Source organism: Mesocricetus auratus, unplaced genomic scaffold, assembly GCF_017639785.1.
Source record: "Mesocricetus auratus isolate SY011 unplaced genomic scaffold, BCM_Maur_2.0 Super-Scaffold_6730, whole genome shotgun sequence".
NCBI lineage: Eukaryota > Metazoa > Chordata > Mammalia > Rodentia > Cricetidae > Mesocricetus > Mesocricetus auratus.
The window spans coordinates 86,729,730-86,801,818 of NW_024429184.1; positions in this window are offsets into that span (position 1 = coordinate 86,729,730).

A 72,089-nucleotide genomic window follows, 5' to 3' on the forward strand; every position below is an offset into this window, starting at 1 on the left:
TATTTGTTAGGAAACAATGGTAAAGGAAGACATTCATATTTTCTGTATGAGTACAATTGTGTGTGTGTGTTTTGTGCATGTATGTTATGTATGTGCAGGTGTACAGGTGTATGTGTGTTTAGATTGTTTGTATAGGTACCTTTACATATATGTATTTGGGTAAGGAGGCCAGATGTCCTCCTAGTTTTTGTGACCGTGTCTCTTCACTGCTCATCTGAATCGATTCATTTTCCATTTCCCTGAGCTCTATTTTCCATTTAAAGTAATTAGCCAAGTAACAAACATTCATTATTTAAATAAATAATGACCACATTTAATTTTGAGTCTCAGAAGTAAAGTACTAGACAAGAAAAAAAAAACACCTAGTAACATTTAAAACAAAATAGTGTCCTTTCTTAAAGGTTGGGATTACAACCCACTCAGGAGGTTGATGATACAAAGACTGGGAGTTTCTTTTTTAGAAAAGCTTCCTATATGTAACCTCTATCTATTTCTGTCAGTTCTTTCTGGAGAGTAGAGAACCAATTTTTATTTTTAGTCTCTTCCCTTTATAAATTAAACAGGATTGTTCTCACAAAAATATTTGAATAAATTGATTTTCTATTTTGATAACTTTTCTGATTATTAGAATTTTCTTAGTACATTTGGTCTTTAGAATGAAAGTTTCAGTGAATCTAAAACTTTTGTCTACATTTCTTATTATTTTTTGCACTAAATCCACAGAGTCTTCTGGAGAATCTAAGACGACAAGAGTCCCGTAAGCATTGGTGGAATGAATGAGTGAATGAATTCTGTTCAGCCTGTGACAGCCTCAGACGCTTTCCTTGGGTACCTCTTGGACAACTAGCCTTTGGATTTATGCTCAGAAGCCATCTCTGGCCATCTGTTGTCACCTGCTCTGCCCACCTGATCTCTCTGTTTACAGTATGTTAATTTCTTTGATGATGTTATCCACCTTTGGATAATCATTTACAAATAGATCCCGAAGGGTCTTAAGAAGGGAAGAAAATGAAGTCTTTCACATTTTGCAAGGAGACTCCACAAATCACTAGGCATTCCTATTTCTCTGACTTTGAAGACAGTCACATTTCATTGCCACCACTGATTCACAGCTCAATTGCTGTTCCGGTGGGTGGTTGGTGCTGCTTTTCATTTGTTCTTAGGGAGCTTAACTTCGAGAGCAATCCAAATTGAGGTTATATTCCGTGAAGCTTCCCAAAGCACATCCACTCTAAACCCTAGATCATGTAGAGTATCCAGACACTGAAATTCAATTGCTTGTTTCTACAGTCTGGTTGGCCAGTTACCTGACCAGATAGGGATGCTCCACACTCAGGAAGGGTACATGCTTAATAACTTCAAATGGACCAATCTGAGGTCTACATTTTCTGATGAAGGAACTTGGCGGGCACTGAGCCACAGTGAGACTGCTCAGAGCCAAGTGGTTCACTGACTTTTGTTTTTAATAAACCAGAGATTCTAAATATAAATGAATTCATGAACAGCCTCTGAGTCAAGGATGTAACAACATAGCGTTATGTACGTGTGGTGGCCTTCAAGAGGTGAAGACAGGGGAATCAGGAGTTCTAGATCCTCATCTTGTGAGATCAGCCTTGGCTAGATGAGTCCCTATCTTAAAAAAGTGGTAACAATTTAAAGATGTCAATAGGGAAGGGAAAATCAGTATCTCACACCATCTGGATCACATTTCAAAACAGCCAATAAGACTTCTAGTAACTAAATTGAGCACCTAACTTTTGTTTTTTTAGCATGATCACACAATTGAAGAAGTAGATGTGTTGTAGCAAGGCTGCTTGACTTGGAAGAGTTTTGTTCATCCAAAAATAGGTGCTAAGAATGCACCCATTTTCATTGGAAGTATTTTCCAGCTACAACAGACTTACAGGCAGAGCAATTAAAATACTTAATTAAAAAAATAGCTTTCCCATTCTTCAAATGTTTTGTTCAGGGCTTGAGGGAATAACTCAGTGATGGCTCAGTTACCTAGTAGACACAATGCCCTGGATTTAATCCCTAGCTTTGAATATATATATATATATATATATATATATATATATATATATATATAGTGTGTGTGTGTCTTAGTGTTTTATTGCTGGGAAAATACACCATGACCATGGCAACTCTTACAAAGGAAAGCATTTAATTGGGGCTGGCTTACAGTTCAGAGGTTTAGTACATCACTATCACAGCAAGAAGCATGACAGCTAGAGAAGTAGCTGAGAGTTCTACATTGGTAGGTGGCAGGCAGAGAAAGTGACAGTGGGCCTAGTTTGAGCCTTGAAACCTTGATCAAAGCCCACCCCCAATGATAACTTCCTCCAACAAGGCCACACCTCCTAATAGTGCCACTCCCTGTGAGCCTATGGGGGCCATTTTCATTCAATTCACTACACTATGCTCAAAGGAAATATGAACGTGAATATTTTACGGTTATAAAACATTGGTTACGGGCTGGAGAGATGGCTCAGAGGTTAAGAGCACCAACGACTCTTCCAGAGGTCCTGAGTTCAATTCCCAGCAACCACATGGTGGCTCACAACCATCTGCAATGAGATCTGGTGCCCTCTTCTGGCATGCAGGCATACATGGAGGCAGGGTGTTGCATTCATAATAAATAAATAAATCTTTAAAAAAAAACATTGGTTACAGTGCTGTAAGCATTTGAAGGGGAAAGGACTGGCTTTTATTCTGTATTTTACATACTATGTTTTGAAATCATTTACAAAAAACTGTATTAGAAATCAATACCAGTTAGGTATTGATATATTTTTGTAATCTCTTAGAATACAAAAAACTAGATGTATATTTACAAATTACATATTTCATACTATGTGTGCTTCCATTGTATGTAACCTATAGAGGATCTAAGCTAAATAAAGTGAATAGCCATAAGAAGTTATTGAAAATGATGAGCACTGTTTATTCTAAAATTTGCCTGCCTAAATTGCTTAAGAAATATGCTTTTTAATGATAAAAATTCTCATAAAAAGTGAAAATATGAGTCTAAATCTACTTTCCATACTTGCTTCCCCTGTAATATGTGTAATAGAACAATCCTGAATTAGCAGCTACTTTCCATAATTCTTGCTAGCAGAGTCTATCAGTAGTTCTAACTCTGATTATACACGCTGGTAATGCAATTAAACATGTTTTAAGCCTATCTCTGATGTCACTGTTTCAAATATAGCCACATAAATTTTAGCTATGAGTTTTTCATACATAATTTATATATACAAATGTGTTTGCATGTGTACCTGGATTAAGTATAATAAATGTAAATTATATAATTTATATCTATATATGTTTAACTGTGTTTAGTTTCAATCAGACAATGGTTTGATATATATTTTTAATGAGGGAAAATCCTACTGCAATATTAAGATTTTGTGTTATACAGACTTCATTTCTTAGTATTTTTTAATTAAAAAGACAAATACATTTCAATGTTCTTTTTAGTAAATGTTATGCTTCCTGTTCCAAAACAACTTTAAGTTTATAAATAAGAGTTAATGAATCCAAGAACTGTGTTATTCCATGAGCTTATGAACAAACAGTTTAAAGTCAAACTAGAATTCCTTCCAAGTTGAATTTTTACGTGATACAATTGATAAACAAGCTACAGGAGTAGAAAAATTGGTTTTTGTCTAGTTTTGTTTTTCTGTATTTTTAATAAGTACACTTAAAACCCTGCCATTGAAATGAGTTGAGGATTAACTGGATTTCTGACCCATCCTTTAGAAGAATTTGTGTTAAACTTGGGGATTGCTCCAGTTCTCAAACTGTCACTCTGAATTTGTGACTCTCAAAGCACATTCTAGGCAGGCATGGTGGATGGTCCTGGATCATTGCATGATGATCACTCCATTGAAAACAGAGGATGCCATGTGAACTGTCAGTTCCTGAGACCTCCATTAGCGAGAGATCCTCAGAGAGCTAACACTACCCTTGGACTCTAGCTTGCAGGCTGCAAACTGTCTCTTTTGTCATCGTGACAGACACTCTCCCCATTTCCTCTTCTAGACACCTCCGGCGATCACTTCATCCCTTCTCTCTCTGCTGCCAAACAGAGGAGTTCCTGGAGTTTTGACACCTTGTAAAGACATTCCAGTGGATTCTAGCACACCCAAACAGATGGTGGGAAAGGAAAAGGGGGAAGAAAATGTAGACCTCTGCCAGATTCTCGTGTATTCTAGGTAACATGGTGTTCCAAGAGGAGGAAAAACACATAGGAAAGGAAACCGATAGCATTGTTACTGCCTACCTTCTGATCCAAGTTGCCAGGCTTCTGCCAAAGATAACAATGTTTTTAAGGTGCCTACAGAAACTCCTAACATTATGTAAGGGAAAAGAGTTAGACCTAGGGAGAAATATAAAACAATAATCCTCATAACTGTTATGCCGTGTTACACAGGTACTTACATAGACTGAATTATTTTCACAGGCAGTAACATCCAGCACAAAGGAATGTCTCTGCTTCCTCGCCTTGCCTATTGTGCCAGAAGGCCCTGCCGAGCTTCCTCTCTGTGCCTAGTACTTTCTCCACAGATGAAGGCCAGGCCCTGGGAACAAAGCATGTGAAAAAAAATATTAAAAGACATTGAATGTATTGCTCCCAAATACACCCAAGCCTTCTAATGTTTACACACAAATAAGTACATGAGGACATTTAATATGCTTTGCTATTGGGGAAATGCAATCAAATCCACAAGCATCACCACTGCATGGTCTCAGAATGCCACATGAAACAATGGCATTTAATGTAAGAGAAACCCGATCCATCCCAGTGGCTGTTGGGAGCACAACACAAAACCTGTTTAGAACCTTGCCAAACATCTTGGTAGTTTCATTAACAACTAAACAGTAACTACTATACAACCCAGCAATGATGCTCAGGTATTTATCTCAGAGAAATGAGGACTTAACATCCACACAGACACTAGAGTGCAAATGTCAATAGCAGTTTCATTAATAATAGCCCAAACCTGAAGAGTGGCATAAACTACCCTTAAAGTGTGGTACAGCCACACCATAGAAAAGGTATGGATGGCTATAAAAGATAGCCTTGTGGTAATGGAAGTATTCTATAGTGTGTGTGTGTGTGTGTGTGTGTGTGTGTGTGTGTGTGTGTCTGTCTGTCTGTCTGTATGTATGTCTGTCTGTTGTCTGTCTCTGTGTCTCTCTCCATGTCTGTCTCTGTGTGTCTGTGTGTCTGTGTTTGTGTCTGTGTGTATTTAGGCCAGGGGTCAATATCAGTTGTCTTTCTCAATCATTCTACACCTTAATTTTTGAAATAGTCTCTCGCTAAACCTGGTTCTCATTGATTCATCTAGACAAGCTGCCTAGCAAGCTCTAGGTATCTTCTGTCTCTACACCCCAGCACTGGATTATAGGCATATGTGTCACATTAGCCTTTGACATGAATGCTGGAGAATCTGAATGCAGTTCCTCGTGGTTGCAGGACAAGAATTTTACCAGCTGAGCTGTCTCTCTGGCCTGGAAATATCCTGGGTCATAAATGTATCAGCATTATCTTCTTTGCTACAATATTGTACCATAGTTTTGCAAGGTGACACCATTAGAGAAAATTGGCTTAAAAAACATATTTCTCTGTATTATTCCTTATAACTCTATGTGAATCTATAAGCATTTCAAAATAAAAGTTCAGGAGCTAGAGAGATGGTTCAGTGGTTAAGAGCACCTGCAGAGACAGGATTTCTGCTCCCAGAACCCACTTCAGATCACAAGAACCTCTAACTGTAGCCTCAGGAGATCTGATGCCCTCTCCTGGCTTCCACACATATTTCATCCGTGTGCACAAATAGCACAGGCATATACTCAACTGAAAATAAAAGTAAAACCCTGTAAGCAAATAAAAGTTTAATTAAAATGTGTCCCTAGTAAAATGAAGAACCTTTTTTGTTTGTTTCTTGTTTGTTTGTTTTTGTTGTTGTTGTTGTTTTTCAAGACAAGGTTTACCTGTGTAGCTTTGGAGCCTGTCCTGGAATTAACTCTTGTAGATCAGGCTAGTCTTGAACTCACAGAGATCCACCTACCTCTGCCTCCCAAGTGCTGGGATTAAAGGTGTGGGCCACCACCGCCTGGCAATCTACACAAAGATACTTCTGTGAGCTGAATCACATCTCCCTGAAATCCATCACATATTGAAGATAAGGTCTTCAAGAATTAGACCCTAAAAGAGGAGGTCTAATCAATTTGGACCATAATCTTATGGCCAAGAGGGAAAATTTTAGCAGAAACCACTCCTATCCAACTTTGATCTGGGACTTTCAGTTCCAAAATTGTGAGGACATAGATTTCTGTGTCAGGGTCGTAGTCTCTGACATTTTGTGATGGTGGCTGGCCTAAGGTAAGTAAAACATAAGAGAAATTACAGATCTTTCAAAGTGGTGCATTTGAAGGTTGCAGTGAACCCAACAGGTTTCTTTCAAGCATTCATTCATGACCAACTTATGTGTGTGTGTGTGTGTGTGTGTGTGTGTGTAAAGCACACAGAGTGCTTAGATTTAATAAAGAGACACTCATATCTTCATGACTTTGTCAACCTATACCAAATCTCTAGATCAAGAAAGAGAAAAGCAGGGGTACTCTCCTAATGATGAGAGAGGTGGGTGACAACACTCAGGCTGAGTGCATAAAATAAAAAACCTGGAGTGTCACTCTCTAGGTATGAGCATGAATGTTCTGGGAGCTTTCCACATTCTCTCTGACAATGTCTGACATGAACTATTGAATGAATGGCCAAGACCAAAATTAAGGTATGGAACGTGATTTAGAGCTAAGCCGTGATCTACCGGGACACAAAATGCATGAGCTTCATCTCACTGCCCTTTCTTCTTGCCAGTTGCATTCCCTTTGCGTGTTAGATCGAGAGGGACCAGACAGAGAACACCTGCTAGCTCCGTGTTGCTTGAGGCTTGATGCTCTCTTCTCCCCGCTGCCTGTCACCTTGCCGTTGGTTGCCCTTGCTCTCCCTGCTCTTGCCTCCCTTGTTGGTTTTTCCCTCAGCACCTCACTCCTTCAAAAGTCCTTTTTAGACTTGTTCTCCATCTTCTCCTTCCAAGTGCAGGCAGGCCCTGCTTCCCTTCCATCCCAGTCATCCCTGCTCAGCCAGGCTTCCGTTTCTTGCTTTTTTACCTTCCTAACCCATGGTTATATAATGGTGAATTCAGCCACTCATCAGTTTAGGAAAAAGGGAAGTAATGCACTGCTTAAATAAATGCTTCAAGCGCTACAAAATTCTATAAATAGTGGTATCGTTTCTGGTGTGTGTGTGTGTGTGTGTTGCTTTGTTTCTTTTCAAATCACACATGATTTTCCCCTCAAATGTCTGCAACAAATTTTCTCTCTAGGGTTATTGAGGACGGGGATCTTTTAACCGCCTGTCTGACATCTGTCTCCCTTCTTCTTTCTATGCATCCCTCTTCCTCTTTCTGTCTTGCCCAGACTTCTGTTATGTAAAACTTCAGAGTTTTATGTTCCTTACACAAGAATTACGGCACACATTCAATTACACACACACATGCACGCACACACACGCACACACGCACACACAAGCTATCATATCATAGGGGAAGAACCCAGGAGGAATAGGGCTGTGGGCTGCCCATTCAAACAGATCAACTCTACTTTTTGACGAAGTTTTACAATTCTGACACATAACATTTTGAGGAGTAAGCCTGGAAACTAAGAGAAAACTCTGAAACAGAAGTAAGCCCAATGACTTAACAACAACTGACTCTAGGGATGCCTGAATACTTTTGCCCCAAGTCTGGAGTGAGAATGTGTGAGAGCTGTCGCTTTTGTTCTTCAGGTGTTACAGTCAGCACACTGCTCCCTGCTGGCTCCAAGGACCTGTTCTATCATCTTCTCACAGACCCTAGTCTTCCCTCACCGAAACCCAAAGTGCTGCAGTCCAAAGTGCCTGCTGTGGGGAAGGAGGTGGCTGTTAAGTTAGAAACAGGGACTCCCAGGAGAAATGTGGACAGCACACCACCATGGTGGTGGTGCTTGAGAAGAGAAGTCGGAGCCTGCAATGAGAGCTCTTCTCAAATTGATCGACATGTTAGCTTTCTTGTTTCCAGCATTTATAAAAGGTGGCTGTGAACTGCATTCTTCACTTTGTATAAAATACAAACTCACAATGCCCCTGATCTCTTAATTCCTGACAGCAAGAAAATGCATTTCCATGTTATGTGCTATATTCCAAGCCTTCCCAAATGCCTAAAGGAGAGAAAAGCTAGAAAAACCCCAAACAAAGATATGTGTATAGATTTCTGTACTGGCAATGTTAATGGTCCTTGACTACGACCACTGTGATTTTAATACATTGTATTGTTTCCTTTCTACTGTATTTTAGAAGGAAACATTTCAAAATAATTAGATTAATTAAATATCCACAGGGATGCAGAAAATGTTTTCTGTCACACTTGGGGACTTGACCAAGGTTTTCAGAACTTTTAAATGACGGATTCTCCCCCAATCCCACTGGCAGCCAGATGACTGTTCTGACGTGTCACGAAGATGAATATTCTAGTACCTGAAAAACCGCAAGACTTCTTGAGACTTCGGTTTGGCACACATAGCTGTTCCATTTAGGTGAAGCTGTCCTTAGCCATGAGTGGCACACCTTCATGCGCCCCAGCTTATTGTCTGTGAATGTAAAGTGGATTGTGGTCTCGGGGAGTAAAATACAGGTTACAAAGGTTAGAAAAAGTCACTGAGCAATTTTTATTGTCTATGTTTCATCAAGATACTGAAAGTTGAAAATTTCACCCCGTGCTAATAACACAGTATTACTTACACTTGACTGCTTTGTTGGAGTCAAACCAACCTCGCCTGCTCTCTCAAGCCATTTCTCAGAGCGGCTAGCGATTTAAGAAAACAAAAGCTGCCATAATCTCTCGTATAGGCTGGTGTCAAACCACAGGAGTCCTAGCAAAGACCACATATTATCATGAGGGGGAAAGATGAAAGAATCCCATGGCATGACAAGCTCTAGGAAAGCAACTCTTAGCAGAGGTGCGTTTTTCTCCACGATGTCACTGTGCTAGTCAACTTGCAAGCAAGGAGAGACTGGGAGCAGGGAACCAAGAGTGTGTTTGCTCCTTCAAGTTCAAGCTGTCTTGGGGCCATGAAGAAGAGGCTTCATTCACTCGAATGTCTGCATGAGATTTGTTCTTTACTCCTTTTCGGGGTATTGAGGCGACCAGGGTAGATGGAGGATTTTTTTTCTCCTTTCCCTTCTTTGATAGAATTACAAGGCTGTCAATAACTTTTACCACACAATGGGGCCTACATGCTGGCTTGCTCCCTTAGCTCTGCGACCTTAGCCAATATGTCACTTCCCTGTGTCGGTTTAGCCAACAGTAATGAGAAGGCTAACAATACTTCCTACTTCACAGTTTGTAAGAAATTCATTAATAGCTTAATAAATCAAGCACTATGAAACATTCAAGTTCTCCAGCTTGTTTGTCATAGTCCAGCTATTTCTCTTTAGTTTTTAAAGATGCTACATGTCACAGCACACGGCAGCCTTCCCCTAGCCTTACTAGTAGTTAATGATCCTCATTGATGGAATTAGATTTCTAAAATGCATGTAAAACCTGCTTTCCTTCAGAATGCTTGACAATAACATTACCTGATAAAAATAGTTTTTGTTTAGGACTCAATTTGAAGATGAGTTTAGAGAAGAGAGACCCATTCTGCAGTTTCTTCCCTGCTTAAGCTACAGGGAACTTTAAAATTAAGGGATCAAATCATACTTGAAAACTGAACCAAGAAATGATAGAGAAGCTCCTGGTAATAAAGACCTGAGAAATATTAGTGTTGAGAGTGGGATATTGAAGCCATTCACTACAACAGTGTTGGGGATAAACTGTCTTTACGTCTAATGTTATTTGTTTTATGAAATTGGTTGCATCTGTGTTCGGTACATAGACGCTTTTAATTGTACTGTCCTCCTGATGCACATATTAGGCATTCCATGCTCTTCGTTTTAGTTACAGCTCCCACTTTTACCATGAGAATCACAACCTCTTCCACCCACTATTCCCTTCCTTTCCTTTTTAATTTCAGAATACATGCACAACCGTGTCAGAACTGTACTAATGCCCTATTAAAAGCAACACTGCTGAAAAGAATGAAATGCATGCCAGTAGGTCATTTTTATTTCTCTCTTACAGTTTGTATTCATCTCTTAGCTTACTTAGAATTTTAGGTATTAGTAGTAAAGTTGCAGTTTCTTACTACAGTTCAATTATCATGTATAAAGAGAAGAAAACTATTTTATTCTAGTTGTAAACTTTTGCTTAAATTTTAGAGTTCTGAAAGAAAATCGTAAAGGAGTATCAGTGCCATTGTTCGGATTGTGTGTCACCTAGGAGACAAACTTCTGGGCATTGCCTTTGAGGAATCATCTTGCTAGGTTGAGATGAGAAGGCCCTCCCACTGCAGAAAGGACTTTACCCAGGGTAAAGGTTTTAGAGTGGATAAACTGGGGGAAGCCAGTTGCGCACTAGGGTAGCATTCATCCCTTGCTACTCCCTGACTGTGCACATGATATCACCAACTGTTTTGAGCCCTGACACCCAACTTCTCTGCTATGATATACTAGACTGGGAAACTAAGATATGAAAAAGACCTTTTCTCCATTTTGTCAGAGTAATTTATCACACCAGTAGGAAAAGCACCTAAGACAGCCAGTCATAAAGCCAATTCCCGAGACATACAGAAGAGGAAACTGGGTGTCAGCACTGGTACTACTGTATCAGAAATAACAGTGTGCTGAATAACTACAGAGTTTTTGGATATTGCTAGCCCTAGGCTGTGTTTTCGAACTCTTTGGTTTTCAGAGATTATTTAGATAGTGAGAGGTTCTGCCTGTAAGAACGTTGTCCAACTTGACTTCTCAGCTCATTTGATATGTTTCGTGTTTTGCTGTTTTAGAGATAGGGTATTATATAACCTAGACTGGCCTGGATGGGAATGCCCTTATATAGCTCAGGCTAGCCATAAGCTTTCAGTCCTCCTGGCTCTACCTTCCAGGCACTGGGAGTCCAAGTGTATAATTCCAGAAAGTCCAGCCCTCAACCACACATCCCCTACCCTTATCTGCCTCTTGATAATTTTTATCATTTCCAAAAACCAAATTTATTCTCACATGACCTAAAATCCAATTGAAACTTTTACAAAATTTACCAGCTAACTAGGGAGATGGTTTTATGCAGAATACTCATTAACAAGAGTATCTCAAAATAATGGGAAAGTATCTCAGAGAAAGGGACTAGAAAAAAACAACAGCATTTTCTTTGAAGATAGAGTAATGGACAGCAGTTACGGACCTGGTTTAGCTCCTAGCACCCATACAGGTGGCCCACAACAGCCCCAAACCCCAATGCCAGGGCATCAAATGTTCTCTTTTAGCCTCTAAGGGATCTGGCATATACATGGTGCACATAGAATCATGTAAGCTAACATGGGAACACATAAACTACATGCATAAATCTTTAAAAAGTAACATAGCATCCTCTGTGGTTAGGGGTATTCAACTCAGATGAAATGGCCATGAGTTTGTAGATTATTTTCAGTCAGGAACACTTTCTTCTCCATAGAAAAGCAAAATGGTCCAAGCAGGTTGTCAACCTGATTCTCCCATGAAGATCCAGACTCTGATGCACAGAAAGGACTTTACTGCATGTCCCAACAACTTAGATCTATCTTGTTTTCCATTCCATTTGGACAAAGTGTAAGCTCCTTGCTTTAAGTTCATGGAGCACTGTTTTATTTCTTCCTCAGTGAATGAGTCAAATAAAACCTTTAGCACATCCTCACTTTGTATTTGTTTCAGTTGTGGTTTTATCTTTTAAAACTATATCATCTAACAGGTGCAGATGGAAAAATACTACTGACGTCGACTAGAAACATTTCTATTAAATTACATTTTACTCATTCAGGTTGAAACTAAATGGTATTATCTGAAGGGGACCAATACTTTACAATGAGTGGATAATTTTTCTAAATAACCACTGTTCTAGGGCATTTAAGCAGAGTAGAATATGTCGGGGGTCTTCAGAGTCTCTCTGGAATTTTGTTTCTATTCTTCTCAAAAGTAAAAATGTATGCCGTGAAATCAAAGATTTCAACCCAAGTATTCCTGATGACAAGCTAGTGAAACCATACTGTGTAGACATTAGTTGAAAGAACACTGATTTTAGACTGTTTTCATTTGGTGACACAGATACCCAAGATACCAATAAGTTCAAGGAAGAATAATGAGTCAGGTTGTGTGAACACATCTTATAATAGGGATTCCCTACCTTTCAAAGGTCATTTAATTGTTAAAAGTTCTGTGGTTTGAACATTATTCCTATATTAAAATCACCTTCCTTAAAATACCCCTTCTTCAATTCTAGCTGCAGTTTTTATGTAAACAAACATGTATGTTCTGTTTATAATCCTCTTTCTCCTCTGGGCAGAGTTTGCTTGCCATGGAGGGCTCATTGAGGACAAAATGTGTCAAGAATTCCCATAAGCTGATTCTCCGGCATCACTTTATGTCAAGTAGGGACTTACCAATTACAAACACAGACATTGTGGTTGTGAACAGAAATAGCCAAATCTACCTCTCAACAGAGTCTAAATCACCTGGCACTGCTGTGCCATTTCTCGGCTTTTGTGGATGTTTTTATAGACACTGGAGCTACACTTGCAAAGTAGAGAGTCCTTCTTAAAGCTTTTACAGATTAGTTTGTTAGAGAAGAAAGAAAATATTGCCATTTTCCCTATGTCAGATGTAAAAATAAAAAGCATAGAGGAGAAGAATGGGGCCATAAACTCGATACAACGGATTGCTCTATAGCTTCATCAGCTAACGATGGAGACAGTTTCGGTGAGGCTCTTGTCAGAAAACACATGGTACGATGCACTGTATATGTGCCAGATAGCTTCTGCACTTTCAGAAATGTCATTTCTAAAAATGTCTATCCATTTGGAAAATAAGTATGCAATAAATCTGTAAATATTTATTATAAAGGCAATAAGAAAACAGTAAAGAATGAGTCTAGCTCTGACAACACCACGTCAACTGTTAGCAACAGACCTTTGGAGCTGACAACTCTGTTTCTAGAGCAGAGGCCAGAACCCAAATGTTGTAACAACTGGGGCCATGTCAATATATTCCATCTCCACCCACTGAGCGCCAAAGGTCACCCCAATCAAGATGCCAGGACGGTGAGATTCAAGGCAGACATAAAACACACAGATCTTGTATTTCTAAGTCCATATGTCTGGATCAATGAACCAAAATATGTTTGGAACTAAAAAGCTGCTAGAGTTCACTGCTGTTCTTTTTGATTCTTAATCTCAACCCTATGGGAAAGAAAGGGCTAGAAGGTGAGGAATCTGATAGCATCTCCCAGGAAAAGCAGGAACATGCACATTTATGCAGGTCTCAGACAACCCCAAGGCAAGTCTTTGAAAGTAACTCTTTCCTTTGGCAAGGACCTTCCTGGTCTATATGGCAGCTCAGTTTTCTTCTGGGGACTTCTGAGAAGTATGATTAGGAACCGTTGAATGGAAGGATTAGGGTGGGAATGACCTCTGCTTTCTACTTAGGAAATTTGAGTTCGTGTTGTTTCATCACCTTTCCCAAGAAAGTGTGTTGCGGGCAACTTAACTCAACACTTCTTGACTTAATCTACTGAATTAGAACATCTGCACTAAATGGAAGCTTTACAGGGGGAATTATACCTACTCCATCTACAGATTGTTTGCCTCTGATGTCATTCTTGATTAGATGATTTTGGAATTTTGATTGCTTCACATGAGATTATTATGATTTCAAAATGCAGCTTGTAAATGTATTCAGTTCATCAAGGACTATAAATATAATCTTCAACAACAGACTTCTTTCCCTAGGTCCTCTTAGATGCTCTTAAGTTAATATGAGGCCAAAAGATATATCTTTACAAAAAGGTGAGAAACTCCTCCATTAGAAGCAATTTTCAAAACATCTACTCTCATATCCAGAAATTTGATAATCACAAGACCTTTATACTTTTAAAATTAAATTAATGACTACAGGGTACTGGAAGCTGCTTATTTGGGAAAACTGATGTATAAAACATTCAAAGACTACTCATGCATGGTGGAGCAACAGTAATATGTTTAGGCAGTAATATTCCTCCAGATTTTAATTCATGTTTTGGGTTTCCATTTTCAACTTTCTCTTCAAAGAGAAGTTATCCACTTTCTCTTCAAAGTTTGTCACTGTGGTGTGCTTTAGATCCAAGATAAAGAAACAGAGAAAAGGGGAAGTGGGCAAAGTTTCTTTACACAGAAAAAAACCCACCACAGAGTTTTAAATTAAAATCACATTAAATGTATATTTTCAATACTGGATACACACACACAGAATTGACACTTGTCAGACACAGAATAGACCACTGAGCTACACCTCCAGCCAGACATTAAACATATTTTAAAACCAAAGTTTCTGTATTCATATTTCTTTTTTTAAGCTTCAAAAAAGTTTTTCAATTGAACTCAAACCTCAGTTTTACACTAAAAACTTGAGATTCAGATGAATCCTAGATGAAATTACATTACTGGCTTTATTTCTTTTGAAAATTGAGGATAAAAAGAAGAAGCCATATGATGAAATTCTGGCGGGTCAGAAACAAAACGAACATCATTTACTCCCAAAGGGCTGAGGCTCAACAAGGAAAACCAACCTATCAGATTTGAGTTGTGTGTCATGAGTTACAGTGATCATTAAGCTTCTAGAAGAGCATGCCACCTCTAGAACCCCCAGGACTTCAGACTGCTCCTCAACTCTGAATCATCTAGCATGTCACATGACTCACCATCCACACCATTCCTTGATTTCTCTGGGGGCAGCTACACTTGGCCCTAAGCCACAATTTCTCCCTCATATTCTTATATCTACTTCCTAGATGGTTTCTTGAGGAAGTGACAGAAAATTGAGTGTCTTCATCTTTCTTTCTCCATTCCTCAGTCCTCCTCTTTGTCTCATTCAAAAGGTGTCAGAACCTCAGGTCAGCAAGAGTTTTGTCCGTCCATGTCTTCCTGTCATTGCTGCTGTTCTTGTTTGGTCTTTCCAAAACAAGTTTTTGCTATGTAGTCCTGGTCAAGCTGAAATGTGCTAGGTAGACTGGGGTGACCTTTGACGTGTGGCAAGCCTCCAGTTTCTGTCTCCTGAGTACTATGATTACAAGTGTGGTCCACTGTACTCAGCATCTCCTTCCTTCAGTGACTCTCGCACATTCTGAGGATTGACACACACAGGCCGTAGCAATTCTCCTCCACCCATTCAGCAAATATTCACTACTCAGGTATAATGGCATCTGTCCAGCACTCAGAGGGAGAGGAAGTGGCAAGGGGACCAGAACTTTAAGGCCCTCCTCTGCCACATTCTGAGATCAATGCCCACTTGTGCTGTATATATAAGACTTGTTTCCAAAACATCAAATTTTTAAAATATACATATATTGCACCAACAGCTGAAACATGTGATCTAATTATCTACAAAGGACGAAAAAGAAGAGGCAAATGACAAAATGAAAGTCATAAATCCAATGGAAGCCTTACTCTCCCAGGAACACCCAGCAAGCCAGCCTGTCTCTGAGCTGCTCAGTTTCTGTGTGGGCCCTCTATGAATTTGGCAGTGCCACACACTTTGCCCCATGGATTCATATGCAAAGAGTTACGCATCAAAGCAGTGTTGTGTAATAGAATGTAGGTTCCTTTTGTGCATTTGCTCTGTGGAAATGGTGAAGAAATATGAGGGAAGACACTCTCACTCTTCTATGAACTGGAGTCACATTTCTGAGCATGGCAGGAAGATGCCAATCAACCCAGTATCTGGCTGACATGCCAGTTATTTGAATTCTCAGCCCCCTTAGAGTCTATTAGCCATTTTAGAGAAGTGATTTCTGCTGCCAGATGGCAGCACAGAAGTAACTTTCTTGATGAGTGAGGGAAGTTGCTCCCCACTTCCTTCCTTGACATCCATGACACAGCCCCTTCCCCACATACCTCAGGTCCCACATGCTGGGCACTGGAGTCATTAAATGATTCATCTCCTTAACATGACTTTATTTGTAAAGGTTACTGGCAACAACATCCAGCAGGGCCCCAACTCCAGAGTGGGTATTTGTCAAAATGAGTCAAGATAATAAGGGGCTTTTGAAGGAACACCTACAGTTGAGTAGGAAAAGGGCAATGCTTGTGGCCCATGGATAGTATTCAATTGAGCACTTCTATCTGCCCTTTGGAAAAATGTGACCCTCGCAGCAGAATCAATTCTTGGCTTACTGTTAGTTACTCAGCTGAGACCACAAACTTGTGTCTACCCATGACTTTGCCAATTGTAATGATGCCCAAATCTTTAGCCACGTCAATATTGCCCCCAGCTCTAGTCCTTAGGTCCCCTTGTGCTGCCAATTATGACAAAGTGAGACAGAAGCATCCTGAAGTTTACAGCAAACTAGTCCCAACCCATCCAGTATTTCAATCAACAAAAAGAAATAAAACGAAATAAAAGCCAGTGACGATGCTAAGTTGTAGTTTCTAGTTAAGGAAAATATATCATAAAATAAAGCAAAAGCAGTCTGTAGTAATCTTTAGTTGCAAAGGAGGCTTGGAGTCATTTGAATAGACACACATACATGCACAAAACTAGTAAGAAATTGTTTTTAATGTTTTCCTAAACAGTTACCAGGGACAGCAGTTATGGGGGATTATAGGGAATGGTTTTCTCATAAACTATTCAGTAACTAATACTAGGAGAGACAAGCTCACATTTGTTAGGTGCTAATTCATGCCAGGCAGCATGTGACAATACACATAATCTTACTTAATCCTGAAAACAGCCCTGTTTGATAAGTACCATTATTTTTGGTTATGTAATAAGGAAATCAGGACTCACAAGTTTTAAATGTCCTATGTAAATATGGTAAATACTGGTGATCACTCAACCTTTCAGGCTTCCTGAGAACCACGTTTATTTTTAGGGGTGATTCCCTGGATGATTTTTGGTGCTAATATCCCCTCCACTATTTGAACCAAAGGAGCCAGACACTCTTTCTTCCCATGAGCACACAGGACACAATAGTAAAACTGATCTATCCAAAGTGCTAGTCCACCTGCCTCCCAAGCACAGGACACAAATGTACAAAGACAACTTAGAAGCAGCTCTCAGAAGGAATGGCAGAAAGTGTAGTTACATGGCTGCACTAAGCAACCAGCATTAGAGAATCCAACAGTGCATTAAGAGGCCAGCATAGGCAACCAGCGATGAAGATTCCACTTACAGGTTGTAATAACCTGGGGATACTTCATGGATGCAGGACTGAGGCTTTCAGTACTGCTTCCCACTTACATAGCATGTGGAAAGAGATCATTCATAACTACAAGAAGACCCTACAAAGACAGATAGGCATGGTGAATTCTAGTTACCTATCTGATTCGAATAGTGTGGACACCAGGAAGGCAAGCCACAGGCTTTGTAACAAGAACAGTCAACGGGACACTACCAGTGGCTCTTCAACCAGTGGGTACAGGAAGAAACTGGGCTCTTGAACGAGCAAAGTGATAGTTGACCAAGGTGGATTTGAGTAGGAGGACACCATCACTAGGCTCAGAAGAGTTTCTGGAAGTTTCTCATTCACCTCTGTTTGCAACAGGAGGCCCAGATCATTGGTTTGAGGAAGATGTGAGGGATGAATTCTTCTCAGTAGACATGATATGAGGGAAAACCTCTAAGGCAAAGGCTCAGGAAGAAGCTCAACCCTACGTTCCTGCCTTCATCTGATATCCATTGTGAGCCCCCCTCAGTCCTAGGGATGATAATCCCTTTCACTGACCCCAAGAGTAGGTCTACCAACAAGCAGCAAGTGCTGATAGCCCTAGTGAGTTGTCTGCCTTCTAATCAACTGCAAGGGAGGGTAGAAGTATGCCCTTTCCTCAGGCATGAGTGATGACAATATCTAGGCATGCATGGAATAACTTTATCTCTTCTGAGAAGATGATGTTTCCCAGGTGGCTTTCTCCCTGGGATCAAACGGCAAACTCCTTAAGAACAAGCTACCTACTACTAACCACACTTGAAAACCATATGTGGCAAATTTAAATGCTTTTTAAAAATGCAACTGAGGGTGCCAGAAAGATGGCTTAATGCTTAAGAACCCATACTGTAGAAGACTAGAGTTTGACTCCTAGCACCCAAGTCACACAGCTCAAAAATGCCAGTAACTCCATTTCAGGAGATCTGATGACCTCTTCTGGCTTCCAGGGGCATTGCTCACACACACACACACACACACACACACACACACACACACTTATATGTAAATAATACACCTTTAAAATTCAAGCTGGATTAAAGAAATGAATGAATGTACAATGTCAAAGACTTCAAACCAAAAAACACGGTGTGTTACTTCTATATCTTATCTGAAAACTCCAGCTTTGATGCGGGGGGGGGGAGTCATCAGAAGACAAATTTGGGGATAAGTAATCATCCAGTGATGCATATTACATTCCACATAAATCACTTTGCAAAATGGGAGATGAAAGTTGCATGAAGTAAACAATTATGGTAAGCCTGAGACTCGGACTGTGAGATGAGACTGACGTAGCAGCTGCCAGTCCTTAGCAATGAGTCCACTCTGGCCCTGCTTGGAAGAGAGACCTTAAAGTACTCTGTGTAGGTTTTGCTGACCCATGTTGGGAATAACTGGGATGTAAGCAAGTCTAGGTTTTCTGTCTTGTAGAGTGTTAACTGATCACAGTAGGTCACTGCTGTTTCCACCCAACACATCTCCAGCCTTTGTCTGTCTGTCTGTATGTATGTAAATTAAAATGGGAGAAATGGAAATGTCTACAGGACTGTTAGAATGTACATTTAGAAACTCAAAGGTGAAGCTGGAGAGATGACTCAGTGACTAAAAGTGCTTGCTTACTCTTGCAGAGAACACACACAAGTTCTGTTCCCAGCACACAGGTAAGGCAGCTTACAGCCACCTGTGACTCTTGCTGCAGGGGGATCCGATGTCGTTCCCTTGTCTCCATAGGTGTCTGTACCCATATTAGCAAAGAGAGGAGAGAGAGAATACAAAGAAATATTTTCAAAAGTGAGAAACCTGAAGTTATTTCAAAGTTGTCTCAGCTGCCACTCACTCCCTCTCTACAGGTCTGGTGATTAAAAACTGTGTAGCACAATGAAAATAAAGCATTGAGCACTGTATTCTGTAATTTATTTTATTATATTTCTTTGTTTATTCATATATTTATGCCATGGCATGCATATGTGTGGGAGTCAGAGGGCAACTTGCAAGAGTCAGTTCTCTCCTTTGGTTCTAGGGATCAAACTCAAGTCATCAGGTTTGGCAAGTGTCAACCTGCTGAGCCAGCCCTTAGGTTCCGGCTGCATCTCCTTGATGGTTTGAGAAATATGAAAGAAGCTCACCTTTCTTTATCAAAGAAGCAGTCACTAAGTGCTAAGTGTGATTCTAAACAGGATCTCTACCCTTTATAAGCTATTATTGGAATATCTGGTTGACGTGAATGGCCTCAAAGGGCAGGTATTAGTTAGTAATGGATCAGTCTTTGATTATTTTAATGGCTGTCTTATCGGGCTTCTTCACAGACCAAAGCCAAAAGAAATACAGAGGAGATTTATCAGGTAAGTTGGCTTGCTTGGTTGTAGATGCTAAGAAGACTCAATAAAGATTGCTTACAAAGTAGAAACCATGGGCTGTCAGAAGGCTGAGAAACTAGAGGGCTATTGGTGTGAGTTCTGGGGTCCATACGTGGAGGAAACTGGGTTTCTGGAGTGCAGGGGCAGGAGAAAAAAAGAGTATATACCACATCAGGAGAGAGACCATTCTCTCCTCTGTTTTCTCTCTGGGCCCTCAACAAATTGAATACCTGCCTACAATGAGGATGAGTCTTCCCTAGGTAGCCCTCTCAAATGCACACATTCATCTCTTCAAGAAACATCCTTACAATACACACTTCAAAAACACCACTCTAATAAGAGAACATCCCAGGTACTTGTTACTCTAACAAAAGTGACATTTCAACTTACCCTTCACTAGTGTTATGTGTGGCAGGATGTCATGTCCTGGTCTGAAGGATTTAGAAGTGATGTGACTTCAAGTTATCAACCTGTTCTCAAATGGCTTAGAATTTCAAAAGTTTTTAAATATTCATGAAATATTGAAGTTTGAAATGGTTTTAAGAATAAAAACACAAAGAAATAACATTTCTTAAAAATCAGCACCAGCGCCAGGCAGTGGTGGCATATGCCTTTAATCCTAGCATTTGGGAGCCAGAGGCAGGTGTATCTCTGTGAGTTCAAGACCAGTAGTTAAGCTTCGAGGTCATCAAGTCATCTTGTCCATCTGATATCTCTCTTCACAGAGACACTGACCTGCTCAGATTGGTCAGAGTGACTTTCCCAAGGTGGTCCAGAACATCCCAGCTCTATGATATTGCAAAGTCCAAACTCCAATAAGCACTGAGCCCCTCTTGTTTCTTTCTTGGCCACTTCAGACCTTCAATCTCAAACCTCTACCATCCATGCTCAAAAGACTCCTCACAGTATCACCTCTGTTGTGATTTAAGAAAAGCAGTGAGTGAAAGAAAGACACCACGTGACAGGGTTCAAGCAGAGGGGGTTCTTAATGGGGAAAACGATCATAAAAACGGGAAAAGAAAGGGGGGACTGGCCTCTGGGTACAGGAGTAACAGGAGAGAAGGAAAGAGAGATGCAGAGAGAAAGAGAGAGGATAGGAGGTGGGCAAGGCCCTTTCAAAAGGAAATATAGTTAATGTGTACAGGTGGTGCTCTTAGTGGCTACAGCTGAGGGCGTATCCTATCAGAACCCCAAGAACAGGTCAGTACAGATGCCTGAATATTAACACCTCAACTAAAATCTTGGTTTTCATCCATAAATCTCAGCAAGCCCAGATATCAGACAAACTGTTCCTTTCCTGCCTTCCAGGCAATGGCACAATTGATTCCTCCCATCAGGAAGGCTTTGCTTCCATTTTTGCAACCCCCAGTCCTGAGCTCTTAGGTTAAGGCCCACCTCCTTTGTAGAACTTCCCACACCTGCTCAGCCTACCTCTAAATTCCAAAGTGCTTCTCATTTCTCTTCTGTTTCTGAACACACAGACCTCTCTTGTCTTCTCCATTAGATGGAATGTTTTAAGAAAGCATCTTGGAAACAATTGGCTCTCTCTGTAGCTCCTCATCACACCTAGCACCAGCTGACTAAGAATGTGTGGGCCCAGAATCTCCCAACTCTTTTTCCATTACTCACCTCTGTCACTATAGCAATTTTCATCATTTTCCACGCACCTGTGTATGAGCACACTTGCATGTATGTGCACGCTTGCGCACGTGCACACACACACACACACACACACACACACACACACACACACACTTTGTCCAAAATGGGAATACAGAGATCCTTTCCCTCTTTACTCTTGCACTGGCTCAGTTGTATCTGATTTGATCTCTCCTATACTTAGAAAAGGAAGCAAAACATTATCAATCCTTCCCTGGAGCTCCATCAGGAACCCTAGGAAAAACTGTGGGGTAGAGATTTGGGTTTCTTTGCGCCACCCACACCATTAGCCTTTTTCTCAAAGAAGGCCTGTTCCCACTCAATCTTCTCCAGGAGCTTATTCTTCCTTGTAGACCTACTGTGGTGTTAGCAACTTCTAAGAAATTGGTTGGCAAGGCAAACAGCTCCTGGTGGTGGTGGAGGGGGTGTTCTGTGATAGAAGAAAATGAGAGAATGGGAAACCTGCGAGGTTTTATAGAATATATAGCGTCAGTAAAGAAGCAGGCAACAACTGTGGGCCAGTATTCATCCCACCATCCCCTTCCTGTACACACCTGTGTGCCAAAGATGGAAGCTAGTTGAGGGCCAAGTACCTAGCCTAAAATAGGAGAGAGGGGACAGCTGTACACGGAAAGCAGGTGAAGGATTCTCCAAACCTGAGAGAGAAGTTGGTGAGTGGCTGTCAGATTCAGATAGCACTCTAAAGAAAGACTATACAGGTAAGGCTGGGGGACCTGCAAGGCAACCAGACAAAAATCCACAAGGTATGATGCTGGGAGGACCAGCAAAGGGGGGAAGATAAATTTTTAGAGCTGGGACCACGAAAGTATGTCGTGGGAACATCCTTCCACCCACATGGTAGACAGTAGCGTTGGCTTATACCATCTTCAATATCTATCATGCTAATTCCAGTTTACTTGGGAAAATAATCTCATTGGGTCCATCTGTTCTTCACATCTCAACAAGTACATTCTTTGCAGATTAACCACAATTTCCCACACAAAGACCTCTTTGTGTGATATGGCAAATCTATAAAAACAAACCCTTACTTATACCCTGAACTTATTGAATGGTATTTACTATATTGATGTCTAACTGGTAAATGCAATGACTTAGGAAATAATCAGGTCAAATTCTGCAATGAACTGTTCCAACATTTAGGTTAAGGGCATGAACTCTTGAGCCTCATATTCATTGCAAAATCCATCACAAAACTGGTTACTTAGCAACGGAAATAAAACATTCACCCAACTTTGTAATAATACCGTCAGAACTCCTACTGGGTGCTGGGATGGTGGCCCAGTGAGTGGGATCATGTTCTGTGCAACCATGAAGAGCTACATTTGAACCCCAGCACCCATTAAAAGCAAGACATGGCTCTACCCACTGTAACCCCAACACTGTTAGGGGCAGAGAGAGACATGAGGACTACTCAGGTGTGCTGGCTGCCAGTCTAGCTCTAGAGAATCAGGTGTCCAGTGATAGAATACATGGGCTCCATGTGTACACATGGTCACATAAACCATCCCCAACACACACATCCTTCATTCTTTCCCCAAGCCTTTTGAACCTGCACCAATGATACTGAGTACACTCAGTCCCCGGCACCCCCATGTCCCCTGCCAAATGTTCTCACCTAAAAGAAAATCAGTCTCTTCCACCACCACCCCATCTTGTCAAGAAACAGTCATTGTCAAGCAAATTGTTGCTCAAACTGGCTCAGAGACGTCTCCCTACAGCCTACAGAGTACCTCAACCTATATTATTTCATTGAGTCCTGTGGTGGCCCTTTGTGAGGCAATAAACAATGGATGAGCAAAGCATTGTGCTGTATAAACATGTGTTTTAATTCATCCACTCTTCATGGGTACTCCCAAGACTGGTGTTCAAACCTCCTTTATGACAGATGAGGCAACTGAGACTTAGAGAGGTGATATGTATGGCCTAGAGTTCCTGGCATGCAAGCTCTTGCCATCTCCCATGCTGTGGTCTGGGAGCAGGGAAGAAATGGTGCAGTGTGAGAAGGGGGAATGTGCCAGACTGAGGTTGGGAGAGACACTGATTAAGCTGGCACTTACCTTTAGCCTAGTTGGCACAGTGTCCTTAATACTTGAGTCTTCAAGTCTGCCTCCTTATCCCTACCAAATACCTTTATTGTAAGAAAATATCCTAAGCAAATTATATACTAACAAAATGCTATTTGTATATTTATTTTGTTTATTGTCCTTTTGTTTGTTTATTAGCTTTTTTGACACAAAGCATCACCTACCCCATGCTGACCTCAAACTTATTATACAGCTGGGGCTGGCTTTGAACTTCTGACCCTCCTGAGGTTACAAGTATGCATCAGCACACTTATCAATTTGCATATTATATAGCTAGAGAATTTATTCCTGACTTTGGAGGGCAAAAAGAATCCAATGATTAAGAAAGGTAGGAAAGGTGGTCCAGAAAAATAGACACCAGTATCAGTCAGGTTCCTGTTACCTTGGCAAAATATCTGAGATCACCAACTTATCAAAGGAAGAATATGTCTTGGCTCAGGGTTCTCAGTCTGTAGTCATATGGTCCTTTTGCTGTGGGCCTGCAATGAGGCAGATCATCACAGTAGGGAGTATGTGAGGTACAAGCTAGTCACCCCACCCAGAAGCAGTGAGAATGAGACCCTAATATCCTCTACTGGGGCATGCCTCCAGTGACCTGATGCCTCCAAATAAACACCATTTTCTATCAGTTCCACCACCTCCTGGTGGGAACTCATCTAGAAATGAAGGCTTCAAGGTGTGAACCTTTGGAGGACCAGAAGATTTCAGCCATAGCTTCATCTCTCAAGATCCATTTCGTAGAATGAAACTTGGACAAAGATAGATATTGCTAGGGCTGACAACAACTACTAGACTGGATGGCTTAGCCAGTAGAAACTTCTTTTCTCAGTCTGGAGCCAAGGTGTCGGCAAGAGATGGCCTCTTTGGAGGCCTTGATTTGGCTTGGCTGTGGCTATCCTCTACTTCCATCTGTCTTCACATGGTCACAAATCATCATGCAACTGCTGCTCAAATTTCCAACTCTTCTATGGACACCATTCATAGCAGTGTGGGCACAGGCTAGGCTTTGTTTTAACTTGAGTTACTCTTTGGGGCCCTTTCTGAAATTTCTGGGCTGCACATGTGAAATTTGGGAGACCACAATTCTGCCTGCAACAAACACTGAGCAACTCTCAACTGCCACTTTGCAACCTACCCTCTCCCAGACACACACACACACACACACACACACACACACACACACACACCCCACACCAGCCTCTACCTATAAAAACAGGATGTTCTCTGCCACTAGTTAATGGTTAGAAATATTTCCTAACAGACAATTAACTGAACGGAACATGGAACAAATAGCCTATTATTAAAAAAAAAAATGAAAGGGCCTCCCGAGGACAAGAGTCTGAATACAAGGCTAGCCAAACCCTGTCTGAAGGGCAATGAGGAAGAGCCTGAAACAATGCAAGATACTGAGAACATTCTTCAGTGACTGTGTATTCCTCTACATGTCTTAAAACGATTATAAAAATGCTGCAATGGCAAAGTGTCTGACAGCAGAAACTTATGGAAGAAAGGGTTGTCTTGATTCACAGTTTGCGAGTGCAGCCCATAATGGAAGGGGATATGTGGTCGCTGTGGCATGAGAGAACAGGTCGGTTTTCATTCCCACAGCAAGGAGACAAAGAGATGTGGCTGCTGGTGTTCACTTCACTTGCTCTTTTTGTCTGTTCCAGAATCCCAGAGCACAGGATGCCACTGCCCTCATTCAGAGTAGTTCTTCTCTCCCCAGTTTAAACTGTCTAAAATGTCCTCATACACGTGCATCCAGACGTTTATTTCTATGATGACTGATGATTCAGTCAAACAGACAACGTAGATAAACCATTACAGCCCGGGTGATAACTCCCACACTACATGCATTTTTAACAATATGATGTTGACACTCCTCCCGTTGAAGAAGGAGAGTATGACTCCTAGACATGAAGTATGAAGTATGTCTACTAGTCACATATCAATTGAGATTCAAAAGGAGGAGAGTGACATCAGGTAGCCTCAGGTCAGTGCATAGCAGGTCATTTAGCTTTCACTTGATTCTGAAAGGACATACACTGTTTAAGAGCTGAGCCCTCAAGCAGTATTCTGTCTGCCCGAAGCCACGATTCCACACAGAGAACACACATAAAATAATCCCAAAACAACAGGAGAAGGGCTGTCTTTGTTAGGCTTTTATTGCTGTGAAGAGACACCATGACCATGGCAACTCTTACAAAGGAAAACATTTAACTGGGGTGGTAGCTTACAGTTTCTGAGGTTTAGTCCATTATCACCATGGTGGGAAGCACGGTGAAATGCAGGCAGAATTGGTACTGGAGAAGTGGCTGAGAGCCTTGCATCTGCAGGCAATAGGAAGTGGTCTGTAACACTGTGCAGTATCTTGAGAATATATGAAACCTCAAAGTTCACCTCCACAGTGACACACTTCCTCCAACAAGACTGCACCTAGTCCAACAAAGCTTCCTAAATAGGGCCACTACGTTTTTCTTTAAAAACCACCACGGGGCTATCCCCCATTTCCATTACTTTTGCTCCAGCCATATCTAACTACCATGATGTATGTGACCCAGGGCCAAAACCATTCAGCCAGGCTTCTCCTAAAATATGGATCCTACAGAAGCCACGACCATAGCAAAATGATTATTGTTGTCTTACATCACAATGTTTGGGGGTAATTATTATGTTTCTGGGGGAAAATCTGAATAAAAGTATTCTGATTAAGTCTTTCTGACTAGTCATCCAGGAAATGCAAATCAGAACAACTCTGAGGTACCATCTCACTCCTGTCAGAATGGCTAAAATCAAAAACACCAATGACAGTTTATGCTGGAGAGGATGTGGAGAAAGGGGAACACTCCTACACTGCTGGTGGGAGTGCCAACTCATACAGCTACTTTGGAAATCACCATGGAAATTCCTCCGGAAAAATGGGAATCAGTCTACCACAAGACGCAGCAATTCCACTCTTAGGCATATACCCAAAAGACGCACATTCATACAGCAAGGATGTCTGTTCCACTACGTTTATAGCAGCATTATTTGTAATAGCCAGAACCTGGAAGCAACCTAGATGCTCCTCAACTGAAGAGTGGATAGAGAAAATGTGGTACATTTACACAATGGAGTACACTTCAGCAGAAAAAAACAATGGAATCTTGAAATTCGCAGGCAAATGGAAGCACTAGAAGAAACCATACTGAGTCAGGTAACCCAGTCACAAAAAGAGAAACATGGTATGTACTCACTCATTTATGGATTTTAGACATGAATCAGGGGAGTGCCAGCATACAATCCCACTGCCAGAGAGTCTAGGAAACAGAACCTTCATCCAGCAACTGATGAAAGCAGAGGTAGATACCCACAGACAAACACTGAACTGAACACCTGGAATCCGGTGTCAGAAAGAGAGAACTGATGGACAAAGGAGTTAAGACTGGGCTGGTTTAACCCACAGAAACAGTTGACCTGAACAAGGGGGAGCTCTTGGACCCAAGATTGATGGCTGTGTGGAAAGCATGGGACTGACCCAGACCCCCTGAATGTGGGTGTCAGTGAGGAGGTCTAGGTAATCTATGGGGCCATAGGTAGTATGTACCCCTGGCATACAAATAGACTTTGAGTGCCCATGCCACAATATGGGAGGCTCTTTCAGCCGGGACTCTTGGGGGAGGGCCTAGACCCTGTCCTGGATGAAATGACAGTTACTGGAGATCATCATGGAGATTGGGTGGGGAACTGGGGGACCTGGTGGGGATTGTGGGGGAGGAGGGGAAGAAGAGGGAGCTGGGATTGACATGTGAAACAAGATTGTTTCTAACCTAAATAATAATAAGTTATAAAAGTCTTTCTGATGCTAATTTAACTATGCCTCTTCCAAAAATTAGCCCAAATGAGTAAAATAATCATTTCCACTTGGCATGTCTATAGATTTTCTACTTGGCATCTCCTACATCTAAGAATGACAATGTGCCTTTGGTTTTCTCAATTTCCATGGATGCTGAGTTTGTGAGGTCAGTAACACAAGAATTCTACAAATGAACAACCCTGTTCGTGGCTTCTTGGCATGTTTAAGATGCTCCACACATAGTTCCCCATGTTTGCTTCTACCTGTCTGCTCCCTGGTTTCTGCTAGAATTGATAACTCATTCCTCCTCGGGCATCTGATCCTGGCTACATCTAGGTTTCTTCTGGTCTGCTAGTATTGCTCTATACTCACCCTCTCTTTGTTCCTGAGATGACCTCACACCAAAGTGAGGAACAGAAAGTTTCAAAGGTATTTTTACTGAGACCCAAGACCTACTTGTGTAACCATAGATGGGATTTCCAGATCCAGCTTGCTAGTATACATTTCTAAACACTGAGGTGGCCACACTTAAGACAGGGCCCTGAGATTTGCATCTTGCTTCTTCTGTTTTTTAACTTATCTCTGGTTAGAGTCATGAGTCGTTGCATGACTTTCAAGTAAAAGTGGAAGCAACCTTTTTCACATTGTGACAACTACAGTATATGATGTAGAACTCCCAGGTAACAAGCATGCATCTTTTTCATCAACCCTATGACTGAAACTCAAACGTGAGAGACTCAGTCCTTAGAATTAGCTCAGGATTCAACTGATTTAGATTCTATAGAGGTCTTCAAATGCTTTGCCTACTTTTCTCATTGCTGTGACAAAACATCTAAGAAGAAATTTAGAGAAGGAAGTCTTTATGTTGCCTTACAGTTCACCTCCTCTGTCCAGTTAGTGCTTCCTGAGAGTGCGTGGGTGTGAGGCATCCATCTGGGCATGGGCAACCTTCCAGAGGCCATATCACCAGAGACAGGTGTCCATTAGCATGGACAGAAGATCTTAATATGTGAATCAGGCTGCTCTCAAACTTGCAATCTTCCTGCTCTTTCTGAGTGTTGTGGTACAGGCACAAACCACCATGCCCAATGGTGGATAGAACATGACTTAATCTTGGTAGATCTGGAAGGAGTTAGGTGGTAGAACTGAGGGGGATGAATATGATCAAACTATATTGTATAGAATTCTCAACAAATTTAAAAATATATTATGTATTTTTAAAAGAGATGGTCTCTTGTCTAATTGGCCTCAGGCACAGCTGTACTTTATAACTACTTTGAAAGACATCGGTGCTCTGCACCTGTCAGGGTTAGGGTTATATGGAATCTTCAGAGTGCCCCAGGGAATTCGAATGTATACCCAAGGCCAAAAACCAGACCTTCCTACAAGCATTCTGCATAGCATTTGGACTTGCTAGGCTGAGGTCTGTGCTTCCAAAGGAGACATGAACAATGCAGTAAGCAAAGGGAACATCAACCCTATTTGCATCAAAGACCACAACTGCTTAAGCACCACCTTCCCGGCAGTTTTCATTCAAAGGGTGGATGAGCTCATTTGAAGCCCATCTTATCTGTCCGTTAAAGCCCTCACAGGATTCTCTCAAATGCATAAGCAACTTCTACTCTCCTGTTCTTCCTTGTCCTGTCAGCAGTTACTGTACAAATTTGAAAGTCACAAAACTCCTTTCCTCAGGTTAAAAAAAAGTCCTATAACTAATAATATGAAGACCGTACCATGTAGCAATAAGCAAATGTGAGAGCAAAATCACGGCTGATGAAAAGAGTAGAATATAAAATAGCGCCGAATACAACTCCATACGAAGTGGTGCAAGCATGCGGACTGCAATTTAGTGCAAGTTTTTCCAGCAATGAGGTTCAACATAAAACCAGGACTAAAAATGATTTTTTAAAGTGCTGTATGACTCAAGCACATTATATAATGCTAATTTGTCACCTAACTAGGGCATATTTAGCATCAGTGTTTGCCCATGCTCCAACCAAAAGTTATGTCTTTCTGTCTCAGTGAGTTTGTCCTCAGTTACTCTATTTAGATGGGTGCCTGACTGTATTGTCTTCAGAAGGGTTTAGTTCTTTGGTTGTATTTTTACTCCATCTTGGAAGTCCACCTGACAGTGACATCTCACAGTTGGATAACTCTGGAACTAGAGTCTTGCTGACCTGTCAGCTGTAACTTAACTCCTTGCAAGCCACGGGAGCATTTTTTGTCAATTTACCATGATGAGGTAATATTTGCTGGGTCTTAAGAATAAGTTCTCTGGGGAGCCAATTGGGAGAGTGCTTGCCTAGCATGCATGAAGCCCTGGATTTGACTGCCAACATCCCATAAACTGATTCTGATTGCCTGATTCTGTAATCCCAGCAGGAGGATCAGGAGTTCAAGGCTAGCCCAGGGCTAGCCTGGGCTACATTAGCCCCTGTCTCAAAGAAAAGGAAAAAGAAGAACAAGAGGAGGGAATAAGCTTGGAAATGACATTGGCTGCCTCTCATCATTACAAGAAACAAGATGGCAAGCTGCATCCTTCATATCATGGAATGTGTGTCTTCAGTCAGCATCAATCTAGTTCTATTTTAAAACCCTTCAGCATCCTAGCCAGAAACTCTACATTTATTTTATTGGCAGAGGAATACATCTTTTCTATATAAAATCACTGCTATTAATTAACCTTTAATAAATACTATGTGCGCTCAAGTGTGTATAGATGATACATTGTACATGTATGCATGTGTGGATGAAAAACACAAGTCAGTATGTCTTCCTCAGCCACTTGTCACCTTATTTTTTGAGACAGGGTCTCTCACTGCACCCACTGATTCAGTAAGACTGCCTAGCAAAGAAGCCCTAGCAACTCTCCTGTGTCTAACCTGCCTGTATTACAGACATACACTATTGAGTCCAACTTTTATGTGGGTTCTAAAGGACTAAAGTCAAGTCTTCATCTTGTGCAGCAAGCACTTTATTGATGGGGGATATCCTTCCGTAAATATGTTTCTCTAACTGGTTGATGAATAAAACACTGATTGGCCAATAGCCAGTCAGGAAGTATAGTTGGGGCTATGAGATGAGGAGAATGTTGGGAGGAGGAAGGCCAAGTGAAGCCACCAGGGAGAGTTCATGTATCCCATGAAAGAGTAACTTGCTAGAGCAATACAGGTAAGCCACAGTCTCATGGCAATACATATTTTAATAGAAATGGGTTAATAAGTAAGAGAGAGCTAGCCAATAAGAAGTCTGAGCCACCGGCCAAACAGTTTCTAATTAATATAAGTCTCTGTGTGTATTTGGGGCTAAACAATTGTGGGGCCAGGTGGGACAGAAACTCCATCTACGCTTAATCAACTGAGCCATTTCCCTAGCCCATAATAAATGTATTTATTTGTTTTATTACATGGTTAAGCTGAGATATAACATACTTTAAGAAACATGTCCCCTAAAGGTCATTTAAATAGATTCATAAATCTGGTTTGATTTAAATGAAAATGCCAGAACTTCCAAAATGATGTTCTTAGCATGAGAATTCTTTAGAGAAATCAAACAGTAGCAGAAATTTCAATTTCTTCTCCTTCTTCCCTTGGCATGGAGAAAACAAGGTCAACATGCTGTTATCCTGAAGCTTGAGTTGCCATGTACTTAGCAACCTTGAGTGACATCTGTGATCACCTCACACACATCTGTGAACTAAATTATTTATTCACTGCATATTTTTCTTTTTATTAATTTTTACATAGCATATAAGATAATGGGTTTTACTATGCCACTTCTATACACACATATTCAGTCTACTTTGCTCACAATCGTACCCCACTTACATTCTGTCATCTCTTGTCCCCTCTCAATTGTCCCTTTCTGACACCATCTCAAATCGTTGCCAGTACATTTTTTGTGAGTACTTTTTTTAACATGTGTTCTTGTAGTTAAAGATAAATTAGCAATTAATAGGAACATGCACACAATTCTTCAGCAATTTGAAGTCCATCAAAAGGAAAAATATCAAGCTACTAATCACATAATTAATCTAGTAACTGTGATTGGTAATTTGCAGGGGAAAACCTAAAGTTCTCCAATGCTTGAGTAAGAATAGACTCTTCAAGCAGTGTGACAACTCTCTCCAGACCTCCTGCATCATTCTTTGTGGGCTTTATCACTTTGATTTCAGCTGCCATTGCGTCTATATATATACATGCCTTTCCCTTAAGTCACAAGTCATATATGAAGCAAGTTGTTTTCAGAAGACCTGGGTTCATTTCCTGGCACCTACATGCTGATCACATCTGAAACTCTAGGTCCAGGGGTATCCAATGCCCTCAGAGTACTGCCTCAATGTGGTGCACAATGTATGTGCAAGCAAACCACCCATACACATCAAAAATTTAAAAACAACTAAGTAAATGAATTACCTCCCATAGAGCAGGTCCCAGATCAAACCAGAGAGAGGCTTCCTATCTTCACAACACATGGAGCAAGCCACTTTGTACCAATGGGCACACCTTGCCTTACAGTATGGTATCACAGGTCTTGGGGTTCACAGCTGTCTAAGACTGCTGGGACCTTTGTTCCCCCAAAAGCCTTTATAGCACTTTTGACATTATAAAAGCTATCTAGCCAAGAGGAAGCTTGCGTCTCAGTTCCAATTCAGTTACACTGTACCTTGCAATGAAGGTATGTGGAGTCTTCCAGCAAGGAGGTCTTATCAACTAGTTCTATTGGGCAACCAAAATGAATGGCATGAGCCTATGTAGTTTTGCGACCCCTGAAGCCTCCCTGACTTACATACAACTCTCACATCTGGCACTAGAATTTTCTGTTTTTAAAAGGCAGCCTGTGCTGGGTTTTTCTGGCACTCGAAACCCAATGAGCCCCTTCACATCTCGCTACTAGATCTGTGGGGAAAGAAATGAAGTTATTCTGTTTGTCTCTCTTTCCAGCCACAGAAGTACTCATATGAGGAGGTTGCCAAGTGATTCTGGCTTCCTATCCAAGAGGAATCTAGACCAGTGGTTCTCAGCCTGTGGTATGTGACCCCTTTGGCAAACTTCTATCTCCAAATATCTTACATTACAATTCATATAACAGTTGCAAAATTGCAGTTGTGAAGTAACAATGAGATATTTTATGGTTGGGGGGTCACCACAGCATGAGGAAATGCATTAAAAGGTCACAGCATTTGGAAGGCTTATAACCATTGCTCTAGACCCAACTAGAAGCAAGTCCACCTAGAGTCAAAAATAACTGCCTGCTCTTCATTTTGTTAGCAGGGGAGGGGAGCCAGGTTTCTCCCTTCCCCAACAGGCTTATACCACCCTTCCCTCATTAGCTCCCCAGTCAGATCGGCCCCCAGATGACGACATGGGTTCAGCATCTTCCTTTTTCCATAGTCTTTTCACAATGCCATCTATGGCCTCAGCTACCCCGCCATATGTTCCCTTCCCCCTCTGTATTTCAGGATCGGAAAATGCTTGCTAAACATTTGCTCACCACACCTATCCATGCATCTTCTTTTATTAAGGAGGGAACACTGTGTGTTGTCGAGATGGTTTCAGTCAACCTTGAATTTATAAATAGCTAACACTCCAATTGGTGGTGAGCCTGGCAGAATGAGTAACATATGCATGCCCCCCCACTTGAGTGGGCCCAGCTTATGTTATGTTGAGTGAGTTTTTTTTCTAGAAAGGAATAAAATATTAAATTATGACAAAATGCCTTAACTTCCTATCATTCATCTCAAATGCTGGTTTATAAATCACAGACTCTAACTTAAGTCAAAAATCAGCATTGTTTGAAGAAAAATAGCAATTCTCTTTCCAGTGAAGGGGGTTCCAAAATATCTGCTCATGCCTTATAAATTGGGGGTCTCATTTCTCTCTCAAAACCCTGAAATATAAACAAAATGACAAAATAAATCCTCAAGAACTGAGAAAATGTTAATCAAATTTATGTCCCTTTACCTTCCTTAAAAATTATCATAAATCCTCTTTAAAGTCCAGCCAACCTTGCTGTAATCTTTGGTAATTAGGAACAGAACGAGGCTGAACAAATAAGATCCAGCAATCCAGCTCACCTTATCTGTCAAATTTAACCTCCCTTGCACAAAAAAGAAAGAAAGAAAGAAAGAAAGAAAGAAAGAAAGAAAGAAAGAAAGAAAGAAAGAAAGAAAGAAAGAAAGAAAGAAAAATCATAACTCCTAGGAGCAGCCAAGGTGACTGACCCTGGTGCTTTTGTCCATTCATTCTTAACTCTTTTGGGAGAAGCAGAGAGAGTAAGGAGAAATGAAGGCCTTTGACAACAGGCCTGGGCAACTTGCTAAGTGAAAAGGTAGCTAGCTATGGGATGAATTAGCCAGGAACTGAGCATCTGAAAAGCACAAAGAGTAGCATCCACAGACTTGAGAGTGACCAAACAAGCCAATAGTTACTATATTAACAGAGAGAGTAACACCTCGTTGAGGGGAGAAATTTATCCTCACCTTAAAAAAGAAAGAAAGAAAGAAATGGCTGTACCCCACACTCACAGAGCAAGTTCACCGTTCAAAGTTTGTAACGGCCTGTGTGCAGGACAGGCCGGAGCATGGAGCCACATAGCGGGCTAGTGGCCGCTCTGAGACAAGAGTCGGTCTCCAGTAGACACTCTCCCTGTTCCTATTCAATACTAGTCATGTTTCCAGAGATTCCACACAGGGTGTTGTACTCTGATCATTTGGATATCTCCTTCATAAGAATCTTCCCAAAATAAGGAGTAAATTAAAACAAACTGAGGAATAAAAGGTTTCTGGGGAAGATCCCATCCCAGGGGCCAGGGGGCCCAGTTCCACTTGGCACTACAGGCTACCAGCTTTCAACCTAGGACTCTCTCCTAAGAGTGCCCAAAGAGAAGTGATATAACATTCCCCCAAACTGTTTGGTGACAGTTAATAAAATTACAGTTTTTAGCATCTGGAGACTCAAACCAAAGGACAACTTTTTAAGGCCAGAACATAAATAAAATTCAAATACAAATTCACATTATAGCTTCTTATAAAAATAGAAAGTACAGGTCTGAGTTATTAAGGCAAAGTCATATTTTTGGTTCCTGTGTTTTAATGCTTAAAACCCATCAATGTCCCTACAGGTAATATATCTTCTAATTATGCTTAACCAGACTTCTGTTTGCTTCTATTCTCATTACTAATCATTTGTTTAATGAAGGCTCCTATCTCAGAGGTTTTAACACAAATGAAAAATTTGTGAAATAAGTGTATATCAAGGAGCTATAATTACTCCTCAATGTATGGTCAAGTGATGGCTAGCTAATGAAGTAATATTTCAAATGATTAGCTTTAAAATAGTCAAATGTTAACAGAAAGTCATGTATCCAGATACAATTTATGAATTGCCAGTTTGCAAAAATTAATATTCATACTTTTGTCCCCCCAAAAACTTAAGAAACTAACAGAACAAACATCTAAATTACTTCAAATCCACTTGATAAATAAACTATAAATAAATGCACATCATATATAATGTATCAAAAGTAATTCCCTTCTATTCATCTCTCCCATTTACCTGATTTTCAACTCCATATCCAGGTTTTTGTGGGAGGACAGTAGTTGTTATTGTTGTTTTAGACACAGTCTGGTATGGCCCAGGCTGGCCTTAAATTCACTATGTATCCAAGACTGGCGTGGAGCTCCTGATCCTCCTACCACCAACTCAGAAGTGCTGGAGTTACAGGCATGTTCCACCACACCTGGCCTGACAACATGCTTATGACTCTTCTTTGTCTCACCTTCAAGAAGTGTGTCATGGGGCCTAGAAGCATGGCTTCTGGTGTCATACCCCGTGAATTCAGAGTCTAACTCTTCCTGTTATGATGTTGGTCTATGTGATGTTGGTCAAGTCATATAGAGGTAGCGTTTCTAGAAAGTGACAATAACAGTGATGCTGCACAAATGTGATTGCTAAGCAATGGAAATTATTCATAAGAGTGCCTGGTGAAGAGAAAGCATTACATTGTCATTATTTTCACTGTGGTGATGGTGGTGTGCACTTAGGCTGCTCCGTGCTGTTTGTCTCTAAGTCTCTAAGGCATTTTTGTTGTTGCTTGGATTTGGAGGAAGACATGGTCTCTTGTATTCCAGGCTGACCATGAGCTGGCTACGAGGATGAGGATAACCTGAATTTCTGATCCTCTTGCCTGCATCTCTCAAGCTCTACAACTTCAGGCATGTACATTCTTGGGTTTTATGCTGTGTGAGGACTCAAACCCAGGGTTCCAAGCATACTAGACAAGAACTCTACTGTAGACAGAGTTTCTGACCAGCCTGGTGCCACTGCCCTTCGGTCTCAAATAAACACATAGAGACTTATATTAATTATAAACTGTTTGGCTGATAACTCAGGCTTCTTATTGGCTAGCGCTCTCTTAATTATTAATCCATCTCTATTAATCTATGTCTCTACATGTGGTCTTGGCTTACCAGAGAATGCCCAGGCATCCTACCTGGCGGCTACATGACATCTCCCTCTGGAGACTGCTTCCCTACTCTCCCTCTTCCCAGAATTCTCCTAGTCTGGTAGTTCTGCCTATACTTCCTGCCTGGCTACATCCTGCCTGTCCATTAGCTGAAACAACTTTATTCATCAATCAATAAGAGAAACATATATTCACAGCATACAGAAGGACATCCCCATCACTCTACCAACAAAACTACATCCTCAAACTCTCTGAAGCATTTTCTGCAATGTGTCCCTTACAAAAACCACAGTCCTTAACGCAGGGTGACAGCAGAGACAAGAGGGAACCACATGGACCATCTTTCAGGCATCTAATCTCCCTGGAGACATAGGCAGTGAATGACAGAAGACTTGACACTGCCAAAGAACACTGGCGTAGTAGTTGTCAGTGCTTAACCAATCTCCTTTGCCGGTAGACCCACCTCTGCCCTGTGCTTCTCAGATCCTTCCTCAGGCCCTCAAGCCATGACTGTGCCTTCTAACTGGATTCTTAGCAATTATTCCATCCCACCATATTAGCCTGTTTTTAGTTGTGATCAGAACTAGTCTTTTTTAGGAAGAGACTAGAGCACAAGGCTTTATTATCAGAACTCTAAACTCGATGAGTGCTCCGATCTCTTCCTAAATAAGGCTTCTCTACTACTATCAATGCTTCTGAAGCAAGCCATTTTCCTAGGAGACAGCCATAGACTGAAAGAGTAGGAGCTCTTTCCTGCCTTCTCCATCTAGAGATGGAGATAATGGTGCTGCACAGGGGAGTGAATGTCCATTGGGCCGTGGGAATTGACTCAGGAAGCATCAATCTTCATTGCCCAACACATGTCCCCACTTTGGTTATATCCAGAGACTGAGGGTATTGTTTGACAATTATTATAACTTTGTTGTTGTTGCTTCTGCTGCTGCTGCTGCTACTGAGACATGGTCTCACAGTGAGGCCCAGGTTAAACTGGAGCTCATTGTGTGTCCCAAGTCAGCATCAGACTTAGCATCTTCCTGCCTCAGCCTATTGAGTTGTTGGGATTACAAGCACGCACCACTTATCTGAGTTGAAAATTCTAATAACTTTTATAGAATGCTATAGAAAAGGAGTCATGCTTTAATTCATTTCCCTTTCTATTGCATTTAGTTATTTATTGTGTGTATGTTTGGGGGTGCTGCTATGGTGTGTATGTGGGGTCAGAGGACTACGTGCAAGAGTTGGTTCTCTCCTTCTACCATGTGTGTCCTGGGAATTGAACTCAGGTCATCAGACTTGATAGCAAATGTCATCCTGCCATCACTATGCCATCTTACTGATCCCTTTTTTCTGTTTGGTGTTGTTTAAATTAAGCTGTAATGTTTGAGAAGATACTCCAAAGTAATATTTAGCAATTATTCTAGCATATTTCTATTACTATTGCTTTTTCATTCATAAATCTTTACATTTTATGTAGTTTTCACTCACAAACACAAATAGTAAAGCATTTTAAACTGCCTCTGTATATTTTTGCCAAAGGCATTTATCCATACCATATGATGTTGAGTGAAATGAGTTACAATATGTGTATGGTTTGGTCCCATGTCCACTTAATTATACATATCATAAAATCTGGAATATTGGTCCTTAGAATGTCAATGGCTATTTCTAGGAGAGTAATATTATAAGGTTTTTTCCATTATCTTTTCCAATGAGTTTATACATATTGTTCAACCAGAATACATACATTTTAAACTTTAAACAAAACCCCTAAAGCATGTCTCATATTGCTTTTCTCATTAATCTTCTTAATTTATTTTTTAATCGACAATTGGAAATATTTATGGTGTACAAGATGATGTTTTGATATACGTATATATTGTGGAATGATTAAATCAAGTTAATTAACATATCTGTCACCTCACATACTTTTTATTTTGAGAAATGAAAGCATTTCAAATCTTCACTCTTAGCATTTTCAAGTGCACAATACATTAATCTCATTTTCAAGTCCATTTGGAGGTATGAGTTTTGCCAACTACCCTAAAGACCTCTGCAAGCTTGATGTTGTCAAGGAACCTCTGCCACTAAATCACCTTCTTTTCAAGTCCTTTAAAATGAAACTGGGTAATTTATTTATCAGACTTAATTACTTCATGCCTTCTGCCTCTAGGCAGTTACCTGCAATTCTTGTCTCTGGTGAAGAAAAACATTCTCTCACTGTAATTGGCATGATTGCTCAGTCACCCTGCAAGCTTCAGTTTTCATTACCCTCTGATGCTGTTCTTGGCCCCAGCACAATTCATCCCTCCACTCAACGGTTTCTTCAATATACTGGAGATGCATGGAGCACAACTCGCCTATTTGCTCTCTTGGTTTGAAAATAAGCCCCTTGAGGACAAGGCCTGGGGACTTATGTTCAGACACTTTGTATCTATTCATCCCAGGGTGGGGCCTTAGTAACCACTCAGGACCTGTTGGCTAAATGAATGAATTGGATTAATGAATCCATACACACAGATTTCTCAGACGTTGTTTCAAGCTCTAGCCATCTCATTGCCCCTCAATGATGGACTGAAAACCAGAATTGTAAGCCAAAAAAACCCTTTTTCCATTAACTTGTGTTTATCAGAGTATTTTACCACCATGACAGGAAAAAAAGCTAAGACAGAGTCACAAATCTCAAGACAGAAACTCAAGTACTGAAAATTCACTTTTAGATTTCCCAAAGTCACCAGTGAAATTCAATATGCATACTTTTGTGAGTGTAACATACAGAATTTGAAGAAATATATGTGAAATTAGCCTTTTCAGGCATATTTAAGACGAGAATGAATATTGTGCAGAGTCTGAGTTAGTGCTAAACTCCACTATCAGAGTCCATTTGTCCTGGAAGCCCCTCAAGCTGACTTCTATAAGTGCTTATCTGTATAGTTTCACCCCCATGTGACTTAGTGTAAGCACCAGGATTTCTGAGTTTGTCCTCAAGAGCTGAGCATAAGGTGCTGGGGGATGACTCAGGAAAACTTGCTCTGTGAGCAGGACTGTCTGCACTTGGATCCGAGCACCCACAGGAAAGAAAAGTCAGACACATAGACATGCACCTGGAAAGACAGAAACAGCAGGATCTCTGGGACTTCAGGCCAGACAGTTCAGGCCATTGATGAACTCCAGGTTCAGTCAGAGAGCCTATCTCAACTAATAGTAATAATAATAGCAAGAATAACAGCAATAATATGACGATGATTTGAAGAAGACATCCAACCTCAATCTCTGGCCTCTGCACACATGTGCTCATGCTTGGACACACGTGTCCACATACACACACATACAAACACAAGAGTCTACCACACAGTCTTACCATCATACCTAAAGCTTACTGAGTTTTTAATGTTTCAGATGGGCTAGGTATAAAGTATGACTTTATCTCATGTCATACTGCAGCAATCTGATGTCATTATCAGAACTGTACAGAGATAGTAATTAATTTATTTGGTTTTTTTCAGAAACCTGGTCTCTATAAATAGCCCTCATTGTCCTGGAACTCACCTTGTAGACCAGGCTGGCCTCAAACTCATAGAGATCTGCCTGCTTCTGCCCCCCATCAACTCCCCAAGTGTAGGGGTTAAAGGTGTGTGCCACAATGCCTGTTGAAATTAATTATTAATAGACATAAAGTGACCCAAATAATCTATATAAAGCCAAGAATTAAGCACAGGGCATGAGGAACATCAAAAGCCAATTTCCATGACCATTGTACTATCCTGCCTCTCCAGTGTGAAGAACTTCACTCAATGAACAATTGATGAGCAATCACAATTACTTAAAAGAGAAGCTTGGATGGGTTCACACATAGGAAAGTGATAGCAAAAGTGATCAGTTTTACTAGATGCAGCAGATTTTGATAAAGTCCAGTCACGGGTAAAACTAATGACAGAAAGTCTACATGAGAACAGTCAATTTAAAATAAATAAATAAATAAACTGAGTGTTAGTCCTTTAAAGCAGATGAAATAGACATGCTCATCACATAGTGTGTATGAAAAAATGAATCTAAATATATGAACTACAAAGATATGTTAGTAATGGTGGAGTGGTGTAGGCATATTTTACGTTTGAATGAAATAATGAATTAGTAGGGAGCATCCATCATGACAAAGAAAAAAATTAAAGATATGTTATTAATAGATTGTACTTTTAGACAGAAAAGGACCCAGTTAGAACCCACAGATCAGAACTCTAGGGCCCTTTCTTCTTCTAACACAGCTAACTCCATGACCTTGGGCACATCCCTGAAGCCCAAACTAGCAGTCTGTGAAGTCTGGATAAATTTAAAAAAGCAGAGTAGTTTGTTGACATGCTTCCTTTCTCATGTGAATATTGAATGGTCCTATCACAGAAACCATGGTCCACAGCAGAGCCCAGGAACCATGTCCCAGCACCCATGGACACAGCTCACCTGCATGAAATATATGCAGGTATAATTGAGTTTCTTTGGAATGGGACATTGGCTGGCTAGTGTGCTCACTAAGATGATTCACACGCAAGTGTGGCACATGGTGGGACCTTTTAAAACAGGGATTCGTATATGAGGTATGCTTTTTCCATTTGTTAAATATATAACACTTATAAAATAATATTTAGTGCCCCTCGATGCTCTTGTGCATGCAAATTTTTTGGTTTCTTGAATTACTTTGTGCTTGAGTGAATTTGCAAAACACATAAAGTACTCAAAAATAGCTTCTGCAGTGGAAAGGCACTGGAGGTTTGAACTTGCCCAGAAGGCTGATAAGGGACTCAGTGAAGAAGCTGCTGAGAAGCAAATGAACTGCTCATCCTAGAACCAGCCTAAAGATAGACTGCAGAGTGTAAGGATCTCCTTGCATAGGTGCCTGCTGTCTGACTGCAGCCCCTCCATCTTTCTTTGTGCCCCTGGAGTCCCTGTCTGATGTTCTGGGTCTTACTGCTTAAGGGAGTTCTGCCACTTCCAAAGTGGGACTTCAAGAGAATTGCCCATTTCCCCAACTGTGGAATAAAAATCTTATTACCACCTGCATATAAATGTGACAAGAATGGTTTTTTTTTGCATCTTTTCAAATGTTTGTGCCTTGTACATTCTGCTTTTGCAGGTACGCAGGTACACATGTATGTATGTTAGCTGATCCTTCACATCCCGTTGAGGGATCATCTTTCCTCGCTCTTTGACCTTATTCACTGAAGCTGAGTATTCCAAGCAGATATCAAGCTCACTACCCAGAGCTTACACTGTAGATCCCCCACTCTGTCTTCTCAGGCTAGCATTATAGGCAGGCTGCCATGCCCACCTGGCATTCGGGTGGGTTTCTGGAGACTGAAACTTGGGTGCTCACACTTGCACAGCAGCCCTTACACCATTGAGCCACCTCTCCAGCCCCAAGAGCTTTTCAGTGTGAATAAATATTCACACCTGGGCAGACAGAAAATATTTAGTGAGTGATACTTACAATTACTGACTATTGCGTGGTTCTGAGCATTTGTAAGCCAAACATTAAGCAGTGATAATTCCTAAATCAGACCTTAATTAGCTTAGACAGCAAGGATACAACCCAAACAAGATTGTCCTTTGCAACGAAACTGAGCATAGACAGTGTATTTAAGGACTCTCTATATAAACCTATATTTCTACAGGTTCAGCCAGGAATTCCAAATATCCTCAGTGAAGACTGTATCTCATCCCACATTCCTTCTCAGCTTGCAACCACAGGCGGGCTGCTGAAGACATCCTTACACTGAGGTTCTTTGCTCAGCAAGGGACTTGCATACTATTCCCTATTCTTAGTCACTTTTCTCATAGGAGTTTACGTCTTCCTGTTCTGTGTCCCACTCTGCTTTCCGTCTATGGGGGGTGGGGAGAGAATGCTGGACAGAAATGACTCGGAGGATGAAGTGAGTTATTGCAAATCACACTCCAGGTAACCATCACTGCAGGAAGTCATGGTGGGAATCTGGAAAGTCGGAATGAAAGCAAGGACCGTGGAGTAACTCTGCTAACTAATCCTCTCTCTGGCCCATACTCAGCTAGTTTTCTTTATAGCCCAGACCCACCCAGCTTGGGATGGTGCCATCCAGAGTAGATCAGACTCTTCCACATCAATCACCAACCAAAGCAACCTCCCACAGACATAGCCATGGGCCGGTCTGATCTAGGCTTTTTTTTTTCTACTGCTCTTCCCAGATGGTTCTAGATTGTGTCAAACTGACAATAAAAGATGATAGGTACAATCCATCCTTTGTCAACTTACAAACAAATACATCACTGTTAAACATAACCTTTCCTTTCTTGTTTATCCCCCAAATTTCATGGTAATATCATAAAATAAAAATAAAGTACAACTTTTAAAAGCCCTTGTGGTCCGTAAAAATTCCAATACTTTAAACGTTAAATGTCTTTCTAAAAATCTGAAGTCTTCATGTGTGTGAGCTCCTCTAAAATAAAGAAAAATGGATTACATAGTTAAATATTCTGAAAGGAAAAGAACTAGTGACTCTTCTTTTTTATCACACACCCTCCCTCCTACAGATCCTGTTCATAACCATGTCAGAGAAAAGAGAGAGAATTGGTTGCTTCTAAACATCCCAATTCCCCAGCTCAAGGAAGAGGATCTTGGAGTGAAAGAAAAGAAATCTTCTGAGTTTCGTAGGATTGGTGGAACCAGAGATTCCCCTCTCTCCTACATACATACAGGGACCCCAGATGTTGCTGTTATATTCTTAGACATACAGTGCCATACCAGGACATGAGTGAGAAACAGCCTTCACAAGGCGCTCCAAGGGCACAGCCTCTAAGAAAGCCAGCATGGAATGTCTGGCTCCTGGTGCAAGTTGATGAATTTTCTGTAGGAAAGCCTAGTAAACTGCCTCCTTTTCAGGAATCTGGGATCGAAGCTGGAAAGGCTTTTTCCAGGCATAAACGCTCCAGCACTTGGGTTGTGTTGGACTCCCAAATGCCTGGGGTTGTTCAACCACAGTAAAAACAGAGTTGAATCCTGGGATGGACAAGAAAGGCACAGTCATTACCCTACTGGAACTTTTCAGTCTAATTCAGAGATAAGTAGTGGCTAATTACAGTGACAAGTCTGAAGTGTCACAGTGGACTCTGAGAGACCTAGGAACTCAAGAAAGGTTTCCAGAATATGATTGCTAAGTAGACACTGAAAAAATAGACACTGAAAACAGCGAATGGCATTATCCAAGCCCACCCACCCCTGCTCCTGGTTTAACACAGCCTTGTCCCCTTTCATGTTTCTTGGACAGAAAAGAGATGGCTAAGGACAAGGTCATTCAGAGAGACTTTTCACAGACAGGAGGGTGACCTTGGTGTTTCTCTGCTCCTTCACAGTTAAGTGATTCTACCCCTCACCCCATCATAAGTTAAGAACCTAAATCTCAAAGTCTGAGACCACACAAGGAGCTTGGTGCTCATTTCTCACCCAGGATGGCCTTCTGTGTGTGGATTAGGGGAGCAGGGTGACTTAACAAAAGACAAGCTGTGCACACATGGAGCACCAGCCAATGTGGCTTCAGTTCCCTTTATGGCCTCATGTGGTTACCTGTGCCCCTTACAGCCCATCAGTCCCCTTGTGGCCCCTTGCCAGAGTTCCACATTCCCCACCAGGGACCCCAGATGTTGCTGTTATATTTTTAGACTGTGGAGAGAGAAAGTGTGTGTTGGGAGAACACAAAACAGGCTCCTTCTACCCCTTGTCTCAGGAGCTGGATCCAAGTCCTTGGAACACTTTAGAGCACTGTAAGTTTATAAGGGACAGGTGGCTGTGACTGTCTTGCAAACTCAAAAGCTGGGGACTCTGGGACTGTTAACTGAGCTGCCAAAGACCACACAGCTGGTAAGAAAGGTGCAGAGCTTTAGTCAAGCTCTCTCACACTGTGACCCACTGCAGAGTATCTGCTTGCCCCTGAGCTAGAGTGCGCAGGCTCAACGGACACACTGTAAAAGAAGAGATGCAAAGGCTGTGACTTTTACAACAAGATGCTCTCTAGCCACACATTTAAATAAAAGAGCAATTACATGGCTTTCAAATCCCGGGGAGTTTGTGGGATAGAGATAGAAATTCCTCCAAATTCAGCACTGAGGACGCATAGACAAGAGGATCCTGGGAACTTGCTGGCCAGTCAGTCTAACCAATCAGGGAGCTTCAAGTTTAATGAAAGATCTTGTCTCAAAAAATAAAGTGTAGGGTTGCTATTGAATTAATATGCCATTCCTGGGAGGAGCTCTTCCAAATCTTCTGCTTTCACATCTAGCAGCCGAGGCAAAAGACACAGAGGGCAGCTGCCCCTGCTGACCCCAAGGTGGACAATTTGTCTGATGAACAGAAGAGCACCATGGAGATCACTGAAGAGCTCATATCCACACAGAGTTACAATTTGTTCTTCTCCTTCGAGGTCCTAAGCATGGTGAGCAAATTGGTGCATCCCACTATTAACAAAGTCTATGACTACTATATAAAGTCTCCTCCAGGTCAAAGATTCTTCAGATCATGACTGCCAGGGCACCTAAGAACCTGACCTGGACTTCAACCAAAGCATCCTCCAACCTTTCCCTTACAATAGTACCACAGTCAGTAAGATGGCTCCGTGGGCAAAGGCATTGCTGTCCAGTATGATGACATGAGTTTGATCCCATAGACCCACATGGTAGGAGAGAGCCTACTCTCATAAACAGTTTTCTTTCTTGCACACATGTGGAGTCACATGACCCATCAAGAATTGCAGTGAAAGAAATGAATTGAAATGTTCATTTGATGCATAAATTCTGCTTCCATATTTGACACATTATTGACCATACAGGTTGTCAGATGAATAAATCTATTAAACGTATGTCTCAAGCACTGATGGGACAACCACACAGGCACTTTGGCTAGGGTTATAAGGTAACGATGGCAACAAAACAAACACACAAACTCATGAAAGCAGCTGTCTTCTTTCTCTGACTTTCTGGTTAAGCTTCCCAAGCAGGGTATTTATCATCCGTGATATTCTTTCATCTAGTATCATGCAAACATGAAGTTTGCCTGACCACCCATTTGAACACATGACCCACGGAATCAATTACACTAATTACAAATGTGTTTTTATACCACTAGTGATAGTGATGGGTCTCTAACCAATGGAGAACTTATTTAAAATTATCTCCTTTTCTTAAGTTCTAAACAGTTGTCAACATTTGATCTTTAGCTCTGATGTGTACCATAATAACCTATTGTGTGGACTGTCCTCCCCCCACCCTGTGTGTGTGTGTGTGTGTGTGTGTGTGTGTGTGTGTGTGCGCGCGCGCGCGCGTGCGTGCATGTGTGTAGTGTGTGGTATGTAGAGCTAGTGGATGTATTACAGAAATGCATTTCAGAAGCAAAGAGAACATTTTTAATTTCCAAGATCAGTACAGTACCATATTCTTATATACATACACTAAAATTTGTGCAGCTTCTCACTGGGAGAAACTTCCAGAAACAGCATGCAAAATCATACCAGCTGCTGAAGAGGAAGCAGCCTGGGCCTGGAAACACGCTATAACTGGGTAAACGTCAACCAATAAGATACAGTGAATGAAAATCTACCATCCCAACCTTACACATCTGAATCCCATTTTTTAATGTGCCTTTTATTTTGGGCCCCAGACTAATCTGCATCTCCCGGGGTCACATTTAATTCTGGGTGGGGAGGAGAGAGGAAACGGGTCACTTCCCGACTACCCCTCCCCACCTCCAGCCCTCACCCCTGGGCCCTGGGCCTCTTAGCTGTTTAGTCAGGTTATGAATGCAGGCATTGGAGCTACCTGAAGCACTGGAGTGTTTCAGATCCTGCTACAGGATAACACTTTATGGGCTTAAAAAAATACAAAGAAATAGGAAACCGAAAAAATAAAATAAAATAAAATCAGTCCAGGTTTGGATGTGCGCGATTTACTTTTCTTTTATTGGCAGCTAAAACTCATCTTGTACTTCGGAACATTTTGAAATTTGTTCCTGTAATGTTTTCAATTAGCTTTCTTGCATGTGATGCATCGGGGGAAAAACAACATTTAGACTTAGAACTAAGGTACTCCCAGAGACAAATATGATTAATGGGATAATCTTGTAGATTACAATAGTTAGAGGCAGTTCCTGCCATTCCCTGCTCTCCAAGGACCAGGACTGCACTCTCCAATACAAACAGCTGCACATTCCTCAATACTGTTATTATCTAATGCAAGGCCACGTTCCGCATCTTAAAATTCCTATAAGATCCACATTTGGCCATGTTCTATTGTGCAACTTCAGTTTCCGAAGTTAAAGCTTCAAGCTCCATGTGATGACTTGATAGAGTTTACAAACGGGATTGATTTTCTAAAGAACCATTAAAGGTTGCTTACTGAGGAACGGAACAAAGAGCGCCCCAACAAGCAGAACAGCTTTTATGCAGCATATTGAAAACATAAAGGGCAGCCCTTGTCATCTGCCAGTCAGGTCCCCAGAGTTCCCCCAGGGGCAGGTGGATGTTTTTATTCCTGGTTTATAGGGTGGAAGCAGCTTTGGAAACCTTAAAGAGACTTGCCCGAAGTTGGAAGCACTGAGGCTGGAGTCAGTGGTAAGCATGCCAGGCTCCCTGGCTCTGAGGCGCATGCTCGCATGCTTGGCTCACTGAGCAAGCGGTTCTCTAAGTCCATGTTCTCAGGTCAACATGCTCAGCTCTGCAATGACCTACTGTGAAGAAGATGCAAACTCCCCCATAGCCAAAGAGCATGCAAGCTGTAGTGCTATTGGTTGGGATATGATTAAAACCTTTGGTTTTCTTTCTACTGTAAGGATAAAGCCTTTGAAAAATCCTTGTTCAGCTTCTGCAAAATCTGCAAGTCTTCCTTTATCATATGCTCCTCTCTTCCCATGCTAAGATGGCTTCCCCGGTGGTGACATCCACGGGCTTCACTGGCTAATCAGCATTTTCATATCTAAGCAAAAATGCTTCCTGTTTATATGTTTGCTCCTTCCATACTTGGCCCACCTGCCCAAAAGTTTTCAGCCTGGTAACATTTCTCTGCAAATGGTCTCAGATGGTCACAACACAAAGATCTCTCTCTACCAAACTGAAAACGCCCCAAAATTTTCACTGTCCCTCCTGATTGCTGCATAGTCCTCTGGAAAGTGGACCAGATTCTTGCACACCTGAAAGTCAGTCTCTTGAAGCAGTTTTCTCTAGTAAAGCCAGGAAAAAGTATTAAACTGTTCACCCTGATGTCTAAATAGCGGCTGACAGCTTCTAGACAGTTGTGTCACCCACGAGCTTTTAAAGCTTAAAGTATAGAGCTGTTTCTCTGGGGGAATTCAGGTGTGCAACAGGCAGGGGGTGAGGAATGTGTAGAGAGGGAGTCCCCTGACTCCTAAAATCACCCTGTGCTTTAGATGGTACGGCATGAGGAGGAACACTTTTTAAAACCCCTCCTCTGGAGTTTCAGGCTCAGTGGATAAGGGACTTGTATTTATGACAATCTCTCAAGTGGAGACACTGGTTGGAGAATGCTTTGCATAACTCCGAGTTTAGCATTGCATGGCCTAGAAACATGAAAGGGAAGGACCCAGCATGAATGCCTGATGATGCCCAGAGTGACACAAGTTATGCTCCTAAGGAAATCCTTATGGGTGGGGACATAGCTTAATTGGGAAAGTGTTTGCCTTGCAAGCATGAAGATCTGAGTTCCGTTCCCAGTACCAATGTAAAAGCCAAGCATGAGGAGACAAGTTGTAATCCCAGCTCTGGGGAGACACAGATAAGTAGATCCCAGAGTCCCCGGCCAACCATCCCAGTCAATTGGAGAGGACCATGTCCCAATGAAAGAATTTTTCTCAGAACACCAGAAGGCTGAGTCTTCACAAAGGACACTTAAGGCTGACCTCTTACACATACCCACATGTGCATCCCACACATCCCACATACATACACATTAATGAATAGAGTAAGTTAATAACTTAAAAAAAAACCTTGAGTCCCCTGCCTGAAATAATGAGATGACCTCCAACTCTGTTAAGCAGAGATTTGGGCTAAGTAGCCTTGGCTTCATGATTCTTTTCTGACCCAGCACAAACCAACCAGAAAGGGATCTGGGGACAGTTTATCAAGGACACCTTTTCAGTGTTGATATTGGAGGATTGTCAGCACTCTAATTGACCTCGGCTGTCACAATGGTACACAAAGAGATGTCACTGGGTACCCAGGGAGCAAGCATCAGGGGTTTACAGATCGATATCCACACCTTGAATTGCACTTAAGAGAAATCTAACGCCAGTACTGAGTGTAGTGTGGAAGCCGGAGTGTAAGCAGTGATTTGCAAAGACTCTTTAATCACAGCTCCTAGGAGAGGACTCATGTTTGTTCGCGTTTCTGCTTTTCTCTCTAGCATGCCAGTGAGTTCTTTTTCTTCCGGACATGCCAGTCGTTTGTTTAGGAGGGTGGTGGGACATGGACAATCTATAAACCTGAACTTTTATGAATATATATACAATAGAACCTGACACCTCTTGAGTCAACTTGCAGACCCAGAAAATATAGAGAAAGCAATTCTAAAATCTACAGCAATGTCGTTTTTGCTGTCATCACTCAACATCAATATTATAAGAGCTTGTGCATCTGTGTGGATGTAGTGAATATATATGTGTGTGCTAGTGTTGGGGAGACAACAGAGATATAGGCTGCTTCCTAACTTCTTACCTGTAAAGAAATAAAGCATCCTGCGTTTATTAGAAACAGTGAAAGCATTGAAGCTGTGTGAGATAAGCTGAAATATTTATAGTATGTCCTTTGGTATACCATAAAATATGTCTGAATTACCTTATGAGCACCCTGCAATTTGGGTGCACACAATCAGATCTGGAGGAACACAGTTGTCCCCACTTATCCATTCAATAGGAAATCTAAGAAATGAGGAAGTTGAACTTGGCCCTTACTGCCATTTATTACTCATACAGACTTTTGGTCAACGGCAACATCTTCATCTCAGTTTGTTTTCCTTTCTATTCTAGTCTTGAGGGCAGCCATGTTCTAAGTCAGTTAAAACGGCCTTCAGGCTAAGTAATTAGGTAGATCATAATAGTCTGATGGTTTTCCCATACTGTGTAGTCTCTGTTTCCAAAGCTCAAACACATTGTAGGTTCCTTAACACGAACACCTCAGAGCTATACAGCTGGGCAGAAAATTAGATCCAGTCATGTCACATACTGTTGATATCTTGGAAAAATTAATAACTTCCACTTTCTAAACTGGAAAGTGTGCAAAAGGAGTCCGTGAATTCATGTATGGGGGTGGGGGGGGCTAAGTGCTTGTGCTTCCTGAGCCTCTTTAGAAACACCACAGGGCTCCAAACTCAGCACCCAGGAGTCATTCTTATGAAGATCTTCAAGGCAGCCATCACTTCCTCCCCAGCTTCCAGAAGCCAATATTCACTTCCTTTTGGAACAGGCTCTAGGATGACAGCATTCTGGGCTGCCCAGAGTGGTCACGTAGCACTTTAGCACAGAATGAGGGAAACTGAACTCACTTAACCAAACACTTCATCTAGGACCCACAGTCTGCCCAGAACCACGTGGGGCACTGTGGGAAATTCAAAGTGGCTGAGAAAAACAAGGCTGACACAATGCAAAGCCAGGGAATAATAAGAGCTCATGAGTCATTATCCCACATTGTGAGACACCAGTTACAAGGGAGAAAACGAGAGTTTATTCTTAACAATTCCAGATCTTTCTCCCTTCCTTTCCTGTGTTTGTTCACTTGCTCGATGGGATCTTGCCATCCTGACTGAAGTTCAACTTAAAGCTCTCTTGCTTCAGCCTTGCTAGCGATGGGTTTCAAAGTGCGTGCATCTGTTTAGTTCCCGATTGTTTAGATTTTATATCAAGTATTCTGATTCATAATTGTTCTATTACTTGGCTGGGAATGAATGGAAAGCAGTGTACAGAACAGGAAATGGACAAGCTCCCTCCAGGCACTGAGGTGTGGGAAGCTGGTTGAGTTTTGTAGCTTTTCTAAACTTCCGACTCAGATCTACCCGGAAGCAGATGTCCACCTTACAGTGCAGGGAAAGTTCAGCAGCCCACATTGCTGCTCAGGCAACTACCAGAAATAGGGTATATGACCCTCTAGCTTGCATGGCCCAGTCCTTAGCACTTGGCCTCTGGCTTCAGGAAAACAACATTTTGCCTCCCTAGCCACTGCTGTGGATGTCACAGGAATGTGGGTAGAGGCCATGGCTCTCAGCATGCTCCCCTTCCCTACGAACTCGCTGAACTGCACAAACTGAGCAGTTTGTCCTTCTGTTCCAGCACCACTCTCTCTAGTTCTCCCTATTGGTACATTCTTTCTATTCTAAGCATTGTATCTTTAAAGGGTGAATAACCTCTGACATTGAAAGAGATTCCTAATGTTTATCCTTTTATTTTTTTAACATTTATTTATTTGGGGGGAGGGGGCATACAGGCCCATATCATAGTACCCATTTGGAGGTCAGAGGACGACTTACAGGGGTCTCTTTCTGCCATGTGGGTCCTGGGGCTTGAACTGGGGTCATCAGTCTGGATGACAAGCACCGCTACCCACTGAGCCATCTCACCTGCCCAGCCTTCCTAACGTTCCAAGGTGCTTGCATGCACCACTGTTCTTCATATCTTGGGAAGACAGTAAAACTGAGTCATTGTCCAAACTGCAAACCAGGACAAGAAAACACAGGGAGATTTGTCACAAGCTACCAAAGGTCACAACATGGAGCTTAGACAGAGCCAAGCTTACCACCAGGCCGTTCTTCGACAGTTCCACTGAAAGATTGTGCCTAGAGCTGATGTCATCATTTCATTGTTTACATGGCATAATGTTGGGAGGAGCACAATGAAGGAGCCTCCATCCTCTCGTTTATTCCTTCAGTAGATATTTATTGAGTGCTAAATGTGTAACAAACCTTCTTCTGGGCATGAAACATCAGAGAACAAAAAAGACAATGCTTTCTATGCTCATGAAGTTCACATACTACTGGGGGAAACAGACAATAAATAAGAAAACTATTTGTGCTCTTAGGTGATAATGGAGAGAAAAATGAAGTAGGAAAGAAGAATGGATAGCCAAGTGCTGGGCTGGGGCCTTCGTGAGAGAGGGGAGCGCTGTAACTTTAGATGGCGTGGCCAAGAAGCCGGAAGTGAGAAGGTGACACCTGATGAAGATGAATTTGATGTCAGAGCTCGAGGTAACGTCTGGGAGAAGACGGTTCTGGAGAGCAACCACAGCCAGCAGGAAAGCCGGAGCTGGGCGTGTCCCTGAACGGCCTGAGAAGCAGCAGATGGGGCTGTGTCACTCAGACACATGAACCGAAGAGACAAATGAACTGAAGACACAATCAGAGGAGAAAGGGGGTGGGGCTTCAGCCAGGTCAGTGGGCCTGTGCGGTCACAGTAAGGATCTGCCTTTGCTCTGAGCAAACTGTGAAAGCAACCCAGGGGCTGGGCAATGGGGAGTCCCATGACTTGAACAGCTGCTCCTTGGAGCACACATTCAATGAGATGGGGCCAGCTAGGAGGCCATTGCAATAACCGAAGTGTTCCATGTCAGCAGACATTAACCTCCCTTCACACCTATTCCAGAGCGTGGTTAACTCATGCGGTGGCCCTGAGGGTGCCAGAATGAAGGAACCTTGCGAGCATCCACTGGTCTTAGTATCTAGAACCTACCAAAACTTGCAGATCAGACAAAGTTGTCAGCTGGCGTCTAAAATTACATCCTCCTAACACATGTCATCGGGAAGGTGACTCCAGCTGCAACAGCAACTTTCTCTGTTGGGGGCTGGATTAGTGTCTGTCTGAGACTGAAAGTCGACTTTCTGCTTCCATTAGAATGTCAGCTATAATGTCTTTAGTGGGGAAATGGATGAAAATAAATGAGGATTGCTTGTAGACAGGGTCTTTAAAAACACGAGGTGACTATGAAAAATATTAATACATTTAGTCCTTCATAGTAAAATAATAAGAGGCATTGAAGTGGTTGATAGCAACCAATTTTATTTTCATTCTTAGTGCCCAGGAAGGACAGGTCAAAAAGTGTGTACAGGCAACCAAGCAAACTTCTCTCTGTGCCTTGGGCACACGCCCTGGGAAGGAGATGATGTGCTGGAGGAACAGTGAGCTGCCAGGCGGGAAAAGTCATCTGTGGAATAAGGGACTCTGTCTAAATGACCTGTGTGACCCACCGTGTCATCCCCTCTCTCAGCATCTATGGCACTATGGGTGACCTTTGTCAAGGAAAAATGGTGGTGAAGGATTTCATTTAACAGCAGGTCAAGACTCCAGGTCAACAATGGGCACTCAACTCTGCATTCTCAACGTGTGCATGTGCAATACCTTTCTCTTTGGGCAGCAAAAAGAAATGTTAAGCCCATCTAAAAAGCTAGTCATGTATCATTTTACCAAACTCTGGATAGAGAAGTATTTTTTTTTAGAAAATGACTTTTGCTGAATGCACATGGGCCTCTTTTATCAAGAAAATCCCTGGTATCAGGCTGATGTACTGTATCTCAAGGTCTTAGGTAAAACCAAACCATATCACAGCTGTAGTTCTCTTCTTTAGTGTACAAAGTGTGTGGAAATATTTTATTTTACTTTTATCAGTCTCTGGAGTTCATGTGATGTACTTCAAGAGCCAGCCGTTCTCTGGGGCTTATGGTCTTGGCAGAAGAGGCAGCCCTTGGAAGGTCAAACAAGGCCCATTCCCGCCCCCTCAGACCAGCTGGGATCTTCCATTCCCAGAGCTAGCCTTAAGACTTTGTCCTCTAAGAAAATGCAGCACAGATGATTTTCACCTGAGCTACTCTCTGACTTCCTTTTTAGGATCAATGTGGGGTCAGGTTTTGATTAGCACAAGAGAAAATATTCCTATCCCCTTGGGAGTGTAGAGATAACCGAACTCATGCAGTCTTGTCTTCCTGTTTTCTCCCAAGCAGTCCTACTCATCAGCACAATTCTGTGACTTCTTTCTGATTTCTCAGGCTAGGCAAGCTCAAGTGTTTCATTGGTGCTTACTGGGACACGCACTGTCCATCCTTTGCTTGGTACCTTCTTGGTTAATTAAATCATCACCATCACGGAATACAGGATTATACAGAATAGTGTATCAATGCTCACCATCATGGAGTATAGAATTATACAGAATAGCATATTGATACTCACCATCGTGGATCTTAGAGGCCACATGGTCCAGACCTCCACCCCAGACAGGCATTCTCTCTAAGATGTCTTCCCACCAAGGGAAATTCTGCTTGTACTTGAGCCTTTTCAATGATATGGACCCCATAGCTTGCTGAGGCACTGGGTTAAATGGTGGACTATTTTCCTTTAGGAAGTTCCTTGATTGAACCACTCTGTCTCTTCACCCCGTCGCATCTAGTCTCCCCAGACCGCTTCCACTGGTAGAAGTGTAAGGGCAAACATTCTCACCCATCAATGCCCCTCTTTACTATTCTTGTTCCTGTCACGGCTTCCACTTGATCAAAACTCCCTGTGAAGGCTGGGTGACCATACATCTGCCAAACCTGTGCCTGTCTGCAAAGGAAAGAAGGCTGGGATGGCCTAAGCTAAAGGCTCCAGTGTAGACCCCGACTCTACAGCCCTGATAACTCTGTGTCTGACTCCAGCTTCATCTCCCAGCAATCTGCTACAGTTAATCACATTTTCTAGAAGTTTCTAATAAGTTACTTAAAATTAATACACAATGAGTATCTGACACAAAACCCTCAAAGAAAATAGCTACCTATCTGAATTAACTACAAAGTCAGGAAACACTGCATTTGCAACTGACTTCGGTGTTTAAGCAGGCTCTTACTGTCATCTAGTGGTCAGAGCTGGAAGTACTCCCATATTTGAAATCTTCCGAAGATTGGGGGAATCCAATGAGAATCGATTTGATTCTCTCTCTCTCTCTCTCTCTCTCTCTCTCTCTCTCTCTCTCTCTCTCTCTCTCTCTCTCTCTCTCTCTCTCAATCTTTTATTTTGTGAGGCTGCAACTTAAATTTATTTTTCAGCCCATTATATCCATTATTTTCTTATATGTGACTTTCAGATTTAACTTTTCAAAATTCATATCTTTTTTTTCACAGATGTCAGAAAGAAATGTTATTCTCTTTTAAGCAGAAAAGGGGCATCTTGGGTGGGCATAAATGGCTATGCTTTTATCCAAAAGCAAACACACACTTTTACTTGAATCCATTCATCTTTGGATGCAGTCTTAAGATTTTCCATTGCTGTGAAAGCTGTCATTTACAGGTAACCTTGACTGTATTGTTACTTACAATTAGAGCTAGATAAATTTCACAGGCAGAGAAGTTGACACATCTTTAAGACTTCACACTTAGTTTTGCAGGGAGAGCTGAAGTTAATTAGAAGCAATTATACATACATTGCATGTGTGTCTCTGTATTTGTGTTGCTGCCTGCAGACACCACAAAGGCCCTAGGAAGGTTGCATTTTTTAATGTTTTAAAAATAAACATAATCTCCTTCCCATGTGTTGCTATAAGCCAGTAAATCTAGGAAGCTCAGCAGGGTTGGACAAGGTCATTGCTTGTCAGGGGAACAGGAAGCAACCCTGTGCATCAGATGCTGGAGTCCTAATCCCTTCCCAGCGTGATCCTCCCAGGCATGAGGGACAGCCATGCCAGCGCAGACACACCGGCAGACTCCATCTCAGGATCCTGCCTCTACCCCCGTATAGTGAAAATGCAGCCTTACCACAGAAAGGAAGGCAGAACTCCACCCAACTGAGTATGCTCAGATCTTGGTCCTAGAAAATAGGAAAAGAATTGTAAAATACATGTGTCTGTCTGAAAATGCAAGGGCCTTAATTGTCTTTGTTTGAATTTATGCAAATATACATAACATTTACATTTAATAAAAAAGAATGTATTAATACGTATATAATTAAATAACAAAACCCCAAACATATGGAGATTTATATACATATGTGCATATTTATACACATGTATGTGTGTGTAAATGCATAGATCTACTGCTATAGTGAAGGAATAGAACGCATTACGTGACATTATGAACTATAAACACAGAGTTGCTCAATGTCACCGAAAATGTGCTTGAGACAGAAGTGGTGGCCTCCTGGGGAAGAGACCTGGAGATTGGGGACTGCAGCAAAGAATAACTTAACCCACTGTATTTGAATTTCACAGTCAGAATGGAAAACACCTGGAAATCAGTCATGGTGAGTGGACATCTACCTTATTCACAAAGTCGGAAATGAGAATTAACCAGACTTCTTCCACAACCACACAAGCAGAAAGGAGTATGGACTGTGTTTGATCTGGGGTGTGGCTTGGTGGTAGAGGAGTTGCCGAGGATTTACTGTCCATTACTACAAAAGGAAAGAGGCTTATCTGATAACTTCCAAAAGCCACATTCCCAGGAACTGAAGATGGGTTTTGCTAGTTGCATGCCACGGAAGAAGTTAAGAAGACAAAGTTCTAACAACTAAATACTTTCTGAGCATGAGCCTTCACTTCTTGCTGCATATGAACATGTATGTTGTTGACAAATGGGAAAGCAGTCCATTGTAGCCAATGAGAAAGCAAACTGGAAGCAAATGAGCCATCTTCCTTCTCTGACTCTTGTGGTGATGTATTGTTTATGACCTAATAAAGTTGCTGAAGATCAGAAGCAAAGCCAGCCACACTAGTTAGCCATAGAAGCCGGGCAGCGGTGGTACACAACTTTAATCCCAGGACTCAGGAGACAGAGGCAGATGGATCTCTGTGAGTCCAAGGTCACCCAGGGCTACATGAGATTGAATCAGTCTAAAAGAGTAACAGAATTCATGCCTTTAATCCCAGCATTAGGGAATATATAGGGATCTCAGGGCAGTCTCAGAGAGCAATCAGAGGTTAAGTGGATCACCCCTTTGGTTTGAGCATTGGTAGAGGGGAGAACTCTCTTGTGACTGGCTGCTTTGCTTCTCTGATCTTCAGCTGGAACCCCGATATCTGTCTCTGGTTTCTTATTATTTGTGTTACAGATTCCTTGAGAGGAGTTTCCTGGGTCCATCTCAGGGTGGCTCTTCTATAAGCAGTCTTCCATATGATTAGTTCCCCATCACGGTGAATCAGTGTCACCCACTGAGATCAGCATCAAGTCACCGTGATCTGTCAACCGCATGCCCTGCCAGGCTCAATGCAGGCTCACGGAGAACCCATACATGCTCCTAGGCTCAACGCTGGATCACTGCAAACACATTAGGCCTCCCAGGCTCAGTGCTGGTTAACTGAACCTGAATGTCCTCCTAGGCATAGTGCCAGCTCACTGTGAGTCCAAAGTCATATTGCTGGTTAAGTGGGAAGTCATTATAAAGCCACATGGCCTGCAGGCTCAGTCCCAGGCTCAGTCCCTATGTGCATAGACCTACTGGGTCTGTGCAAGTCTCTGAACACCCATGGCCCCTCTGGTCACTGTTCAATCACTATAAACCAATATGTCTTCAAAGATTCACTGTTAAGTCATTGTGAACCCAAGGGGCTTCCCAGACTCAAGGCTAGGTCACTTTTAATTCCCCTAAAACCTCCTGAACTCAGTGCTGGGTCACTTTTAACCCAAGTGATTCCCAGCCTCAGTTCTAGGTTACTGTCTAGCCCAGAGCCTCCCAGATTTAAGGCCTGACCAGTTTAAACCTGTGTGACCTCCTGGTTCAGCATCAAGTGTCTTTTTCGGAGATTATCAAACTTTTGTTCTTTTCCAGATGACTGGGGCTGCCAAGCACAATATAGATGATATTGAATTCCCAAGTCTTTAGTTATAGCCTGAGTTATTTCTGCTTCAAAGTAGACCTGTTGTCACTCTAGGGACTTTCAGGTAGCACAAATCTGGGGGTTCTTCTGGAAAGTAACACACTAATTGCCTCTGTAGCTTTTGATGTTTTGCACAGGAAAGTTATAATAAAAGTAAAAGTGTCTACTAAGACAAGGTGTATTTGGAATTATGTCCACTGGGCATGGGAGTGAAATCCAATTGCCAGTCTTCCTCAGGGTGGGTTCCCTGCCTTTAAGGATTTGGAGTTGGAGACGCCTGTTGGAGGAGTTGTTCTAACATTTATTACTTGCTGAACAGCCTCTTTTAGGCCCTGCCCTGTAAACACCCCTGCTGCCAAAACAATTGCATTTTCCTGTCCAAGGTGATACATCTGATAGAAGTACCTTAAACTTTCCATTGTAGAGCTTTTGGTAGAAACAGCTGCCCATTAGCTATCAGCCACTGTCCTCAGGAGTTTAGACGACAGCTGATCTTGGAGACAAAAGCCATTTCTTTTGAGGACTAGTTGTGCTTCTCGGGAATAAGAAAGGATTCCTCTCAGGAATTCTATGTAAGCCAATGCGACTCTCTTGGTCTCAGAGTCAACCACCCTCTATCTCTTTATCATTGGATCATTCACTTTCTGATGCCCAGGATGTGGGATTACAGGCATTTGAGGGGGGTAGGGGAAGAAGGGACTCAAGAATTTCTTGAGAATGCTTTACAGAAGTTCCAGCATTAGTGAGGAGACCTCTTTCCTCCCGTGTAGCTGCATGGGCCTGGGGGATGAGGAAGGCATATTAGAATCTGTCTCCATGTGGACTCTTTCGTGTGGCGGGGCTCCGAGGCTCAAATGAGAACTATTGGCTCAACTGGTTGAGCTTTTGAGTTTCTGGGTTTGGGTCCTTATTCTACCACATCAAAGTTAATCACTGTCCTGTATCCTGCTTATCAGATTCCTTCTTTCACAAATGAAACTTCTGTGTGCACGGGAGACCAAACTAGGTTTTTCCAGGGGTTGATCTGAGAGAACAGGATTGGCTGCATAGATCTCCATGAGAACTTCCTCAGAGGAGTGAAGAGCTTCCGCTTCCTCCTCTGGCAGATGGGTTTCTGTGTTTAGGTTCCTCCAGCATTTAAGAACTTACCCTCAAACAGACAAGTTTCCCTTAGCATTTAGAATGCCACTATGCCAAAAGGCACATAAACCACAAGGGGGCGCGCAAGAGTAATCTTTTGGCCTTTAGGAAGCCAGAGACCAGCATCAGAATCTTGTAGACATCCTGACCTGTAGAGAGAAACCTTTTCCTTGCCAGCAGCTTTGGTTTTTCCCCACCAGTCGCCTGGGCTCTGCTGTGGTGTAGTCCCCAAATAACACACAAGACGCTGTATTAATTATGAAGCTGTTGGCCTTGCTTGTTTCTTACTGGCTAGCTCTGACTTAAGTATTTATCCCATAATTGTTAATCTAAGTATTTCTCTTACCGGAGAAAAGTTCCGGACATCTTACTTCTCTGGAGGGCTACATCGTGACTCCCTGTGTTTCTCCTACCCAGAATCCTCCTGGACTCCTAGTCCCACCTATCTTGCTTCCCTATTGGCCAATAGTGCTTTATTATTGACATATACACAGGACTTCTGCATCATCTCTTTTCTGTCTAAACAAAAAGAAAGGTCTTAACTTTAACATAGTCAAATTATATATAACAGAACAGTTATCAAATAAGAACACAGTTACAATATTTTGTCTATCAACATTTAGCAAGATTTAAAGAAAATATCATCCATCCCATCTTTGTGAGTCCAAAGTTCTATATGTAACTTATCTTTTATCATAACTAAGGAAAACTATAATTATAACTATCTATCTCCAACTCCATCAAAGTCCACAGAAAGATAATATATAAACACTAGGATTGACAGAGACATCTTGTTGCCTGGATAGTCACCCAAATTTCCTCTGTAATGTTGGGACATCCATCTTCAGCCCATAGGCCACAGTGTGTCCAGAAGATTTCTCAGCAAAGCAGGAAATTTCAAACTGTCCATTTTCATTGGCAGTCTGTCATTCATTTTTCTGTGTCCTGCAGAAAATCTCATAGACTCGTCCATGAATCAGGAACCCTGAAGTACTATTTGAGTTCAGAAGTCACTTTCCTGTGGGTCCTGCATGTCCAGTTTATACAACAACAGTCAAACAGTCTAGGCAAGAGCAGTTTCTTGCCCAAATGGCTAATCTTGCCATGTTGAAAGCAAACTCCATAATGAGTTTCTTCGATGCCCATCTTCCTCTCAGACGTAATTGGTGCTGCCAGGAGCAGACATTTCTCATTGTCAAGAAAAACCCTAAACCATTTTAAATGCCATTTTCTGAAGGTCTTTGAAAGGTTTGAAGACTGTCTATCTATCTCAAATATATTTTTGTATATCTAGAAAACCTAACTTACCTAAGTTCTGACTATTATAAGTAACTATCTATAATCTATATTTAAATATGCATTGCGTTTTAAACGATTAGTATAAGCACAGTATTTAATCAAGAGGAGAAATATACATTAACCAATTCTAAGTAACCCATTTAAATGAAAACAAAGATTTATAAACAAGATGGGGATTTGGACGTCGCTCATTCCAAACTTCTTCGTGCTGGAAGGGGGCGCTGTTCATACCATGGGGATCATGACAAAACTCAGAAACCTGTATAAGTCCTTATTTTCATGGTCTGTAAGGCTGCATCATCTTAGCTGTTTTAGATATTGAATCACTTGGGCCATTGCTCCTGGGGGTCTTGGTTCATCAAACCACAGAAGCCTGGAAGGAATCCTCAGCTTTTCATTTTCAGTAGAAACATAAACAAAAACCTTTTCCAAAGTAATATATCCTTATACTTAAATTTTGAAGTCAAGGCATTTTCAAAAGATATAAGTTGAATTAATTCAGCAGCATTTATAATCAAGTGTACTTTAGTCATTGTTCCTTCCTTAGCAATCAAAAAACTGAAAAACACAATAACATACAGTATCCAGACTTTCTGTGTATTTTTCATCTTTACGTGGCTTATTTATTTATCATTACTTTATTTCTTTTACTTTTATTTATTTTTCTCTGAGACAGGGTTTCTCTTTGGAAATCCGCCTGCCTCTGCCTCTGCTTCTGGAGCAAGTCCTACCAGCGTGTGCCACCACAGCCGGCTTCTCTATTTACCAGTATATGCCGTTTCTTTTTCTCTCACAATCCTACATATATTTTTAAACACACTGTAAACCTTTAGAGGTTTTTCTTTATCCAAGTCTGACTTTACTGTAAATCTTTATGTTTTTCTGGCCACGTGTCTTATCTGTTAAAACCATGGGTGTTTAAACTGCAGTTTTTCCAAGATGGCGGGCATAAGTGTGATTCCAGCTCACAGTCTATGCTGACATCCAGCAAAAGCTGCCGGCTTGGAGATGTGGTCACTGCCACTTCCAGCTGTACTTACAGCCTTTCAATTGTTAGCAGAGCCTCTTAAAAGAACCTTGCTGTTTTTTTGTTTTTGTTTTTGTTTTTTGCCTATGCTGAGTCAAGAAGGCTCCCTTAAGTGATCTGTGTAAGTCTCTGCTTGCCGTTAGCAAAACAGAGCCCACCTGATAAAAATGCTGCTACCAAGAACCCATGCTTTTCTCCGTTCTTTTCTTTCTAAAATTCCTTTAATGCTTTTGTCATTCTACGTGGAAATTCATGATCCCACTCCTGATCGCCATTTGTAGAGAGAAGCCTTTTCCTTGTCTGCCGCTTTGGTTTTTGCCTACCAGTCGCCTGGGCTCTGCCATGTTGCAGTCCCCAAATAACACACAAGATGCTGTATTAATTACGAAGCTGTTGGTCTTGCTTGTTTCTTACTGGCTAGCTCTGACTTAAGTATTTATCCCATAACTGTTAATCTAAGTATTTCTCTTACCGGAGAAAAGTTCCGGACATCTTACTTCTCTGGAGGGCTACATCGTGACTCCCCGTGTTTCTCCTACCCAGAGTCCTCCTGGATTCCTAGTCCCACCTATCTTGTTTCCCTATTGGACAACAGTGCTTTATTGACATATACACAGGACTTTGCATCACAGACTATCCTTTGCCACCTGATCTAATGCCTACTTAGGTTTCCTACAGACTGGGGAAAACCGCCTATAAGCTGAACAATTCCACTCAGAGCTCCACACTGCCTCTCAGTTGCTCATGATTGGAACTAGGCTAAGTAGCCAATCCCGTGGAAGAGACCTCCGACAATGTCTCTTTTGTGGAATGCACCCCACCCACCACCCTGACTAAGGGATTCATTCGGTTTTGGTGAGTTCTTGAAATCGGGCCTCCTCAAGGGCCTGGAACAGAGGTGTAGATAGTTCTGTGTAACCAGGGATCAAAATTCTACCATATTTCTACCATAACTCCAGGAAACGCCCCCATCTTCATAAGAGTGGGACCAGAGGCGCAGCATCATGCTGAAAACTCTACTCCTGCGACAGTCATGAATTTGACCTTCTGGTCCTCTAGGGTGCCTCAAAATTGATAGGCACAGCTGGAGTCACTTTGAGAGTCCACAAGACCCATCAGTTGTGAGGAAGATGTTGACCTAGGACCCGGTTGACTTCAAGGGTATTGCTTTTCTCAATGATTTCCCTTGCAGACAGAGGAAGGAGGGGCTTCTGAGGGCATCCTTGACAGAAGTGGCCTTCCTATTTACAGACTTGGAGGTTTGGCAGTGCCTTGGGGGAGTAGAAGCCAACTACCAACTCCCCATCTTCCCGTGGCATCTCTCCCCTCCCCTACCCCCACCCCTTTTCTTGGTCCTGCTTATAAAAGTAACTGACTCTGGGTGTCTCTGCTCTCGTGCCCAGTATCTTTTGGGAAAACAAGAGGGACAAGGAAAATATGAAGAATGCAGGCATTTAGGAAAGAACCAAAGGCCGTGGTCTGTCCCTAAGCCAAACATTGCTATTCAGATAGGCATTAAGTTGTCTGATTTTTGCTATGGATAATACAGGCGAATGTTCATTTTCCTCGGGAGACCCATTTTTGCCGTGAAATTATCTGCGTGACAGAGACCCTTCTTGGAGACTAGTGGGTCAATATAACTGCAGGCCAGAGTCTGTGAGACTTACCCCATACTGTGTGAAAGTGGGCTCCGAATCTTAAGTCCCAGGAGGAGAATTCTCAGATTTTTATTTACCTTCCTTTTTTAATAGTCATTTCTAGTTTAGGCCAGTAGGGGGAGCTAACCAATCTCTATTCACAAGGCCTGATGCCAACTGCCATCCAGGTTACTGGGATGGTTGGGTTTTCCCACAAATTAGAAGCACCTGAGTGGGGGTCTTCAACTAAAGAACTGCTTTGGTGGCTTTAAATGACTAGGAAGACTGGTCCTAGTGTGAGCCAGATCTTCTGATAGCAGCCCAGATCAAAAGATGGTGGCAGAAGGGAGGTCATTTCATTTACCTCCTCAGTTGTTCCCTCCGCTGCCAAGATGAATTGTCTTGTTGCTGCTCCAGCGTTTCCAAGCTGCCAACACTGACTAAGGACCAGTGCCTCTCTGGGAAGCTTACAGGGCTTCAGATTGGAATAGCAGAGGGAACTAGCCTTAGGGACTTAGGAATGCAGAGGCCTGTCAGTCTCTTCACTGTTAATGTAGAACGACTCCAACCGCAGAGGCAAGACCAGGAATCTCCCAGATCCTGTCAGGTATGAGACAGCTGTTGCTGCCATTTTAATGGAATTTCATAATATTTTATGTAATATAACACACACACACACACACACACACACACACACACATCCTATCAGTTCTGTTCCCATAGAGAATTCTGACTGATACAGTTACCAAGTAGCTTGATTTGTTCCAAGAACCCTCATATGTGTATTATTAGACGCTTTCTTAATTGTCCCTTTCATTTGGATTTAAACAGGTAAGATATGCACAGAGACGAAAGATAAGACACTGTCCAAAGCCACAGAAGAAACCCTGTCTCGAAAAACCAAAAAAAAAAAAAAAAGATAAGACACTGGAAAAACCAAGTCCCACTGCTATCAGAGACAATTATGATTAACAGGATAAAGGTGAAAAACTCAATCTCATCAGGATCAAAACTCACGAGGCCTCCCTGGAGCCAGACATCAGTAATTAACTCTGTGAGCTCGTGGGCCTCGGCTCCAGCACGAGGCTGCTGTCTGAACTTTCTGAAAACAGAGTCTTACTCATTTCCCATCGGCATTATAGCTAAAATCTAAAGGCACCTCTCCCTATGAAAGAGAAGGGAGAGATAAAATCACCTGTCCTGAAACTTCCATGCTGCCTAGAACATGCTGGGCAGACTCCCCCATTCCACGATAGGGGAGGGGGTGCCAGTCCACTTGTGGTTGTAACTTCCTATCCATCCTTTCTGGTTTGGCTTGGTCTATACTGAAGATAATTAGTTGGTGATCCTCCAAAGACATCCTGGATGATTCCCCAAAATGTTGCCTTCTGAGTGTCTGAATCAGCTTCATTCTCTCTGCCAATTAAAGAGCTAACATGGCGGGGTTGGGGGGCGATCTCACATAGCAGACAGCAACAGGCGACAGACTATTAAAAGTGAAGGAACGGAGATGCGTGGGAGGAAGGAGAGAGGGAGGTAGAAGGAATGAGGGAGGGAGGGAAGGAGGCAGAGAGGGGGGCACACAGAGTCTCCACAGAGGCAAGGGGATTCAAAAACCAAACTCCAAGCATTCTAAGAAGGCCTGAGTGAGTGGTTTCAGGGGTAGACGGTAGACGGCAGGTTCCCTCCCCATTTTAGAAAATTCTAATGAGCCCACACTCCATGCACGCTTATACACGTCCTGACTGACCTTGAACACATCTGGATCAGTCTGGACCAGACAGCTGGAAAGGGAAGTCTTGCTGTCAGGTGGGAGGGGGAATGGGGATGCTCAGCTTCAGCTTAGGTAAGGAGGGCAACAAAGAATCCAGAAGTTTGCCATCTTCACAGCCTACATGTGCCCTCTTTCCCTGCCTGTCTGTCGAGACTCTGTCTACCTACTAATCCATCACAGATCACTGTGGACCAGAATTCTCCTCTCAGGGTCTGGTCACTGTGAACCTGCATGGGCCTCCCAGACTCAGTTCTGCATAGCTGTGAATGAATATGCGTTGGCCTCGGTGGTTCATGGCTTGATGGTGTGAATCCTCACAGACTACCAAGCAAAGTGCTAACCACCGCACACCAGTGCTGCATTCCATGCTCAGTGTTAGACAAATGTGAACCGGCATGGATCCAAAGGCTCAGTGCTGAGTAACTTCAAACCCACATGCTCTCCAAGGCTCGTTGTGGGCTCACTCTCATCCTCCGGGGCATCCCAATCTTTTTCTGGTTCACTTTGAAAGCTCCTGGCCTCCGAGCACAGTATTCGCACAAGGTGAGCCCACCCAGGGGTCCCAAGTTCAATGTCAGGTCACAATAAGCCTGAATTGACCTCTTAGGCTCCATACATATATAGCCCTGCACCTTGAGACTCAGTTCCAGGACACTACTTTGCCTTTCAATTCTGAGTCACTGCAAATCTGCATGGCCTTCCAGACAATGCTAAGTACTTTTCTGTTGCTGTGATAAAACGCCATCACCAAGGCAGCTTACAGAAGGACAGGTATATTTGTGCTTATGGTTCTAGAAAAATCGGAGTGTATCATCACCAGGAGGAAAAGCAACAGTTAGGCATGGAAGCTGAAACAGGAAGCTGAGAGCTCACATCCCTAGCTGCGAGCACGAAACAGAGAGAAAGTTGGAGGTAGGGTAAGACTACAAAATCTCAAATTCCGCCCCATTGAGGTACTTCCTCCAATAAGAGCTACACTGCTAAGCCTTCCCAAACAGTACCATAAACTAAGTGCTGACCGATCAAATTCTAAGCCTAGGGTAGACCTTTGTCATTCAAACCACCACACAGACTCAGGGGCCATTCACTGTGGCCTCTAACTCAGTGTCAGACTACAATGAACCTGTGTGTGCTATCCTAGGCTCTGTGAACTACATGGCCAGGCTCAATGCCAGCTCACAGTGAGCCTCATTACCTCCAGGTTCAGTGCCATGCCATTGTGAAGCCACATGGCCTCCCAGGCTTTAATGCCAGGTCACTACACATCACAAGACTTCTCAACCTCAGTGTCAACTCACAGAAAACTAGCTTGTGGTCTCAGGCTCAGCGTCTGGTCACTGCACACTAGAATTGGGTTCCCAGCCTCAATATGGTCTCACAGTGAACCCACACCACTTCCCAAGCTCAGTGCCAAGTCCCCTGAACTCATGGCCTCCCAGGCTATGTGCAGGGTCACTGTGAGCTTACATGCTCTTCCCATGACCAGTTCCAAGTCACTGCAAGATCGTTGCATAGAATGTGCCCTCCAGGGATACTCCTGGGCCACTGTAGAGTCATACAGGCCTCTCTGGCTTATTGCTACATGGCTGTGACTCTTCATGGCCTCTCTGTGAATCACTGTGAACTCCATGGACCTCCTTGGCTCAGTGACAGCTAACTGAACCCGCCAAGGCACAGTCCAGGGCCACTATGAGCCCCAATTGATATCACAGTTTCAATGTGGGGTCACTGCTAACTCACGTGGCTTTCAGTCCCAGGTCACTGTGGATACTTATTGTGGTAGTTTGGATAAGAAACAACCCTCATAATCTTGAGTATTTGATCACTTAGTCCCCATTTGGTAGTGATGTCTGGGGAAGGGTAGATGATTAGCCTCACTGGAGGAAGTATGTCAGTGGAGATGACCTTTGAGACTAAAAGCCTCACGCCATTTCCAGTCCTCTCTACTGCGTGCCTGTAGTTGAGTTTGTGAGCAGCTCACTGCTCTGGCCACAGGACCTGCCACCTGCCATGATGGACTCTCATTCCTTGGGAACCTTAAGGTCAAGCAACCCTTTCTCCTGTAAGTTGTCTTAGTCATAGTACTTTAACACAGCAACAGAAAAGTAACTAATAATGCCTGTGGATTTAACAGGCTCTATGCCAGGTCCATGTGACCGACACAGGCCTCCAAGATTCAGTTGATCTGAATCTTGGAACCATATGGTGTACCAGACTCAGCATAGGACACTGTGAATTCCCTTAACCTCCCTGTCATACTCTATCCCATTGATCAGTGCCATGCTGTTTGTACTAATATAGTTTTGTAGTATCACTTGAAACCAATAGTTCTTTTACTGTTCAGGATTTTTTTGCTCATTCTGAGTTGTTTGTGTTTCTAAATGAAATTAAGTTTTTTCCATTTCTGTGAGGAATTGCACTAAAATTTTGATGAGTATTGCATTGAATCTATAAATTATTGGTGATAATATTGCCTCACAATACTAATCCTATCCATCCATGAGCATGAGAGGTCTTCCATCCCCAATACCTTCAGTCTCTTTATTCAATGTCTGTAAGATTTTGTTGCACAACTTTTTTACTCCCTTGGTTAGGTTTATTCGAAGATTCTTTTTTTAGGCTTTTCTAAGTGGGATTGTTTCCCTAATTTCTTTCTTGCTGTGCTTGGTTGTTTTACAGCAAAGCTACTGACTTGGGTGTGTTGATTCTATACTTCTACTTTTATGAGGGTGTTTATTAGTTGGAGTTTTCTGTTTGGAGTCTTTATGATACTTTCTCTTTTTCCTTTCTTATTTGTATCCCATTTATCTCCTTCATTTGTCTTATTCATCCAGAGAAGATTTCAAGTACTATATTGAACAGGAGGCAGAAGGATGGACATCCTTGAATTGTACCTGATTTTAGTGAAAATTCCTTGAGGGTTTTCTCCATTTAGTATGATTGCCTATGGCTTGCTGTATTGTCTTTATTATATTGAGTATGTCCTATATATCATTAGATTCTTCAGGGTTTATCCTGAAGAGATGCTAGATTTTGTCAAAGATCTTATGTGCATTTATAAAAATGACTGTGTAATTTCTCTTTGGTCTGTTTATATAGTAAATTTTACTACAACATAATTATATTGATTTATGTATGCTGAATAATCCTTGAATCTCTGGTATGAAGCCAATTTGATCGTAGTGGATAATCTTTTTGACAAGCTCTTCAGAAGGATTTGCCTATAAGTTTCTCTTTTTTTTTTGCCTTTCTTCCTTCCTTTCTTCTTTTAATCTTAGTCTTGTTTTGGTATCAGAGTAATACTACTAGCTTTATAAAGGTAATTTCTTCCTTTTCTATTTTACAGAATAACTTAGGGAGTACTGGGGTTGGTTTTTTGAAGGTCTGGGAGAATTCTTCCCTGTGGACATCTGTCCCTGGGATTTTTGTGATGGGAGATTTAATTATTTATTCTATCTCACTGGTTGGTGAGGGGTCTATTTAAATGGCTTTCCTCATCTTGATTTAGCTTTTTCAGGTGTGTATATCTATAAAGTATTCCATTTCTTTTATATTTGTTTCAGTATAATCTAGTATAGATTATTAAAGTATGTCCCTACAATTGTCTGAATTTTCTCATTGTCCATTGCATTCTTTCCCTTTTAGTCTCTAATTTTATTAATTTTGGACTGTGTATATTTTGGTTAATTTGGCTAAGTTTGTTTATTCCTCCTAATTGAAGGAGCTTTTATTGTGCCTGGAGCAAATATTTGACATTTTCCAGATGGTTATGAAAGGTTTCCATACTCCAATATTAGGCCTCTCCAAACACAGTAATCCAAATCAAACCAAAATAAAAATTGAAAGGCCAGGTTTAATGAATAAAATGCTCCCAGATGATTTTTTTGGTTCCCAGAGAGGAGACAGGGAGAAGAGACCAAAACAACATGGCCAGTCTCTAGGAGGCAGTTTATATACCCTGTCGTCATGGTCTCAAACAATTCAGGGCAGGCGCCACCTCTTAGCAGACTTTTCTGACAGGGGGCAAGGTTTGTGGGGGTAGTGGAGGGGGGAGACATGGCACGGGGACACACACTGAGGTGAAGCTTCCACATAAACAGGAGAAATATTACTTCTTTTTGCTTTATCTTATTTGTGATAGTATAATATAATTACATTATTTCCCCTTCACTCTCTACCCATTAAGCCAATGGTTCTTAACCTGTTGGCTGCGACCCTCTGAGGGTCCAATGACTCTTTGACAGGGATCACCTAAGACCACTGAAAAACACAGATTTTACATTACAATTCACAACCATAGCAAAATTACAGTTATGAAGTAGCAACAGAAATAATTTTATGGTTGGAAGTCACCACAGCATGGGGAACTGAATTAAAGGGACACATCACAGCATTAGGAAGGTTGAGAACCTCTGATCCACACTCTCCCAAACAGCCCTCCATGTTGTCTTTCAAATTCATAATTTCCTTTTTCACCGATTGTTGTTATAGGAATGCATGTATATGTAGAAGAATATATATATTCCTAAATACAACCAGTTCAGTCTGTATGATGTTGCTTGTATGTATATTTTCAGGGCTGACCATTTGGTGTTGGATCACCAATCGGTGTGCTCTTCCCTGGGGAAGACTGTTTCTCCAACTCTCAGCATTCCTTTGGTTTCCTGTAGTTCTTGGTATATTTTTGAGGCTTCAAAGTCTTTCCACTATCCATGATAGCGTGTCTATTGTTGTTGTCCTTGTTCAACTCATATTAGGCAATCACATGGGCAAGACTTTAATGGGAATAACAATAACTTCCAACATAACCATGAGACACTATCTCACAGCAAACTCCCCGGTCCTCTGACTCTTCACAATTTTTCTGATCACTCATCCACAACATTCCATGAATCTTTGATTCAAGAGCTGTTTTGCAGATATATCCATTGTGACTGGGCTCCACAACTCTACATTTTGACTGGATGTGGTTTCCTATGGTAGTCTCCATCTGTGGCAAAGAAAAGTTTCCTTGATGAGTGGTGAAGACTACACTTACCTGTGGATGTCTTAGTTAGGGTTTCTATTGCTGCACAGAAACACCATGACCAAAAAGCAAGTTGGGGAGGAAAGGGTTTATTTGTCTTACACTTCCACATTGGGGTTCATCACTAAGGGAACTTAAACAGGGCAGGAGCCTGGAGGCAGGAGCTGAAGAAGAATCCATAGAGAAGTGCTTTTTACTGGCTTGCTACCCCTGGCTTGCTCAGTCTGCCTTCTTATAGAACCCAGAACAGCCAGCCCAGAGATGGTACTACCCACCAAGGGCAGCACCCTCCCCCATTGATCACTAAATGAGAAAATGCCTTACAGCTGTAACTCATGGAGGCATTTCCTCAGCTGAGGCTCCTTCTTCTCTGGTGATTTGTGTGAAGTTGACACACAAAACCAGCCAGTACAGTGGGTATACAGACAAATGTATAAAATTTAGTTAGGAATTGTTCTGATTTAGTAAAGTGGTGGTTGTAGGTTTTTCCTCAAACCTATTACATTACAAGCCCTGGGTGGTTGACTAAGTTTCCAGTACCTGGCATGATTCCCTTCTTGTTGAGTGGGTATGACATCTAATTAGAGAGACCTGTGAGGAATGGATCTTCTGAGTAAAATGGTAGGCTAGAAACCTCGTCACTGACACTTGATGATAAAAAAGAGCAAAGACAATACACATGAGGCTCTTATCCTTCAAGAAGTAAGGTTTGTGATGAACTCACTAACCCAGTGGAGATCTCTGCAGGGAATAAGGCAGGAACATTGAGAATCACAGTCTCTTCCACTCCAAGAGCTCCCCTGCCAAATCAATCTGCCCAAAAGAGAGCAGAAACTGCCCTTAGCACAGCTGCACACACACACACACACACACACACACACACACACACACAAACACACTTCAGGGCCAGAAAGGGCCAGAGTGGAGTGCAGGGTCAAAGGGAAACACCAGCAAAGGTTGCAACCTTGCATCCCACACGCACCAGATCCCCAAAAACACTGAAGCTGCAAAGACCAAGGCTCCAGTTCATGAATTCACTTCCCTCACACAGCACCACAGGGAGCCCACAACAGCCAGAGAAATCTGAGAGCTCTACTTTTCAACACCAGCAACTTGCTCCATGCATGTTTTTATTTTATATTTTCTAGTATTTAATTTCAGTTCTTGCTTATATGTCTCATGGTGGTTTGGTTTTTATTTGTGTGTTGCTCAGTTAGGCTTCAAGACCATTGTTTATGTCTCTCCACCCAGTTTACTCTAAGGAACATCTAATGTACTCCCCCAGTTATTCCTACATGCTTTCCTTTCTTTCATCCTTATCCTCTCCTCTTTATTTTTACTTCTTAATAATAATATTTCATTGCTTTAAAAGTGATAAAACCTGGGGATGCTAGCAAAATCACAGCTTCCCCCACCTCACTATCTTTATTTTCAAAGTCTACTTAATATTTAATTCTTATCTATGTGCACCCTACCTCTAATCTTATTAACTAAAGTCTGAGCATACATCATAGTATCCTTGGTTGTTTATCCTCCAACAATTATTGAAATCAGAGGGGCCACTGATATTAGTTGACTAGTAAAACACTTGCATAATGGTACTATCTAGCAACTATAGTTTCTTTCAAAGTTAATATACTACTAAGAGAAAAATAGAGAGTTCACATCAAGCAGCCTGAGCTCCTGGACTGAGGAACTATTTTCCTAACCATATGCTCTATCACATCCAAGTCCCACACTAGACCAGAAAATAACTGCCCCATATCATATTGTAATTAAAACACTAACCATACAAAACAAAAAAGGTACATTGAAAGTGGCAATAAAAAATACCACATCATATATGAGGACAACTATAACAGAATAATAGCAGGTTACCCATAGAAACTTCAAAAGTCAAGAGGGTCTGAATAGATGTATTTCAGATTCAGGAAGATAGCAACTGCCAGCCCAGACTTCTATACCCAGCAAAACTATCTATGAGGGTTTAATTAGAGCAGATTCTAATCCAAAAGGAAATGGGAAACAGTGCTACTTGAAAAGGAGGTCTAAGATACTTCATTGAATATAGAAATCACTTACTGGGAAGCACTGTATGATCCCCGCAGCAGCCAAGTTCCAACAGAAAGAGATTTACTTTCTCTTCCCCTTTTATTCCTCACCTGTCGCATGTACAGTATCTTGAGTATGTGATCTTTCCCCTAAAAGTCCCCTTTTAGCCTAAATAAAAGATTTAAATTTGATACAAAGCTCAAACATATACAACATATATACATAAAAGATGACAAGCAAGTTATAATCTACTTATATCCTATCCTAAGCATGTCTATCCCATCTAAATCTTAAGCTTATCTGAAAGAGATGCCCATGCCTGAACACCTTCTTCCAATCCCAACCCCAAATAATTGAAAACTAACACTAACGGGTGTAAACTATCCTGCAATATCAACAGTAGGGAAAGGGGGCGTAGTATTCTCAAAATTACTTTCTGTTGAAATGGGACGACAACAATCTCATGGGAACCTGTAGGAAGAAAATGTTAGTGTAACAAGAGTCTTAGGTAGATTAAATCGTCTCTGTAATTGTAGAGAGAGACTACCTGCAGCTTTAGCCACGCCACGTATGGGAGGGGAAGGGGATAAATAGAAAGAGGGCCCCTGGTGCACAGGCTCGCACCACTCTCTCTCTCCCTAGCACTTCCCAGTAAGTGATTTCTATGTTCAATAAAGTATCTTAGACCTCCTTTTCAAGTAGCATCTTTTCCAGAGACGGAGGCCCATTTTCCAAATAATATTATAGTAATTTTCTGGTGGACAGAGTATGACTCACCACTCAACTCAAGGATAGAGGCCAGGCCGAGGTGGTGCACGCCATTAATCCCAGCACTAGGGAGGCAGAAACAGGTGGATCTCTGTGAGTTCAAGGCCAACCCGGTCTACAGAGTAAGTTACAGGACAGTCAACAGCCGGGGTTGTTACACAGAGTTTCTCTGTCTCAACAAAACAAAAAACCAAACACACACACACACACACACACACACACACACACGGATAGAAAGACAGCAGGACAGGAGGTCACCATAGCTATGTGTCCTCTACTTTTCTGCTTGTATTTGGTCTATAATCAAAGCCTACACTTGAAAGAAATTGTAAAGATTTGCTGATGCTAATAATTCACAAAATGTAAATGTGCTTTCCCAAAGGTCAGGAGGATTTGTTTACATTTATCTACAACAGCATTTTCCCTAGAGCCTGTCTCCTGTGTGTTGTCAGCGTCCATCAGTGTGACAGCCTGTTGAGGTTGGCAGAGGCTTCAAGTCCCTTCCTGTGTTCCCAGACACATGCTCTTCCTCCCACTTACATACCCCATTGCTTAATGTACAGTTCTTAGACCCACACAAGGCTCTTGTGTCTTAACATTGTCTGCTTAAGGCCTTGGACATTTTCAATCTCCTAGCTCTGACGTCCATCTATTAGCATCACCAAGAAGAGAACTAGCACATTGGGTGCTTAAAAGATCATT